Source organism: Gavia stellata, chromosome 1 (assembly GCF_030936135.1).
Source record: "Gavia stellata isolate bGavSte3 chromosome 1, bGavSte3.hap2, whole genome shotgun sequence".
Classification (NCBI taxonomy): domain Eukaryota; kingdom Metazoa; phylum Chordata; class Aves; order Gaviiformes; family Gaviidae; genus Gavia; species Gavia stellata.
The window spans coordinates 32381484-32453572 of NC_082594.1; the positions used below are offsets into that span (position 1 = coordinate 32381484).

At 46.1% G+C, this 72089-nt stretch overlaps 1 protein-coding gene across 1 annotated transcript; it reads left to right on the plus strand.

The window, feature by feature from the left end:
• The first annotated feature begins 1945 nt into the window (after window positions 1–1945).
• SIAH3 (siah E3 ubiquitin protein ligase family member 3) lies at window positions 1946–51147 on the plus strand. The gene is made up of 2 exons (XM_059825298.1): window positions 1946–2080; window positions 50554–51147. The coding sequence occupies exons 1-2, from the start codon at window positions 1946–1948 to the stop codon at window positions 51145–51147; spliced, it is 729 nt and encodes a 242-aa protein (XP_059681281.1).
• The last annotated feature ends 20942 nt before the right edge of the window (window positions 51148–72089 follow it).

Here is a 72089-nt window from a genome sequence, read left to right on the forward strand (position 1 = left end):
AATAAATAAATAATAAATAGCTGGATGCTTGCAGTTACTTTGGGAACGGAGAAAAGGATACATTTAAGCAAATCAATTCACTCACTTGTCCTCAAGTCTGTCTGAAAATATTCTCAAAAGTGTCTCTCAGCGCTGCAAAAATTATCTCCTGTTCTTATTTACAAGCAAATGTTAAGAACTGAGATACACATATTTCTTCTGTCTTTAATGTTTTGGGGAGGGTTGTGTCATCAGCTGTTCCAGCATTCACAATATCCCACTTATTTATGTACCTCCTTTTCTAATTTTTTTTTTACGCACAGGCTCTCTGCAGTCTGGCAGAGCCAGTATTGCAGTATTGATTTAGGAAGAGGCAGTTGTGACAATCCAGTCCCAGGCTGAAGCCTGTGCTGTACAGGGGCTGCTCCATCTGGAGCACAAGCCTCAACCCCAGCGCAGGGCTCACGTTTAAAAAGAAGCAAAAAAAAAAAAAAAAAAAAAAAAAAAAAGAAAGAAAAACTACTTTTATCTGTTCTGCTTTGAAGGGAAAAAGGATTACCAAGGCTAAATAAGCCATCTGAGTACTTAGCTAGCAAGCCTAAATAGCACCCTGATAGGAAGTTCTGGCAGAGAGCTAATTAAATTAACCCTCTTTGATTTATTATCAAGCAGACCAACATATCACACAGGATTGTCCCATGTAATGAATGTGCTTTCTGATTCCCTTGGCTGCTTTGGCGCAGTCACCTCCCAGAAAACCCAGTTGTGGGGACTCAAGTTTAATGAGACTCAATGGCTCGAAAAGGATCCCTGCCCACCAACAGAGATACGCGCTGGTAATAATACGCAAAAGCATGTTATTTTCCTTGCACTCCCCTAATTCCTTTTTAATGCCTAGGACGATCTAATGGCTAATTAGTGATTTCCTGCCCACCGATATGCAGATGAATGACAAGCAAAAGCCTTCTGCATGTTTAATTATTCTGTTGATTTAGAAGCCACTTTTCCCTCAGTGCAAGTTTCTCTCTGTGTGTGCTCTCATGCATCATGTATTTCATTATTTTTAGAAGCATGCTCTGTGCCTTTTTATGCTTTCATAGTTCCAGCATTCAGTAATTACCGTGTTTTGTGTCCAACAGACCTGATCCACAGGCAAGTGTAAATCAGGAAAACATCACTGACTTTAAATGGTTCGAAGTTACACCAGACCTGAGACCTGACCTCTCCTATTTTTAGTGGTGGAGGTAAAATGTTATTTGTGTGCTGGGGCTCCTGTGAAGTAGCAGAATATAAAATTTAGAAAACTTCAGAGCGGTGAAAATCCAAATCGAAGCCTGCAAATGCACAGACGTGAATCTATTTGTATAGCGAGCTCTACTTCTGCTTAACCCCTACAAGGAACTGTAACTCTCTTTGCATATTTGATTTTTCTCCCTCAGTAAAACGTAGTCTACTTAATCTATTTTTGCTACTTTCTAACAGTTTCACTGCTGGGCTTCTTCCCTATGCCTTACATTTAGCTTTGGTATCTGAGCACTCTTTTGTTAAATTAAGGCAATTAATAAATGGAGACGTTAAGCAATCAATTTTGCCTGCATATCTCCACAGCCTTACGTATGACTGGCTGTAATCACAAGATAAATGCAATGTGCTGATGTATGGTAATGTTCAATAATACATTCTCCACCAGGCTCAATTCATCAGGGAGTTTCTGGAGGGGAGGCATTCGTTATTGGCTGTCTCCGGACCTCAAGGATAACATTTCTGTCCTTTCCATTGGCCGCCCCGTTGCTGCAAGCCTCTTCCCGTCTTATTTTGATGATGAATATGAAGGCATGCTAAGCCGTGCCGGAGCACAGCTCTCACCGACTGCACTCCCTCCCCGGGCTCAAGGACTCAGGGGCTCCCTCGCTGCTTCCCCTGCCCACTGCCAGCAGCAGCAGCAGCAGCAACACCAAAAGTTGTGATGCTTTTCTTCACCCAGTGCTTTGGGGCTGTGTTAGATCTTATTCACCTGCGGTTTCAGCACTACAAGGCAAAGAGGGTTTTCTCAGCTGCCGGGCAACTTGTCTGCGTCGTCAACCCAACGCACAGCCTAAAGGTGAGTTAAAAATATTTTTTCTCTTCTGACATCTTCTCGTCCTCCCCCCCACACCGCCGGCGTTTCTCCGCAGGGAATGAAATGATGCTGTGGCAGCAAGGGGAGAGTGCTGTTAACACATTGCAGCCCTGGCAGAGAGGATGTTTTGCATTGTCTGGCTGCATGATTCCCTCTGGAGCGAAGGGGAAGCAACCCGCTGCTCCAAGCGAGCGTGGGAAGTTGCTGCTCCCCCTCCCCAAAGTTTCCTCATCCCTTTCATCAGTGTAATGAGCACGCGTGTTACAAGCGTCTGGAAAAAATGATCAGAAAAGTTAGCTGGATGAATTAACATCCCTTTTTGGTGGAAGGATGCTGGGTGGTCTCCCAGGCTGACACCCAAGCACAGCGGGATGCTGCCAGGCAAGTGGGGAACGGGGGGGGAGGGTAGCAGCAGAGCTGTGTGGCTGCTGGTCTTGTTTGCTTTTTCGGGGAAAAAGACTGTTTCTGTCTCCTGAGGACAGTCTGAAGGTGTTCCTCTGGCACTGAAACTGTCCTTAAGCCATTTGCAAGGTGAATCTATTTTAGGCGGGAGAATACATTTGCCTTAATGCAAAACTATTTATAGTCCCCATAAAACATTTCTCTTACTCGCACGGTTCTGGATTTTTCACTGACAAAGTGTCAACGGCTCCGTCTATGCCAGAAACCTGATGTTTGTACGTAGAGAAGGAGCAGCAGGGGGAGAAAGCGACTGGGAGGCTTTAATTACTTTATTACGGTAGTGAATGACCAACTTTAACGAAGTGAGCCTGGTTTTGCTGGAAGTCCTTGCGGACCTGACTGGCTATGCCACTCCGTGAGCCCGATGCAGGCTCAGAGATGTATTGAATTCAGGACAACTTATCTTTGGCTCTGCTGGGGTCCCTGCAAGGAACACGGAGGGGTTGCGGGGAGCATCTTTCCCGAGCTGCGGGTCCCCAGTAGGTCCATTGATGGGGTAAATCCCTCTTCAGAGCATCATCCTGCCCCAAAAAAGGCAGATTTCCCAGAGTCATATTTCCAGTCTCAGGCTGTGCTCGGGCAGTGAGAGGTCATTTCTAGCAGGGCACCAGCTCCGGGAGGATTTCCCCGCAAGGCTGAGCTCAGCCCGGCGAGCACTGCTGGCCAGGGCAGGCGCTCCCAGGGGACAGACAGCTCGGGCACGGGCTCGCCTCTCGCTGCATCGCGCTTCTCTGCTGACACAAGCTATTTAAAAAACACGCAGCCCTGTCGTTATCTGAAAGGATCTGGCCATCCGAATGGATAAAAGAAATTGTGGCATTCCTAAGTGCATGGGGAGATTTTGTAAGTGAATGGTTCTATGCTCAACCTCTTTTATGTGACTGTCTCCTGCTACTTTCACCTATAATTTTAATTATTTAAAAAAAAAAAACTGAGCAGAAAAAAGGTTACTGAAGGTCACAACACAATTTCAGTGCCAGTGGCACTGTCTGATAAGGTCCCATAAGCACACAGAGGGCACCACTGACTGCTCCACTGGTATCCAGGACTAGACCTGAATTTATCGTTCAGGTCCTCTTGAGTTGCAGATTTGCTGTTGTAGGAGCTGCAGCATTTTACCTTTGAGCATACCAAAAAACAATGATGCTTCTGTTCCTCTCTGTTAAACACATAGGGCTTTTCAGTTTATTGAAATCCCCCATGGCCAAGCTCTTCACTGCTCAGACCCAAAGCCTGGTAGAGAGATGAGTAATCTCAGTACTGTCTTAGCAGCTCTTGAAAGTAGGCGTTGGGTGCAAAACTCTCTTGGAAACAAGCAGGAGCCTCTAGGAAAAGGTCTGATGTGTCAGTGAAGCCCCAGTGACAATCGTCTTGATCTGTGTGGGAATTGCTCCCGCGATAGGGTTGCAGCGGGAACCTGATGGCATGTGTTTCCCTGCACGGGCCTATTGACACACCAGGCAGATGGGACACAGTGACAAGAAACCTCCCTGCTCTGAAAAAACCCTCTGACTGTAAAGTGAAATATGCTTCGAAGGTGCTCCTGAGTTACCCAGCTCACATCCAGCCAGGTAATACAGCGGGCTTTAGCACTCATCCACTCTCAAGGTGTTCAGTTTGGTTTCCCACCAGCTCTGTAAGGAACGCACCACCACTTTGTGCCAGCACCCAGAAGAGAAGGGTGGGTCGGACCCCTTTGTGCCCAGCACGGCACTACTGGTGCCCGCCTGCCAGTGCCAGTGAGCGGTAGGAGCCCGCGGGCCAGCGCCAGCTGTCTCCGAGCGAGACACCTTGCCCCACCTGCTCTTACCTGGTGGTGGAGAGGTGGTCACCTCCAGCCAGCAAGGCACCTTGTCCAAAAACTGGTATCAAAGACAAGTCAGATGAACCTGCTTCTCGGGGTGCCTGTTTTCCCTCTGGGGATGCACCGGGAGGCTGTGGTTGCTCCCTCCAGCAACCTGGCTCAGAGACTTCTGAAGCTGAGACAGGGAAATCCCCCCTCAAACTGTCCCGTACGCAAACAACACCCGGGGGACCATTAAGAATGAAAGGGTTGAACATATTCCTCTGTGGTGGTTTACAGTATTATGGCTACTTTGATGTTTCATAGTCTATTATTTCTAGCTGGGTCATTTCAACTGTAACATTTTTGTTGACAGCCCCCAAATCTACCTTAACAATTGACAAGTGGAATGAAAACTGTATTAAGGTTCATGGTCGACGAATACAAGCTTGCTAGGAAACAAGGGATGGATGCGTGTGGATGTGGCATTGTGGGATGTAGCTGCATGTGGATGTGGCATTGTGGGATGTAGCTTGATGGGCATGGTGATGTGTGGTGTTGGGTGGGTTGGTTTTTGGTGTGTTGTGGTTTGTTGTTTTTTTTGTTGTTTTTTGTTGGTGGGGTTTTTTTTTTTAAGGTTGGACTTGATGATCTTACAGGTCTTTTCCAACTTTAGTGATTCTGTGATTCTGTGATTCTGTGAAGGGCTAGGAGCAATGTCATTTCTCTCCCTTCCCTTCCAGGCTTAAATGTTTGTGTTTACTCCAAAGTTGTAAGCTCTTTGCAAAGGGATTATTTCATTCTGTATCTCCACAGCACCTAGGCAAGGGGGCTCCTGGCTGACTGGTGCAAATGATAAATGACAGGCGTCATATTCTGGTGTGATTATGCAGGTTGACATCCCTCACATAGGTCAGGTCCTCAATCAGTGCCAATGCGCATAACTCCATTAAAGTCAAATTGCAGCAGGACCTCCATTCTCACACCTTCTATCCGGGGGAGTGCTCAGGGATGGTGGTGGGATCCAGCCCACCCCGAGAACCCATGGTTGGTGATCACGTATATGTGTCAGAGATTTGGCATCACGTAAAGCACTCGGCGAGCAGCAGAGGGCAGGGGAGGCCTGGCACTCTCCAGGAAAAGGTTGCACCAGTTTCTGCTGTCACAGACCCATAGCTAGACCAAGGAGGACCTCCAGTAAAGTTATTATCAGCATGCTGTCACTGCAATCACAGCCCGGAGCTCTGGCCGTGACCAGAGCCCAACACTCACCTTTTCCTTTAGGAGAGCTCCAGAGGTTGGCAGAGAAGCACATGCTTAGAAAGAAACCCGTGTCTTTTTTCCGCACTGAAAGGCTCATTAACTGGGAAGGCTAATGAGTGATTCAGTGTATCTTAAAGGAGAAGATGGTAAGAGTGTCAGCACAGACACCCCTATTGATCTGCTGTGATTTTCCCTGTGCATGACTGGCTGACACAGGCGGCTGTAAACAAGGAAAGACAATTTTGCAGCCGTCCCCTTCCGTTTTGCCTGTTTGTCAGGGGTATGAATAAGGTGGGGGGGTTGTTTTGGAGCCTCTTTGTCCTTCTTGCTGCTTTCTGCTCTTTGTCCTCCCACGAGCTCTCCCAGACGTGGCAGCAGCACCTTACAATGCAGTGTTATGCTGGGATCAAAATTTGCTTGCCGAGCAGAGAAAATCACATATTTACCGCACCTTCTATAGGTCATCTTCATTCTCGATTGTATTATATGCATTACCTTGTAACCTGTCTTCCTTCAAGCGTACGGTCGCCCTGATGTCTCCCCTTGGAGAGGCATGGCCAGGCAACAGAGCTCCCCAGCCAAGTCGCTGCTGTCCAAGGACATATTAATTAGAGGAGCACCGCTCATGCTGCTGGCTGCCGTCCCCAGCATGCAGGGAAAGTTTTAAGGCGCTCCGTGTGTGTGGAAGAAATAAGCAGGGTTTGCTGGTCCCTGCAGAGATGAGGCTCGGTGAATTCCTCTGCATTTTCCCCCTGTTAATAGCAGTTCTCCCCAGCACTGCTAATAACACCCTGGGGAGAAGGCGAAGGTGGGCGGCTGTGTCCTTGCTCCTTAGCTGGCATTGGTCCCTGCCCCGAAAATCAGCCATACATGGCAGGGGACTGCAGTGCAATCACAGCCCCAGCGGGCACTGATGCTTTGTGAGGTTCTGTGTATGTCCAGGTAAAACAGATCTTCATTCAAGGAGTTACTAGCTTTATGCATGCAACTTTAACTCTTTGGAGAGGGTGAAAAATGTTCTTGTAAAGAGTAAAAAAGTGTGCTTACAAAGTTCATGTAAAAACCACCTGTCTCCATCTAGGTAGGACTTAAAGGAACTGACTGAATTACAAAAAGAAGCATATTTAAGGAGGGCATAAATATTTCAATCTTACATTCAAAAAGGGTCGTAGCATGGTTTATGGGGCCAAGCTGTCTTCTAGCTATTTTTTGAAGCAAAAAGCAAATCTGGTCTGAGTTAGGGAAGGGATTTGAATCCTGTAATAACAGCTTGGCTCTGCGCACAGTGGCCAGCCAAATAGCATTGTAATCCACTTTATCCCCAGCAGGATTAAAGTGCTATGGTGCATTATACCCCTATGAGATTTATTTATTTATTTATTTGGTGCAAGGGAGGAAAGGGACTCTGAAACCTGTTGCTAACAACCCCCAGACAGCCTCTGCCACCATCTCAGTGCAGACACCCTCAAATCTCCCATGCAGGGTTGTGATTTGGGGAGCCCAAGTGCCATTTGGCCTTAATGTCCAGCAGGACCGTGACAGCCACAGCGAGAGGGGCTACAAAACCCCCTGCTGCCTGCAAACCCAGGTTCCTGGCAAGGCACCTCAGCCCCACCCCAGCCGTGGGCCAGGGCTGCGTGAACATTGGGCACCTCAGATCACCAAAACCTTTTGTAGGGATGCGGACGGCAGCAAGCAGCGCTGCTCTGCCACCCCTCCTTCAGCCCTGCCTCTGTTCGAAGGGGTTTCAGTGGGCAAAACTGGAAACCAAGTTGATCAGAGCACCTCGGGAGCTTCTGCCCGTGTGTCCACAGCTGCCTGCAGAGGTGACCATAATGTTGCTCTGCGGAGGCAAGGCAGAGCACGCTCCTGCAACTCTCCCCGGGGTCTCTCCATCCATCACTGCCGCTGCCTGGTTCCAGGAGCTCCCCTCTCTCATAACCCATTAACCTTGAGCTTGCAGACCCATGCACCTGCGCAACACACGGGGCCACAGCACGGGTGAGCAGGGTGGCATAGGCTTTGCTCCAAGCACGCTGCGAAGAAGGGAAGCTCCAAGCTCCAGCGTGGTCTCCCAGAATAACAATTACAGCATCTCCTCAGCGGAGGGAGAGGGAGGGGAAGAGCCACCGTCTCAGAAGTTTCTGTGTTAATACGGTCCGGCTTCTTTCTTCCCCTCTCCCGCTCCAAACCCACTGTGGAAAATTAATTACCACTGTTAACTGGTGCTGCCTGTCATGCTACAGCTCCGGAGATGGGATAGAGCGGGTAAGCATTGAGTCCTTTCCTACCCATGTTTGATTTTGAGGGTGAATTTCAATAATAAATCAGACCTGGTTGCAGGATGTTTCAAGTCAGATGTTATCGATGGGAGATGGCACCATTACAATATTAGAGAAATGCCACTCCACTTGACAGGGTCTTTAACAGCAGGGGTGAAGAGCAGTCATCAGACATGACCACATATAGTTTTCTAATCCACCAACACCGATACAGCTCAATATATGAAGAATTTCTCAGTGCAGCCCTTCGGGTTAGACATAACGGCCCATATAACTCCCTCAGGAGAAATACTGCCCCAAAGCAATTGCTGTGTCTAACACATGGGGTGCAGAGGAAGGAGAGATGTTTTAATATAAGCCTTGATTATGTGAAATGAGTGGTGAGGTCTCAGTCTGCTTCCTAGCAGATGTAAGTCACACCCAGACATTCCCACAACTGTCATTAATAAACACATGTTGCTGCTTGCCTCAGCAGAGAAGCCAAGCACTGAGCACAGTCCTGCAAGGCTCAGAAGTTAAAAAGTCCCAGGCCAGGTTCCCAAGCATCGTGAATTTTGCCTCAAGGTCAGAATTTACAAATTCTGGTTTAATCATTAAAATGCTCTCCTGGTATCAAAGACCTCCCAGCACACCCAGCTGGGGACACTTAGAAACTTCCTTTTTTCTCAGTAACAGTCTGAGGTTCTTAAGTAATCCAAGAAATTGAGTTTAAAGGAAGCACAGCAGATCCCAAGAGCTCCGGTAAAGCAAGGGAAAGGAGCTGCTGTGGCTGCGCTCTGTCTCCCCAGGGCTTCGGTGCTTCCTACACCATAGAAAGACCATAATCGTTATTCTGCCTGGCTCAGAGCTGAGACTTTGGGTGTCACTCCCGGCACCCCCAGCGCCTTCCCATCACAATGGGCAGTCAGCATCTCTCAGCCTGGTGCAGAAGAGGGAAAAACTGTGAATCCTGCAATAATTTCATGGCGGGGAGTGTGGGGGAGACAGTCTTTACCCAGCTTTACTGGAGACTGAGAGAGGTGGCAAGGAGCATGGGAGACACAGTCACGCTCTTCTGGCTGCAGGAGGCTGGGGTGGCGAGGACCGCTGCTCCCCCAGCATGGTGGGAGCGATGACCATGGGAGCAATGACCGTGATGGGCTGCCCTCAGCACCTCTCGGTGGCATTGGCACTGGCACATATGGCATGGCACAACAGAGTGCAGAGCTGTGGTCCTCCCTGGAGCTGCTGGAGGTGGGTACCAGGAGGTGCACGTGCCACCAAAAAGGAGAAAAATGCTTTGGAGAGCTGAACAAGATTTAGGTAATATGCTGGGCCTGCTTTTGGTGTGATTTTTGCAACAGAGGTGAGTAGAGCTGAGTCACCACATTCAGCCGATCTGGGTCCAGCTTCTGATGGAGCTGGGGAGAGCCTGGGACTGAGCTGTCCGCTTGGGTCCTTCTGGAAGTGGGAGCAACTTCCCAGCCCACAAATGTACACGCTTTATTTGGAAACAGAAAGCATGAATGTTGAGACATTAAATACCTTATCAGACTGCGCTGTTTTTCTTTCTTTCCATAGCTTGTCTCTTTTCGTTAAGTATCTTTTCTTCTGCGCTGTTGTTCCTCCTCATCCTGCCCATCCCCTGTTATACCAAAGTCTTAAAGCAAAAGATTCTCCTCATCTGTTATTCATTAATGTAATTTTGGACTTTTTTTACTCCTGCTGAAAGGAAAGAATCACTGATTTCACTGCAACTTTGGATCTCTTATTTTCTTCTAAGTTCTTTCAGAAGAAATCACGATCATTCAATCCTCAACTTGTTTGGTGCCACCAATTTACCTATTGACAGATGAAGTCCTGCTTTAAAATGATCACCACCAAGATGAGGAGAGCTACAAAAAGCAGTGAAATTTTGCTGTTACCTGTCACGCTGATGCAGCTGGGGAGGAAACCAAGTGCCTTACGTGCTCGCAAAACCTAATTGCAGTCATGCACTGGATCAGGGCTCGAGCAGACAGGTCCAGCTAGAGGTGCTATGGACGCCAGTTGTCCACCCAGCGCAGTGGGCCACGATCACAATCCATTCACCAGTGCTGGCAAAAGAGAATATCTTCCCTCTGCTTCAGTGTGGTGGTGCAAATCCACTTTCAGCAGGGTTTTAAGCTGGCGGTCTGGTGTGTGCACTGCCAAAGTAGGCACACATACCACCTTCTTCCATGTTGCAGGAGCAAGCAGCTGGGCAGGGCAGTGGCCTCAGCTGGTTTTCACAACCTCCCACAAAACTCTTACCCCTAGGGACTATAGAGGGCTTTGCTGAATGGCAAAATTTCAGCCGTGCGTGGAGATGTCCTGAAAATTGCTCTGGGTGTCCTGCTGCTAATAGCCACCTGCAATGCTCCTGCTCAGCTCTCCCACAGCGTTCTCCTCCAAAGAGGGAAGAGCATCCTGGCACTGCCGATGACTTGCCTGACACATACGAAGTGTATAATTTGAAGCACTTTTATTTATTTAGAGGCATTTCTGAGCATCTTATATAACACTAATGGATTTATCTTTAGCTGTCCCCGTTAGTCTCAGCAACAACATGAAAGCATCACTAGGGGAGAACGGCAGAGATCTCCGAGTACTTTGCTTGTTTATGTTGGCGTACTTTTTTTAAAAGGTAGAAATATTTGCAACAACTTGGGAAAGGAATTAATCAGTTATTTCCATATCAGATGTAGTGCTTTCAGTTCTAGTCTTTTCTTCTAGAGCAATTTCATTCTGAGCTGATCCAAACTGAAATCCTTTTTCCTTCCAGATTGGCCTCCCCAGTAAAAAATAAATCATCCACACAGCTCTAGTGATGTTACCACTATTTTACACATGGAAATATTAAGCTCCAGAGTGGTTGGTGAATTGCCTATCAACCCCTGGGAAATGTGCGGTGGAGAAGAGACACAGGTCCTGGTGCGTATTTTAACCACAAGATCAGACACTCTCTCACATCAAGTGCCAGCTGAAATGGAAAGAGAAACAAAGAAATGGAGCATAAATGAGACAGAAAAAGATGAAATCAGTAACATCCCCTTGTGCAGAAAACAAACACTATAGATGAGCAAGGAGGCGGCTGCTACAGAGCAGAAAACCATATCAGCAGAGGATGAAAATGTTCTTCCACTCTTAGGGACTGCCATGTGGAAAATAAGCAAAGTAAAAAGTGTGAAAATGGAGTAAATAACCACCACACAAGGATTATGTAGGGCAGCTGGGGTAAGGGGACGGTTAAGGTCACCTTCAGGCTTTGCAGGAAAGGGAGGCTGAAATGGAAATGGCAGGATGGTGGCAAGTGCGATGATCATGGTATGCCCTGAACGCAGCAAGACCACTCAGGGGTTCAGTGTCAAGCATGTGCACAGATTCAAAAATATGTATGCTTTGCAGGATCAGACCCTTATTCAGACATACTTATTCTAAAAATTATCAAACTTGATCCAGCAAAAGACCATATGAAAAATCTGCTGGAGTCCAGCAAACGTACCCATTTCTTTCAAAGAGCATGAGGCGGATTGAAGACATCTTCCTCTTTAATAGGGAAGTGAGACTGGATGTCTCGCTGCTACATTGCAATGTCTGCTCAGATGGGGATGCCTGGTTGCAAGCAGGGATGTGTTATCTCTGCTGGTTGGACCCCCATAGCATGAAAAGGCACATTACAGACCAGTGGAGCCAGGCTTTGCTTGTGGGGCAGTACTGTGAGTTCCCTACTTATATTACCTGAGAGCTGAGGACATCTCTGAGATGCAACATCTTTTGGAGTCTAGGATCAGTGAGATTAATTAGTCTCAAAGGAAGACTGTCTTTTTTGCCACTGACAATCAAGGAAGCCAGAAGACTAGCTTGGGATGGATATGTCATTTTAGATATTAGATGAAATTAACCCCACCGATACCCTACAGTTCCTTTGACTTATACAAACTAAAACTCGATCAGGATAATTGTCTCCTTAAGATAAATTCAGAAAGTTTGGGCACAGTAACACCAAGTATTATATTCACTACTATTTTAGACAGGTTCAGGTAAGACAATCTTCTTTCCACTCCCCAAAAGCAAGTTTTGAGGCAGATTTCAGATACAGCAAAAAAGGTCTGGCAACGTAACTGCAGGGTGAGAGCTTTCAATTTATTTCTACTAGAAGGAACTTCCCATCAAGAAAAAAGTAGGGAATAACTTTTTGGACTAATTGACAACAGAGAATTTCAGGCAAAGCAAGCGAATAGACCATGGATGCTGTCACCATTGCCAGGCAAGACAGAGGGACAAAGACAAATATAGGGTCATGTACCAGGGACAGAATAACCCCATGCAACAGTGCAGGCTGGAGGCTGAGTGGGTAACAAGCAGCTTTGCAGAAAAGGTCTTGGGCGTCCTGGTGGACAAGGTGAAAGTGAGCCAGCAATGTGCCTTTGTGGCAAAGGACAACTTCATCCTGGGCTGTGTTAGCAGGAGTGTAACCGGCAAGTTCAGGTGAATGCTCTGCTCAATTCTTGTGAGACCGTGTCCAGAGTATTGAGTCACGTTTGGGGCTCCCCACCACAAGAAAAGCATTGACGCAGAGGAGCAAGCCCAGTGAGGGGCACCAAGCTGGTCAGGAGGCTGCAACAGAGGATGGAGGAGGAGAGGCAGAGGGCTAGGCTTGCTCAGCCTGGAGAAGAGAAAAGAATTGCTGCCTACAATTAACTAACGGGACTGTATAGAGGAAACAGAGGCAGACTCTTCCCAGAGATGCACGCTGGAAGAATAGGAAGGAACGGACATAAGCCAAAACAAGGGATATTTTGACTAGACATGAGGCAAAAAGTCCTTCTCATGGGAGTGGTGAGGCACTAGCACAGGCTGCCCAGAGAGGCTCTGCCATCTGCATCCTTGGAGATTTTAAAAACTTGATGGAACCCTGAGCAACCTGGCCTATCTTTGCAGTAGACTGTCCTTTGAGCAGGGGTTGGACAACGTGATGCCCAGAGGTCCTTTCTCACCTGAATTGTTCTGACCCTGCAATCCTACATAAAAACAGAGCTTGGTGTGCAAGGAGGGGTGCAGCAGTATAAGGGTCTCAAGGGCAATCATCAAATATTTGCATCAACAATGATCAAGCCGAAGTCATATCTGAAAGACATAGCTGAAAAGAGTGAAGAAGGTAGACAGACAGACATGTGGGACACACTCAGGAATCCAAGGATAAGCACAGCATACTGACACCAGTGAAAAAATATGGAGCTGTACCAGTTACACAAGTGTCTGGTAACTTAAACTTGTCAGAAATACAAATCCTTATGGTAGTCCAAAGCCCATGTATATTACCAGCTAATGAAATCAGTCTAGATTGGAAAGGAGGCCACTGTGGCGGATGAGGGATGGCAAAAGAAAGCAAGACATGCTTACATACTTCAAAATATGCTTTGGGATAAACACCCTTATTGTTAATTACAAGTAATACAAAATAAACTCTGAAGGGGAGAGGACAGATTGTTCAACATCAGTCGGAAAAGACTTTACACCATGGCACAAGAGTAAACATGTTCCTAAAGAGTGCTGAGTGGAGCAAATAAAGTGGAGCAAGTCACGTGGAGCAAACAATCCACTTGGACAAATCTGCCTTTAGTTCTCCTTATGGGATGGCTGCCAGCAGAACAAACTTTCCCCGGGTTTATTCAATTAACTGCTTCATGATTACTTTCCCCCTACAGCAGGATCCCTAATGCTTCAGACCCGCTTTTTGGCGTGCGAGCTGTGTTAATTAGCTGTGCAAAGAGGTACAAAGCAGAGAGGCTACTTTGGTAGTGTCATTTCTGTTCCCTGCCTGGATTCTAGGTCTGCTCCCAGGCTTGATGGAGTCTGTTTCTGTTTATCTTTCATCAGTGAAAGCCAGAGGTGCTACACAGATTTTGGTGACTTAGGATGAGATAGCATCGCTAGAGGTGAGGAAATGCTGATTTACCCAGCCTTTTTAGGCAGGCTCATGATTTGCAGTATGGAAGTCTGTGGGTGACCTGTATTTTCTTGGGGCAGCTTAAAATATTGCCATCCCACGTGACTTTGTTGGTCCCTTAAAACCTGTCATTGCCCTGGTGCAGGGGCAGCAGAAGGGGAGATAAAGCTTGGTGCTCATGCCACCCCCAACCCATTTCACAGGCCTTTGTGGGTTTATTAAAAAAGTTTGCATTAGTACGTCAGACTGAAGAGGCAGCTGAAATGCAGGCACGTGTTCCCCTTTTCTGCCTTGGCTGTGGGAACGTGACTCCCAGCAGTGGCCATGCAGGCACTGGGATCAGGAATGTCCTAGGCCACTGTAGCAAGCCTCATCAGCGGATACCTGACAGGAGCCTGAGGCATCAGTCTGGGACAAATGTTTTGTTGGTGTTCAAGGTTTGTTGGCTTGTGGGAGATGTTCGCGTTTCATTTTCTCTCCTCGCATTCCTACAAAATAGTTGTGATGTGGTCAGGGGCTTGTCTGGCTCATTTAGCTTCCTCTCTGCCATCATTATGGCAAATGGTTTTTGGGCATCTCTTTACCCCTGTTGAGTCAAGCAGTATCCCACATAAATATTTGCCTCAAGACATGTACCCAGGTTTAGACCTCTCATTATCTGTCCTTTTGGGAGTGAGTGAAAAGACATGTTTTCCACAGCCACATGCCAACCTCAGTAGAATGCAAACTCAAAGAAGGCAGCAATGCAGCAGGAGCACGTTCCTTGCAAATGGGGGTGTGTTTACTTGCAGACAATTCATGGCTATGCCTAGGTCAAGATTTAAAGTGTGGCAGGAAAACAGACACAAATGCTTGCAGTAATGTACAATTGCTTCACCTGGTTTCCCCCTTACAGCCAAACTGGAATCTTTTGTCCAATTACAATTCCTGCCTGGAATCTCAAGGCTCTAAATCATATGGGAAATAATACAGCTTTAAAAATAAACCAAAACTTTTACTGGGTTTCTTCTGCCATAGAAAATATTTCAAAAAAGAGACTCGAACATGTTAAGGTCGTGCAAGGTTGCACAAGCATAACCACTGGTTTGTAAATAACTGATTATAAAGGCTGAATTTTCTTTCAGGCTGTTGGTAAAAGATGAAGGCACTATCAGAAAACAGATCTGAAGCCACCTTAATCTCCAGGAGCTTCACAAGGCAACTGGAGATAATTTAGTATTGCAGCTAAACATGAGCTTACTGGTGAGGTATCTCTTAATAATTTTGAAGCTTTTGATGATTTTTTAATAATAAGCCAGTGATTAGAAAACAACATCCCAGTTCACAGATAAATCCAGACTGCGACTGCGTATTTTGCCTATTTGCTGCTTTAACTAAAGCAACTTTAATTTGCCAGAGGCCAATCAACAGCCTATAGCAAGAGAACTCAGTCTGATGAAGCAGATGTTGGGGAAGATGCTCACAGGGAAAATTAATTGATGCCGAAAGCAGCCTTTCAGCATTTTTTGTAATGGTAACTTTTGCTTCTTGACTTTTACAACATAGAAGAAACTTGCAGATCAAGTAGCTTCTGAGTTGTTTTTCATGGAAAAGGACGTTGATGGTCTCTACAGGCAAGTCACACAGTGGGTTGCAGCCAGCTCCAGTCCTGACTGACCTGTAATTACATCTCAGACACTCCAGTTAGAGCTGTGCCACGGGGTGTTCGCAAATAGCTGAATGTTGAAAGATGAGCAAGAACCTAGACCAGGTCTCTGCAGTCAAGAAGTCCTACAGCCTAAGTCCAATCTTGCGGACAATTTTTTTCCCTGGTGGGGAACATCCCTACCTCTTGGTGGGTATCAGCAGACTTCCCCAAGAACCATCCATTGAGCATTTGTTCCTGAGTTCATGGGCAAAATCAGGCTGAGCTCCCTGGAGAGCACTCAGTGATGACTGACCCAATGCTCTGAGCCCAGGCTACAGCTAACGGTGAGAGAGAGTTTGCTGTGCTTACCTCTGTACCCAAAACTGCTTTTCCCCTCCATGTACAAACACAGCCTTTGAGCTCACCAACAGCATTGGCAAGCTGCCTGTCTCCTGCCTCGCTCGCCCCAGGAGCTGGGGTGTGAGAAAGGATGGAGTGGAGATGCAGCAGAGGCTGGGTATGAGCCAGGCTGAGCCTAGCAGATAAATAGCTGCATTAGGCGGGTGCTGTGCCTGAACTAATAAGCCCTGCAGGAGACAGGATCTGTTCACTGCAGCATCCTGCTGAGGCATTGGGGTTTATCTGCCTCCAAACCTGACAGGCGCATCCACGTGCTGCAGCGGTCCATTGTGCTGCCGGAGCCATGGGGGGGATCAGCTAGCTGCGATGCTCTGCAGGCACCTATGCCTTTGGTTTCCCTTTCCATAAATGAGGCAGGGGACAATGTTCTCCGACATCTGTTAGGTGGTTTGGGATGGAGGCCAAAATAGTCAAATCTCCTGCCATAGGTTAAGCTGCTGTATGTGCATGAGGGACCCATCTGCAAAACTGGTCCTGTTGCCATAAACACTGTGAAGTCGCCAATCCTTATAGTGTCAATGAGGCTGGGGGGATATGCTCTTCCAGTCTCACAGTCAGGCTATAAATACCTAAGACCCAAAATGAGGATGCTGAAGCTTACTTGTAGCCACCTAAGTTTATTATTTTTTTACCTTAATCCCTTAATGATGATTATACTGTGAGTAGAAAATATAAAGCATTTTAGGACCTTTAAGTGATACTTAGAGGGCTCATTAATCCATGGTTAATATGCAGCCACCACTGAGAGGGAATGAAGCAATCATGCTGCCTCAGCATTACGCAGCACGCTGTCCCTGCCTGCCTTCAGGAGAGAAGTGGAGGATGCCCACTCCACCTGGGACCGCGGGAGGAGGCAGAGGTGGACAGAAGACGATGGCCTGAGGTAGACACCACAAGACATATGCAGCCCCCCTAACCTCCCTTGTCATCGTGCATTGGGGTTTTGGGGCAGATCTGCACCAACATCTTGACTTTTTCCCTAACAGACAGCAGAGTAGGCACCTTTTACTTTCAGCTTCCAACCAGAGTAAAATTCAGCCACCTAGGTCAAGGTTGAAGGTACCGCTTTGGAAAGGTGTGTGTCACTGCAGCAACCTCTGTGCTTTTCCCTAGCAAAGGCAAAACCCCTGGGAGGTCAATCATAAATCATCTAGGCTTCATCACACCAATGACCCAATAAAAAAATAAATGTGTGGGAGTATTCGCTAGCCTTATCTTCACCGATAAACAAAAATGCTCTCAATCACTTTGGGTTTTCTTGGTGGTTCCCCACGCACAACAGCGATTAGACTGTGCCTGATTCAGTCCCAAGCACGACGAGTTTGCAGAGCTGAAGCAGAGGCAGAAGTCTCAGTGTCTGCAGTACAGCCAGCGAGTCTCAGGGGTTTAATTCCAGAGGGAGTTTAATTCTCATAGAAAATGTTCTAATGTCACAGGGCAAATAAAAAGACTTGTCAGCTCAGTGATCTTCAGGAGGTTCTTAACTGGCAGAACATTCAAGGGGGTACTGTGCACTGCCTGAGGACAGGGTAAAACAAGAATGGAGGGGCATGTCAGGTAATAGCAAAGGTACAGGTACTACATGGGTTTGCCTCTCAAACTCAGTCCTAAAGCTGAAGAAGGGAAGAAATGCATGTGCTCAAAGGGGTAAATCCTTCTCTGGACCAGAGCAGAAGGGGTGCAGGGCCCCCTGAGGTCACAAGCCTGGAGCTGTGCCCTGCGGCTCATGCATGGGTGCTACCCTGGTGGGAAGCGACCTGTGGTGTACACGCAGCATTGGCAGCTGCCCCAAACTTCATGGCCAGGAAACAGGGGGTGTGGACAGGTCATCCTCAAAATGTAACAGCTTGCTGAACTTCCTGCTCTGTGCTGCCCTTATCGCTAATGTGGACATATCCTCTGTGCCTCCTCTAATCCAGAAGCTATGCCTGGGGAAGCAATAAATGCCATACCATGATGTGATGTTCCTGATTTTCCAGAATTTTTATCTAAGCATAATCCATTAATGTTATTTAATTATCATAAAGCAGCTGCCTTACAGCATCCAAAATACATCTATTTGCCTTAATTTTACAGTATGGTAATTAGCTACCAATGACTTATTTAAAATGTATTTACACAGGGGAATGTCAGAGATACATCACTTTTTCGTGCCCAGTAAATGCACCCACAATAACTAATTTGGTATTTAATTAGCTTGCTTATGAGCTCACCTCTGAGAAAAAATATTTCAGAGAATGTGTTAGCTATGATGCTTAAGCAGGTTCTCAGAGAGAGGATGCACCAGCTGCAAGTCAGCAACAATATTTTGCTTTATTATGTTGGGGTGTTCACACAGGCTTAACGTAGTTATGGCCTTCACATAACTTTTAAGTTAAACTATTAACCACACAGAAAATCAATATGCAATAGAACAATGTTAATTAAGTGAACCATAAATCAACCCTTCTGTAGACACAGCAGGTACCAAAGACTTTCATAAAACTCCTAGCATGTCATGATCAAAGGAGAAGAGACTGTTACCATGAACAACACATTTCTGTGCATCAGATCTGGGTTAAGTGATATATACATGTTAATAAATATTATTTGGGAAGGGAATTTGTGTCTGTCAAGACCTAGTAACAGTGTGGCCCTTCAAGGGTTCCTTCTGCTGTAGCTCCCTGGACAAGATAGGAATCGCACAAGTTAAATAGCTCTTCCATTTCTGCATCATGCTCCTGGGAAGTGCAGCGCTGGTCCCTCGAATGAGGGTCACACCAGCATCCCCTGGGATCACTGAGCTGCCTCTTAGCCACCAACCCCCGGAACCACAGGGCATCAAGTTTGTGTCTTCTTTGGCCTAAATGAAGTGCGACTCGCAAGGCTGAGGATCTTCCACTGCTCATCACTGACTTCATGTACTCACAGCACATTCATCCACCACTGAGGACAAGCATCCGGAGCGACCCTGCAAAGCTGGCGGCCGGGACAGGGGAAAGGAGGGATCCCGTTTTGAAACTTCACTGACATAACACAGGGTGAAGCTTTGGTGAGAGTATAATGAAATTTTCTTGCCTCCCAGACATAAATTCACATCCTTTAAAGCTAGAAGAGGCTCTTATGGTAACCTAATCAGGCCAGCTACGCAAATCCAAAGCCAAGATCCTTTCTCAGGAGTTTAAGGCCATAACTTCAGCTCCCTGATGTCTTTTAGAAAGACCTCTAGTTTGGACACAATGACTTTCATCAATAGAGATCACATGTCTATGGGCAAAATATGATATTTTTAGAAATGGTGCTGTCAACAGAAAAAAAGGCTACATTTGATCACCTCGGAAGGGCTTTGGGGAAGCTGGGAAGGGGCTGATCAGTGTTTTCTTGTTCCTGAATGCTAATGAAATAGCAGCAACTTGAGATCCCACACAAAATCCTGGAAATTAAGTATTCTCTCCCTCCTGCTCAGGAGAACTTTGATATCCCCACAGAAACACTGTGTCTGTTGTAAAAAACAGAGCAACTTTGCTGGGGGTTTGAGGGGATGCAATGAAATAACCCCAGAAAAATCAATTACAGCTGATTGACAGTAGAGGTTCGTATCGATTCGGTGAGACCCCACTTCCTCGGGATAGCTTTGCAATAGCCTTACATTCCCTCAGCGCTCACTGCATCAGCCTGTTCCCTCCATGGCGGCTTTCCCCCGTGCTCCTCTCTCCCAGCTTTTGCAGGTGCGGTTGCAGCTCATCTCAACTGCTGGATCAGCACTTCATGCCCTCTGAGGCTTCGTGAAAGTCACCCCAGCTTGCAAAACCACGGACTGGTGCTTCAGCACTCTGTAAAAGCCAGCGATGTCTGCACACACCACTTACCTCCCGCAGCAGAGTCCCAGCTCTCTCCACTGCTTTCCCACAGTAGCTGCAGCATCCTTGCCCTGCCCCATTTTGCCAGATTGCTCCTTAACTTTTTCCCCAGTCACATCCTGACCCAACCAGTTGGTTTCCCCATCCAGGAGCAGACAGACAACACTATTCCTGCAGACCATCCATCTGCTCCTGCAGGCTCCTGAAGCAGCCCTGGTCATCCCACATCAGGGAGATCAGCTGTGGGCTTTCTGCTCCCTCAGCCTTGGGGGTACCAGCCTGGCAATGTTAACAATCCCTTAATGCCCCACTTCTGTTTTAATTAAATATCGAAACAGGGAACTGGATCTTCTTGTACTACCTTATTTTTTTTCTGCGGTAGAGAGGCTATGGCACGTTGGTCTGGAAAATATCATGCTTGTCTTTGGCAAATAGCCAGGCTTTCATAAAATGTTCCTCAAGTAGAAACTCCCAGTCTGCTTATAAATACCGTCACCTACATTTTAGAGCTGGAAAACCCAAGGCCTTTCTGAGGTTAAAGCAAGGTCTGCAACACAGAAAGGAGAAAGCCCCAGTCTCCTCTCTTTTCCTTAAGGAGGCGTTCTCAGTAATTCTGTTGAACGAGAGATGAAACCTCTTCTGAAGTCAGGGAAAGTATCAGGGGCTCAGCACTTACAGGTTCACACCTCCCATCAGCACAAAGAAGGGGCTTTTTTTGAAGTTGATGAAAATGCATTTGATTTTGAAATTACAGAAAGCCATTAATGATGCTGTTCTCAGAGATAATCAGTCCAGGACAGACACTATTCCCCATCTCACCTCAAAATACGTGAACCAGGAGCTTTGTGAGGACATTTCAGCTCCTGATAGGGCTGTTGCACCAGCCCCAACAGTCGAGAAAATAAATTAAGAAAGTTACTTTCAAGTCTGTGCTGCATCGTCTCATGATTACATTAAACTTGTTATCCAAACCACAGAAAAAATGAAGACACTGTTGGGTCTCCAGAGGCAAAATTGCAAATTTCATGCAAGATGCCTTCTGTTTGTCCCTGAGGGCAGTGCCTGGGCATCGCCCACAGGATGCTGCCTTCCAGCTATGCCTCTGATGGTGACGGTCATGGAGGGGAGACCTACAGCCAATGCCTTCTGCTGACTATTTAAGAGGAAGAGGGAAGTATTGATTGAATTGTATCAGTGGTAGAATTTACGTAGGACCAAACTACAGCGAAGTTTTTTGTCCCTATTTCACAACGGGGAGTGCATTGCGCTCGTTTCCTTGAGGTTTTATCCACCTTTGAACCAGAATTGGAGAATGGAGAGTGGAAGTGGGAGGTGGTTTCAATGCCAAAAAGGGGGACTGGGTTTTGGTCCCTTCCCTTTGGATGGGTACGGTCATCTCCCCACAGGGCAGGTGACAACCCTGCGGCAGGAGAGGCACATGATGGAGCTCTGGCAGCAGCAGCAGCTCTAAAGCTCAGTGTGGCTCTTTGGCCATTCTGCAAACCGAGCTCCCTGGGGAGCATACGGGTAATTGTCCCGCAAGTGGTTGAATCTGCATTTTTCTGACTTCACTGTGAAACAGATGATAGTGCAGGGCTTGTATTTTTCTCCTGCCTTTTTCTTCCCCTTAATATAGGAGAGTGGTCCGCCATTAATGGACATGCATCAAACTGCTTGGCACAGCATGTTCAGCACTGAGAGCAGGAAACGATCATTTCAGGGCCACTGCTAAGAAAACCTGTTGAAGTGTCTTGGGGCAGAGTGAAAACCTAGTACTTGGGGATTAATTATCTGGAATTTAATGAGGCCAAAAGCCAGGTAGCAATTAAATGTCTGTAGATGGAAAGAGTAGTTTCATAATAGACCTCAGTGGTGAGGCTGGCTTAAAAAGTTTCTGCTCTCTCATCTCAGTCTGTTACCAATATTACCATTTTTGGGGATGTGCTGTCAACCAGATTGCTGAAGTGATCTGCATTGCAAACTCTTTTGGGGGATTATATTTGAGCTGTGACACTTCAAAATTAGGCTCAGGTTTCTGCCAAGTTGGAGCAGCGAAGAAGACGTACGTGTGTGCGTGCATGCACATGTGCATTTATACACATCAATATAAAGGCATTGCAGAAGTGATGTTTGCACAGAAAAAGTACAGTATCAAAGTCCAAGATTGGCAGGTTATGTCTATACTGCTAAATGAAAGATGACAGGAAGCAATCTCTTGCCCAAAGCTAAATGCCAATGACTTCTTCAACTGGTTAGGGTTAGCTCTCACTATAGCAATTTCACCTTGGAGAGATGTAGCTGGAGCGGTGCAGACGGAGCCAGGGAGTGAGCTGATAGTTCGGGTATGTGGATGATCTGGAGTCCAGTGCCTGGGTTCACTACTTGATCTTCTTTTGCTAGACATAGCCCTATATCCCTCTGCACTGAACATACCCAGCTCCAGATACCGACTTCGTGTTTTGGGCCCATCTGTCTGATGTAATCAAATTCAGAATATTTTGGTCTGATTTTTGACCTTCTTAGTTTTATTTATATATGTAAATACATAAATAAAAGGAACAGGTTTTTTCACAGTAAATTATACTTTGAATAAGTCAACAGGAAGTCCTATTTTTTCCTGATTTATGTTAAGAAATAAGTGAAGAGTTCCTATTTAGTGCTCTTAAGAAGCACATGTTGCACAGTAAAACTCCTGACCACTGTATCATCTGTCATATAGGCGTCTACTTTGCATTAGCCAAAATCCAATCCTATCCCCTATTTCATCCAGTCCAGTTTTTCTGCAGAGTTCCTGTTTCTCTCTGAGTGCAATAACTATATCACTTCAGTTATTGCTGTCATAGCAAGGAGATCAGACACGGTCCCTGGCTTCCCCATACAATATATCAACTCTGGTTATGTAAAATATCACAATAAATTTTTACATCAGACAGCATACAGACAACAGGATTAAAACACTATGGCATGACACATATAATATGAAATTATAGGCACACTACCCGACTAGGTATACGTGTATATATTAGTTTGCATATGGGACCTAGGAAAAAATTTGAGGAATTGGAGATAATTTTATTTTTTAAATCAAGAATCAGAATATAACCACTCTGGCCTTGAGCAGAGCACTTTCTTGCCTCTTACAAAAAGACTGATGGTTTTCTTACAGCCATGGACCAGCTCTCCATCGCATATTTTGTTTTTTAAAGCTATAACGAGATCAGCCATAACTCAGCTTTCCTTAACTCTCTGCAGGCTTGTATCAACGCAGATGTTCATGAAGAAGAGATAATGGCTTAAAAGCTCTAATTTTGTTACCCTCTCTGCCATCTAAGCTGATCCTAATGTGATTAGGAAAGCCCTTTCTTACTTAGGCAGGGTCAATTTGTCCCAGAGGAGGTAGGGAAAGGAGACACTGAGGGTGCCAGTGCTGGCTCCATGCTCAGAAATGTTATCGTGGTGGCTAGGAGACCTGCTAATGCGGTGTCCTTCATCATATCCAAAGGCAGGGCACAGCAACCTGCTTTAGTCATTCCTTCTTTATTTGCATTTATCTGGAAGTACAGGCTGCCACGTTTCCACAAGTCCACTTTATACAAAAAGAGGCTCCCAAACCATGTTGCTGTGGTTGCACCAGATCAGGCTGGGTTCATCACACCTGATTTATCACACAGCCTCACCTCAGGGCGCTGGAGGACCACAAGAAATCCAGTGCATCAGGTAGCAAGCTGATGAAGTGTTGACACAACACGTTTGGCTGCCAGACATCCTAGGCTTTCATACCATACACAACCAGACAAGGAGAAGTTAATGCAGTCATAAGGAAGTTTAGCTTAAGGTCAAAAAATACCAGAATGCTCCCAAACCATCAGGAGCTCTTGTGAAATAATAATAGCACCTGAGACAGGGAGGAAGCCCTAAAGTCATGTTGCTGCCGTGTTGGCCGGTGGGCCAAGATTTGGCTATCAGCACGGGGAACATCACGGGCAGCAAGTTACAAACTGACGGGTCAGGGTGGGCTGTGGGGGTCACACTGGTTTCAGATCTATGTGCCAGCAGAGGGGGGCAGGAGCAGCAGGGAAGGAAGGGCAGAGATGCATGATGAAGCCCATCAGAGGAGAGACGTGAAATAACTGATGCTGAATGTGCCTGTGGTCGGGCCACATCTGCACTGTGTTCTGGGACAGCCTCACGCCAAGGAGGTGTATGGAAAGGTTAAAGAGAAGATCACTTCTCTTCTTCTGCATTCACCTAGAGCAGGCCTGAGTGGAGAGAAACACCGCTGAGCTTTCGTATGGGCACTCTCGTCTGGCCACGGGGTGTAAATTACCACTTCCCTCCACTGTAGTTCTTCATCAGAAGTCATGAACAAACTAATTTTAAAAAGATGGTATTACCCTATGCCCACAGCCCCCTTCTTCACCCTTGGCAGTAGGCAGCTGCTCAGCCACTGCCTTCGCTACCACAGATCGAGTTAACCTTCACCTGCAGGGGCTGAAGACAATGCTTCCAATCTTATAGAATCATAGAATCATTTAGGTTGGAAAAGACCTTTAAGCTCATCGTGTCCAACTGTAAACCTAACACTGCTAAGTCCACCACTAAACCATGTCCCTAAGTACTGCATCTACACATCTTTTAAATACCTCCAGGGATGGTGACTCGACCACTGCCCTGGGCAGCCTGTTCCAATGCTTGATAACCCTTTTGGTGAAGAAATTTTTCCTAATATCCAATCTAAACCTCCCATGGTGCAACTTGAGGCCATTTGCTCTTGTCCTATTGCTTGTCACTTGGGAAAAGAGACCGACATCCACCTCACTACAACCTCCTTTCAGGTAGTTGTAGAGAGCGATAAGGTCTCCCCTCAGCCTCCTCTTCTCACACACACACACACACACACAGAATCATTAGGGTTGGAAAAGACCTGTAAGATCATCAAGTCCAACCACCATCCCAACACCACCATGCCCACTAAAACCATATCCCACAATGCCACGTCCACACGTTCCTTCAACACCTCCAGGGATGGTGACTCCACCACCTCCCTGGGCAGCCTGTTCCAATGCTTCACCACTCTCTCAGTAAAGAAAGTTTTCCTAATATCCAGCCTGAACCTCCCCTGGCGCAACTTGAGGCCATTTCCTCTTGTCCTGTCACTAGTCACTTGGGAGAAGAGACCAACACCCACCTCTCTGCAACCCCCTTTCAGGTAATTGTAGAGAGCGATGAGGTCTCCCCTGAGGCTCCTCTTCTGCAGACTGAACAACCCCAGGTCCCTCAGCCGCTCCTCAGAAGACTTGTGCTCCAGACCCTTCGTCAGCTTCACTACTGGCTCAGCCCATTTCCTTTGGGGACACCTCTGACAAAGCTAGCATGCCGGTCTTGGCCTCATGCCAACATGCTGCCCTGACCTCTTGTTTCTTATGCACTTATTCTCTGGTGGTCCTTATGCAAATCACAAAATTACTCTGGCAATTCCAGCTGCCAGTGCTCCACACTGCTTGCTGCTCAGGTGGCTCCTCCACTGCAGACAAGTGGTGTGTGCTGTGCATCAGCTCTTCAAACTGCACAGGTGAATGTTTCCCTATAGGTGTTTCTATCATAGGTCTGGGGTTGTTGATATCATTTGGGCTCTTTGCACACCCTGTGTTTTCTCCGTGTCATGGCAGTGGATGGAGGGACCGGCTCATTTGATGTTTGTCACTTCTGCCTTGTCTCAGCGTTGTATTGCAAGGTCTTTCCCCGCTACTGGATTGAGTGCAGAGGTTGCTCAGTGCTCTGGACTTTCTTTTCTATAAATGGCACAAACACAAGTTTGTTTCCAAATGTGTCTTTCTCAGTATTGCAATTTTTTTCACTTCCTCCTTTTTCGGTCTTAGCTTTGGGCCATGTTTCAGCTTTGTTTGCCAAACTGCTCTTTCATTAAGTGTGGGTGCCCCTGCAGCTGGCATTGTTCAAACAGGATTTTCAGGATTACAATAGTAATACTGCCGAGACCTTATACGAAGTGGGAACATTTCTTCATGTCTGATGCAACCAGGTGTCATAAACTTGCAGTAAAATGGCTACTTTCAGGCTGTGGCTCCTTGCCTGTTCTGTAGCACCGGAGTCCTGGAAGTGCCGTTCCCATTTCCTTTATGTTTCAGCAATGCTGCTAGAGGACTACAGAGTTTGGTTTATTTCATACAAACATCCATTTTCTGGTTTCCTTCCTTTCAATCTTCACTAATATTTCTTGCCCTTTTGCCCTTTGTGGTGGGTTAAACCCTGTCCAGCAACTAAGCACCCACAGCCGCTCGCTCACTCCCCAACAGCAGGGTGGGGGAAAGAATCAGAGGAGCAATAGTGAGAAAAACTCACGAGTCAAGATAAAGACAGTTTAATAAGTGAAGGAAAGAGAGAAAACAAAGAAAAGTGATGCAAATGCAGTCACTTGCCACCTCCCACCAGCAGACCAACATCCAGCTGGTCTCCAAGCAAAGACTACTTTGGAAAGACCACCCCTCCCAATTTATTCCTAGGCATGATGTTGTGGAATATCCCTTTGATCATTTGGGGCCATCTGTTCTGTCTGTGTCCCCTCCAAACCTCTCACCCACCCCCAGTCAACTTGCTGGGGGGACAGAGTGAGAAACAGAGACCTCAATGATGAGCAAGCACTGCTTATCAGTAACTAAAATATCTGTGTGTTATCAACCTGTTCTGGTCACAAATCTGAAGTCCAGCACCTTATGGGCTGCTGTGAAGAAAGTTAACTCCATCCCAGCCAGACCCAGTGCTCCTTATTTTCATTTCACTCCACATCCTTAGTGACTCCTTCCTTTGTGCACAGTGCTCCTTTCTGGTGCCAAATACAGAAGATGCCTGATTAAATGGAGGGTCCCATTTTACCCAAGGGAGGAGAATAGGCCTGCCTAGAGTAGATGCAAAAGCAGATCAGGAGGTGAGCTCAGAGGACTATGCTATTTACTTTGACTGTTAGGAGAGCCTATATTGACTTGATCATATCACAGAATCACTACGGTTGGAAAAGACCTGTAAGATCATCAAGTCCAACCATCAACTAACACCACCATACCCATTAAACCATGTCCCACAATGCCTCGTCCACACATTCCTTGAACACCTACAGGGATGGTGACTCCACCACCTCCCTGGGCAGCCTGTTCCAATGTCTCACCACTCTCTCAGTAAAGAAATTTTTCATAATACCCAGTCTAAACCTCCCCTGATGCAACTTGCGGCCATTTCCTCTTGTCCTGTCACTTGTCACGTGGGAGAAGAGGCCAACACCCACCTCTCTGCAACCTCCTTTCAGGTAATTGTAGAGAGCGATAAGGTCTCCCCTCAGCCTCCTCTTCTCCAGGCTAAACAACCCCAGTTCCCTCAGCCGCTCCTCATAAGACTTGTGCTCCAGACCCCTCACCAGCTTCGTTGCCCTTCTCTGGACACTCTCCAGCACCTCAATGCCCTTCTTGTAGTGAGGGGCCCAAAGCTGAACACAGGATTCGAGGTGCGGCCTCACCAGCGCCGAGTACAGGGGCACGATCACCTCCCTGCTCCTGCTGGCCACACCATTTCTGATACAAGCCAGGATGCCGTTGGCCTTCTTGGCCACCTGGGCACACTGCTGGCTCATATTCAGCTGGCTGTCGACCAACACCCCCAGGTCCTTTTCTGCAGGGCAGCTTTCCAGCCACTCATCCCCAAGCCTGTAGTGTTGCATGGGGTTGTTGTGACCCAAGTGCAGGACTCGGCACTTGGCCTTGTTGAACCTCATACAATTGGCCTCGGCCCATCAATCCAGCCTGTCCAGATCCCCCTGCAGAGCCTTCCTACCCTCGAGCAGATCAACACTCCTGCCCAACTTGGTGTCATCTGCAAACTTGCTGAGGGAGCACTCAATTCCCTCATCCAGATCATCGATAAATATATTAAACAAGACTGGTCCCAAAACTGAGCCCTGGGGGACTCCGCTTGTGACCGGCCGCCAACTGGATTTCACTCCATTCACCACGACTCTCTGGGCTCGGCCATCCAGCCAGTTTTTTACCCAGCGAAGAGTGCACCTGTCTGAGCCACGAGTTGCCAGTTTCTTCAGGATGATATTGTGGGAGACAATGTCGAAGGCTTTACTAAAGTCCAGGTAGACAACATCCACAGCCTTTCCCTCATCCACTAGACGGGTCACCTGGTCATGGAAGGAGATCAGGTTGGTCAAGCAGGACCTGCCTTTCATGAACCCGTGCTGGCTGGGCCTGATCCCTGGGTTGTCCTGCACTTGCCCTGTGAGCGCCCTCAAGATGAACCTCTCCATAATCTTCCCCGGCACCGAGGTCAGGCTGACAGGCCTGTAGTTCCCCGGATCCTCCTTCCGGCCCTTCTTGTAGATGGGCGTCACATTGGCAATCCTCCAGTCGCCCGGGACCTCCCCTGTTAACCAGGACTGTTGATAAATGATGGAGAGCGGCTTGGCAAGCTCCTCTGCCAGCTCCCTCAGCACCCTTGGGTGGATGCCATCAGGCCCCATAGACTTGTGAGTGTCCAGGTGGCATAGCAGGTCGTTAACTGCTTCCTCCTGGATCATGGGGAGTTTATTTTGTAGATGCCTGTGAACCTATGATGTTAGTAAGATGAATCACACTTTTTCTTTGAGTTGTTTTTGAAACCTTTCAGTGATCTCAAAACTTTGAAACACAGAGCATAAAACGTTAACCAGATTTCTTTTTTTGAGATCGTAGACGATACTCTAGCCCAGCACACTGTCACCTTCCACTACCTAAATGGTCCACATCTTCAAAGGTGTTTTGTTCTATGACTCTTACTAAAATCTGAATTTTTGTCCTTAAAAAGAGTCAACACCATGACATACTACATGCATCACTTTCCACTTGTGTACAAGTGGAAATACATCTCTGGCTGTGTTTTTTACCCCTGTGTCTTTGTGGTAAACCCAACACCAACAAATCACAAGTGGAAAGTGTTTTGTTTTCATTACCTGGAGGGACGATGAAGATTAAAAGGGAGAACAAGAACAAAGAAACCGGATTTTCTTCTATTGGTCACGCTGGCTTTCTATGCTGGAGAGAGGAAACTGTAACCCTCCTTTTCTAGGTCACTTTGTTCAGGCACCTTCTGCTATGCACAAAGAGATTCTGTAAGCAGGATATATAGAACTTTGAAGTATAACACAGTTATTTATTGGTTGACACAGACAAGAGATAGCTGGGATTTAATGTGCTACCAGGCTAAGCATTAGTATGCTCGGTGTCCCCAGTAAGACACCTGAGGAGTCCTTGCTGGCCAGGCAGTCAGCCATCAGGTGGGGAAGGGTTGGTTTCTACTGCTCTTGTGACAGTAGACTTCAGTGCTGCTGAGTTTCCAGTTTCCAACTCTCTGTGTTTCCATCTAAGATTTAATATCTTCCCATGCTGGTGTTTTTCTTCTTGAATCCCTGAGTTGTACCCTATTGCCATCTCAGAAATCCTACCTCTGTTTGCCGTTTCACCTTTCTCATCTAATGAGTCACTGCTCCACAGACTTTCTCCCAGCTCTTCCTCAGCAGTCTGAGCCAAGGCTGTGTAGCTGGGTTGAACCAGAGCCAGGTGCTGGATTCCTGGATCACAGAGAGCTACAATTCTAGGAAGAGAGGAGGTTGCAAGAATGTCAGGGCATAAGTGATTTATGGATGCGCAGATCTGCAAGCGATTTTTTGCTGGGCACCAAAATCAGTAGTACTGGTGAGGACGAATATTACAACTGATAGGTCCTGGCCCCATGCCAGGCTTGCATGCCACTGACATTGTGTGCCCCACATCTAGGAAACCTCCGTGCAAGCATTTCAGACTGAACCCCTAATCTGGGTGAGCCTAGTTTTATTCTTCCCACCCTCTTCTGCAGCCACAGACACCACAAGGCTCAGCTCCCTTTGGCAAAGCAGAGACCTCCAATACCTGGCTCCTCCTTTTGAATGCATTTTCCCAATATCTTCATTCAAGGTGTCCCCTTTTTCTCAGCTAGCTGTATAAGACCCATTTGGTGCAAGCTCGAGTGTGGTGTCACAGAGCAGAGTAACTCTTCTGCAGTCAACAGACTGAGATACCCAAGGTTTTCAATGGTGCCCCAGTATATAGAGGGTGGATAAGTTCCCATGACGGATGGTGCCTTAAGCCAGTGTGGGGGCAAATTGTGATATTTTCTTTACCTGACCATGAACATGACCTGTTGGGGACTCAGGGCAGGATCCAGCTCCTAAAATACAATTAGATGCTATTTGGTCTCTAACTCCAAAAGACTCACCTGGTCACATAGACACTGTAAGAGACCCTGTACACCAAAGCTGGCACTGAAAATGTGCTAATGTGCCCAGTGTGCCTCCTCACCCCCAAAGGGCTGACATCTTAGGACACCATCTTGCTCAGCTCAGCGTCTCCTACTTGTACCTCTCTGGGTGCAAAATCAGGCAGCCCCATGCTCCCCCAGGGGACTAGAGCCTGTATTTAATTTGTGACTGTACCCAACACAGAGTGACAGCACGGAGGGCAGGAGAAGACACAACTCCCTGGCAGCAGCTCTCAGTCTACATTTCACTCACTGCTTGCAGAGCAACCTAGAAGTGAGAAGTCTCTCCCACGGGAGAACCGCATCTCCTACTTCCCACAGGAGTGCCCTAATAGTGGAAGGAATCAGGGCAAGGATCTCCTTCCACTGTTTCTGTTGAAGCGAGGTCATCATGCAGTCAAGAGCACAAGTGTCTTGGGCTAGAAGAAATATGACTCCATACCCATGTCTCTTGTGGAAACAGTGAGCTGCAGCCTGGTTTCTTTTAGCTACTGACTGTCTCCTGTAAAACACAATCCACAAAAACTAGGACTGGATCCTATATTTATCTTCCCTTACATCAGCACACAAACTGTGAAAGTCTCTGCCGTCCGCGTGTCTCCCTGCTCCAAGCAGCGCAGATTCATAGTGGAGGTGCAATAGCTGCAGTGGAGCTGTGCTGGCTTTGTTCAGCTAAGAATTTGGGTTTATAGCAGTCCACCCTTTCTGTACGGTCCCTTTTCAAGGTACCTGTTACGCTCAGTGCTAGAGAAATAATAGCAGAAATAATGAGGGTGGTAGTACAGTAAAGCAGCCAAGTGAGAAATGCACCACTCCAGCGCAAGTGAGACCTGTTTTGGCTGCTCAGCATCTGCTCTTCTCCCTGGAGCCACAGCTCCTCTACCAGCAACATCTACAAAACCTTGAGGTGCCTTCACTGAAACATGATGTCACCTGCACACAGCTGAGCACGTTCAACCGAATGTGATCCTTCACCAGGTGTCTGTAGTTGTGCTGATGGGATTTGGATGTATAATGAGAAGCCAAATTTACTTGAGATACCCTTGCTCCAGAGTGCCAGTATCAGGAAACAAATGACATAAAAGGAAAGTAATGCACTCCTATGCCTGTACTATACACTTAAGATTAATTCCCTGTAACTGAAACTGATTGTTCACATAAATCTCACCCTGCTTTTAAGCTAGGACATAACCTCAGCTTAATTGATATTCGTGCTTGAAGACAAAGAAATCAATTTGGCACGTCTAAAGAGCCTTTAGGTTTTTCACAGAGAAAGACTTTCCCTGGTAAACGAGCTTGTCTTTTTATAGGCTCGGGTTTGCAAACACGGAAGATATGCCTTTAATAGTTACATGCATAGATATAGCTCTCCTTGGTGGGGCTGGAAACAAAAACACCTTCTGGATGCATCCTTACCGTGGTCTCCTTGGCTTTCAAATGCCCGGGCACATGAAAACTTGCACAGATAGTTCCCATTCTTTCCCTCGTTGTCTCACTATTACAGGATAAGGTGCCCATTTATAAGTGTTTATCAGTGTGTACATGGTCAAGCCCTGGGGAGGCACCTACTGAAATGTGGGTATGTCACTTCCATTCCTGCTTTATTGTTCTTTAACCACTGCCCACCCAGTAACATCCTCAGATTCAGGAGAAAGTGCCCAAATTAGGTGGGGAAGCTCATTTTACCATCAAACCTGCAGTGTGGGCATATCAGCATAAAAAAAATATAATGTGTGAGAAAGCTCAGCCCCATTTCTGGCTGACTGGAGTTTGGACTGGGTTAGCCACAGACCCCCACAAGCACACCCTCCCTTAAAGCTCTGAACCAAGCGGGCGGGAGAGAAAGGGGTCGGTGCTAGATTTTGAAATGAGCTCGTACAGCAGGTTCAGTGCACACTTATGCCTTGTAACATGCACTGCCTCCATGTCCTACAATTTATGTGCTAAGTATTTCTAATATAGCAACCACATTGATTTCAAGGGCAGTTTGCAGAGCAGTGTGACTCTTCAGCTGACAGGGAAGGTAAAGCCTGAATGCCCTCTTCTAGCCATAGAAGAGCTGCGGTATGGCTGAGGAGTTGAAACAGGTCCAAAAGAGATGCTGACACAGTGTGCATTTGAAGGAAGAGATGTTTTTTACATAGTGCCTTATGAAAACAAACACGTACCCGACACATAACTGCATCTTGACATAAGATGCCAAAAGAAAAAGCCTTCCACAGGAAAGCACTTATTATTTTCCCTTCCAAATGACCGAGTGCTTAGGAAAGGTGCCAAAAGACGTCCCTGAAGGCTGACAGTCTCTGTGCAACCATTAACCTTCAAGGGCTTGGGAAGCCGCACATGAACTCCCCTGATGTGAATTTCTGCCTCTCGCCTGCGCAGGCTGATCCACCTCTGGGCATAGGAAATTCGGGTACGGCTGTATCCACCACGCTGCAGCAGGCCAAGGCCACAGCACCAACTTGCAATCATCGATGCTGTGTGATGGCCAACACTCTCCCTGGATTTGCCCCGTGCCAACAAACACTCTCCTTGATGGGCTTGGAGAGACCAGGGACTGTTCACTCCAGGCACAATACAGAGGCCACCCTGTGTGAGAGGCGAGTTGAACCACATGGACACAAGTTGTGCCACTTGTCTTCAGGGCCAGGGAATGGCTCCTGGCCTGTTTTATTGACCTGTGTAAAGGATGATAAATTAGAGATGAGGTCTGGGTTTGAGGTCTGGACCTTGACCACCTACACCACTTGTTCCTAGGCATGGGTTCAGGCTACCCTGTCTCCCGTCAGTGAAGGTCTGTCTCTAAGCCAGGTTGTGTCACCTGAGCTTGGGACCAGAGATCTGTCCCTAGACCTCCTTTATTTGGCAGTTTAGGCCTTGCACATAAGACCTGTGCATCATTGTCCTTTAAAGGCTGCAAGCCATAGTGAAAACAGGGATGCTTGCTTTGCCACATGGAGTCTTTTCACACGAAGGACCAGGTGTTACAGAGTTTTTCAGCTGGAGAGTCAGTATCGAGGTACGTCTTCACACGGCAAAGAAAGGGCATGGAGGTACTCCATCTGGCTAGCTGAGATCCTGAAAGCTGTCTAGGGTTAGGGTGGGATGTTGGTGGTCCTGTTTCATGACTCAGGGCAGAGTTCAGGGAAGAGCAGAGATGTTACTAGGAGAGCCTAAATTCATAAAAGCACTGATCTGAAGAAGGACATGGGGACAACAACAGGGCCATGTTTGAGGCAACATGGGGACAAGCCAGTGCAGGGCCAGGAAGATGGATCAGGAAGAGACAGAATCAAAGGGCTGCAGGTGACCAGGAAGCTCAGGAACCAAGGCAGGAGCAGGGTGGGATTTGTCTCAGCTGAGTGTAGGAGCTGAAAACCAGATGTCTGCATCTGAGGTTGGCTTATTCACCCTCAACTCCCCTTACAGGCAGCGGAGAGAGACACAGCCAAGTGATGCCAGAATCAGGACAATGGCAGTCTGAACTGGGAAGGAAGTCTAAATATAACTCTGCCACTCTACAGGTTCAGATGGTTTAACTTAATGCTGATGTTATTTCATATAAAGGCTTCTGTAATTTTTCAACTTGCATTCCTTTAACTACAGTCACCTGTGCAAGGCCAGTAGCAAGGAACTCCAGCAAAAGGCCATTTGCAAGTCAGTTTAGATTGATACTGGTGTCACTGATGCTCATTTTCACACCTGACTGTTAAGAAAGAGTTGTAGTTTACCATGCTCCATATCTTAGTGTAAATTCACTGCTTAAAACTCTTTTTTATCTCAATTTCTCATCCTGAAACATTCACTTTCCTCTCATCTTATGCCAGTGTCACCTTGATGTCCATCATCTGGAGTTGTGACTGTGTTTCCCCTTTCCTGTTGTCTTATTGGCTCTTCTACTTCACCGCCTGAGTTGCATGGCTTGAAAAATACTAGCCAAACATCATTGTCACCAGTGCTTGGCACCTTTCTAAGTACAGAAGGAAATAAAATACTGAGCGATAGTAAGTGACAATTAAATAAGGAGCAGTATGGCAGACCACCACAATGTTGAAGTTCTTGAATCACGAGGTTTTTTTCCTTGAACCATTCTCATTTCACAAGATCATCTATATAACTACTGTGTAACCACGGGCTGTACCAGGCCCACAGCTATTTAACACAACACTGAGTCTTCTCCATAACCCATTAATTTGGATCTCTGAGCAGTTTAAGCCATGGCTGATTCAGATCCTGTACATCTCTGCTGCTACTGATTGCCATTCTGATAAACAGCAACAGAGTGAAACGAAGAAAGCAGCATGGGTCCAATCCTCCATTTAGTTAATGTTTCCTCAATAGTGTCACACCTGTAATATCTCTGTTACCAATCAATACTTGATATAATTTTAGCGAATGGTGCTGGAGCAAGCCCAAAAGCTAAAGCAGATCTTTGCGTAAAACAGGCAGCAGGAATAAATGAGGAGAAAGCTCATGTGGGAAGCAAAATGGAGATGCGACTTGCAGGTCTGACTTCACAATGCTGACCTCGCAACCCCGGGTCCACCAGAGAGACAAAGCAGCTCTGGGGAAAGAGCATTTGTGATGAATGAGCTGGGACTGCAGCAATGGAAAGGAAGTGGGAGGTTTCCCACTGTAACTGCATCAGCACTTCCTGTGGAAACAGGTTCTCCACTGCCTGCCCTCACCAGTGCTGACAAGACCCCAAGCAAGGATGAGGTTAATGATCTGCATCCTAAGCTGGTGAGTATTGGGTCTGCTCTGGTTTGCAGTGGTGGAGGAGCTGTGCTCATACAGCCCTGTTCTGTGCTGGAATGCACTGGCCTAAATGGCTGTGTGTGGAGGAAGGCAGTGAAGATATTAAAAGTCCTTCATTGATCATTTAACTTCTGGGCTATGGTCTAAATCTGAAGCAGGTCTTGCCATATAGCTTCACACCACAACCTTGCAGACCCTCCTGTTTGTGCTTCCCTGAGCCCATGAAAACAGGACAACCAGCTCTGCTGCTTTGCTATAGAAAAAAGAGTTATAGCTCCGATTTCCTTCCATCCAGTGCTAAGCTGAAACCCCAATGTGGAGAGGAAAGATATAACCCAAGTCCACAAAGTAAGGGTAGAGTACTGCTCTGAGTACTTTCTCTGCCTGTGAATGCACTAAACTGACCTCTATGAACTAAGGTGATGAGACAGTTTCCCATCTTATGTTAGACCAGAAAAAGGAGCAACTAGTCAACTAATGACTAGGTAGTAGTTAAGTGGCAGTCTATTCTTAAAATTTCCTTTCCTTCAATATATGAGACAATGGCAGGGCACTGTGTCGCACGATGGGAAATGCCTGATGTGTCAGTGTAGGTTGCAGGGAGGAGCAACACTGCTAGATGAGAAGGTTGGCAGATCCAAGGGTCCAGGGTGCAACTGGAGCACTGTCTCAGACAGTGAATGATGTACAGCCCCCTCACTCTAGGGGCAGGAGGGTCTGAGCTTAAGCCAAATATATATGTCTTGAGCTTGAGACTCTGCAGGACTGCTAGGGTCTAATTTTGCTTTCACACAGCTCAGAGTCCGGCTATCCATCGTGTTTTTCAGTATTTCCCCCAAAACTTGAAAGCTATTTGTTTCCCAGGACTAAGGATGCTTTTGAAGGAGACCAGCTTTGTTACCTGGCAGCAGGGACCAGTCTGCAGTCAGCATCAGGATAAGCACACAGGAGTCCGCCACAGCAGCTGCTGTTGGGAGCAAACTGTCCTGTCCACTGACCCCCTTTTGATTCAGAGCCACTTTGGAGGGCAGTTTAGCTGCGGGCAGCATGGAGAGAAACATGGCTAACTGCTCCTTTGTCTGTATGAAGTCCGACATGCGGCAGCTAGATTGCACTTCCAGGTAGCAATGGGAGGAAGTCAGTGCAAGCTGAAAGTCCTGCTGGGCTCCGCAATTCAGGCCCACGGCTCAAGGTCTTCTCGTCACTGAGCTTTTCCCGCATGTAATTCTAGGAAGAGCCTCTGGTAAAGGCAGCGTTCATCTCATTATCAATTCAATTTTTGTGACAGCCCTGCTAGGGCTTTTAATTTCTTGTGTTAAAACAACAAATGAGATGACCCAACTGCAATCTCTAATAGGTATCATGGGTCAGTAATCATTCATTTGTTATAGTGCCTCTCACCCAGAGGACGGAGATGAAAATTTCTCCTCCTAATGGCAAGAGCTGTAAATTAGTTTTATTTCTAGAGGCCTGAAAATTAGGATGACCAGCCCTTAGCTGGGAAGAAAATGTGTCAGCTCAAGGGATTTTCTGCATTAGGCAAATAGGCAGCTCATAATCACCCATTAAACAGCCACAGCGGCTGTCTCCTGACACCCTTTGCTACTCCAAGTTGTGACTCTCGTGCTGCACTGAACACAGTGAAACGTTCCAAGTCTGATGTCCAATTCTGGGCCAGTGGCCTCAGCTCCACTTCTAGCCATGGAAGAGAAGTGAACATCTCCTGTAGGTGCTGAACGGTAGTTTCATCTTTCCCTGAAGATGGAGATGTTCAAGATAGGGATGATGAATTGCTCTGTGGAAGTACATCTTATCTCCATTATTAAGGGAGCTTCAGGTGAGTAGCTCAGATTTGAACATGTCTGTCTTTTAGACATACACATTTAGGTGAGACAAATCCCCTCCAAAATTTATCTGGTTGTTTGTCACAGGTATTTCTTCTGCTAAGTAGTGCTATCCTTCTCCTTGAAGGCTTTGCAAGCCCCATGGGTCTGAAAGATGTTATTCCGAGTTAGCATGGACTTTCTGCGGATTTGGAAATTGCGGGGTGAGCCATCACTGCATGCTCAGAGGGTGGAAAGGAGGGAGATGAAGGGTTTTAAAGTCAGATAGAAGCTATGTTGATAGGAGCATGAAGCTGCCTAACAGCCTTCACTGAGCAAGTAGCTGCCTGTGAAGTCTCAGAAACACTTGAGCGGCTCCTCCTGGAAGTGTGGGTATCTCTCTTGCAGTAGCTACACACAGGATTCATGCCTTTGGCCTGACAGGCTGCACAAAACATTCCTGCTTGTTAAGCCTGGTCCCAGAGGTCTGCTCAGAGCTCTCCTAGCCCTATACAAAACCAGAAGTGGATGTAATGCCCATCCCAACTGACTCAGGTTGTCACAGGGGCATGCAGTTCCTTGCAGCAAAGCCATGTTGTTCACCCCAGGGTCACATTCTGACAGGGAGCCAGGACTGCAGCCAGGAGCTCAGTGGCCAGAGAAGGCCCTGTGGAGACCTTATTGTGGTCTTTCAATATATAAAGGGGGATTATAAGAAAGATAGAGATTTTTTACCAGGGTCTGTAGTGACAGGAAAAGGGGCAACAGTTTTAAACCAGAAGAGGGTAGATTTAGACAGGACATAAGGAAGAAATTTTTTACGATGAGGATGGTGAGACACTGGCACAGGTTGCCCAGAGAAGTTGGGGATGCCCCATTATTGGAAGTGTTCACAGTCAGTTTAGATGGGACATTGAGCAACCTGATCTAGTGACAGATGCCTCTGCCCATGGCAGGGATGTTGGACTAGATGATCTTTGAAGGTTCCTTCCAACCCAACCATTCTGTGATTCTGTGATTCTACAATCCCTCTTGCTTGTAGCACATGAGGTCAGAGCAGAGGTGCCAGCAGACTAGGGTATACCAGGGGATTCCGTCCCCAGAAGGGCCATGCTGCAGGAGGGGCAGTGTGGAGACTCACTTGACCTCTCCTCCTCTTCTTTGTCTCAGATCTGAGGCATTTTGACAGGGCAGGCTGGGGAAAAAATGAACGCTGTTGTTCTCTGTGCTCCACTCCTTCTGCAGGCAGAGCAATGCAAACTTGGGGGCCGTCAATACAGTACTTTTCCATAACCATGACTGTTAAATTAAAAGGGTTTTTGTTGGTTTTTTTCTTCAACAAAACCCTTTAAACTTTCACTCTATTAATAGAGATAATTTTCTTGCTGTAGGTGGAACATTGTCTTCTCTGGCTAAGCTGAACCTCCCTTTCTGTTCTTTCTTTCCACCTGCATCCTCCCCGTGTGAAGATAACTTCCAAAAGAACTATTCTTTGAGAATTTGAGGGGGAGGAAGAAGAAGGAACAGGCTATGATTTGCACAAAATTAAAAGAAGAAGTATTTGTGACACAAGCCAAATGTTCCCACAGAAACGTCCCTTTCCTTGCTGCAAAGAATATATCAATGAAGCAGCAGCATACATTACACAAACTAAATAAATTTCTGCAGACTTGCAGTTTGTTTTTCATGCCCAAAGCTAATGGCTCGCATTGGTTTTCTGGATTGTTTTGCAATTTTCCCCTTTCTTAAGACTGACTGCAGAAACTCAAGCCACTCTTTCAGCTGACAGTGGAATAATGATGAATTTTGGGTTGTCTTGTAACAGGGAGATTTTTTTCATTCAACGCTGCACTCATGTTGCAGGTACTCAGAGCAAGGGCAAGCTGAAAGCTCAGGACTAGGTCCCTAGTGAAGAAGGGGCAGGGACGTGTAGGGGAAAGGAGAGTTACTGTGAGCCCAGCACAATCTGTTTTCCCCTCTTCTCTTCCTAACGCTCCTGAAACCTGAGCGTGACCTCCACCACACCAGGCCATTTGGATGGCTTTGAGGTGCCCATCGCTTGCCGCTACCAGTGGTGCTTCAGCAGGCAGGAGGGAGACATGATTTTAAGCCACTCTTGCATTTCCACAGCCACAGTTCTCAGGAGAAAGTCCTAACCAAAATTGAGGAGTATCTTATGGCTGATACGTTGCTCAGTGATTGTTACAGAGATGTAGGCATGGGCACAGCCTATGAGACAGGACAGGGAGCCAGCATCAGCAGCACTGGGTGCCCTGTGCTGCCTCCCTGCTCCACCTACATGGCCCCAGTCCAGGATCTGAACTCAGCTGTGACCTGCCTGGCGTAGGCTTAATTGCTCATTATTCTGTGCCAGTTGCAAGAGCAACATGACACAGACCATAGAGCAAATCCTTATCCAGGAGGTGTGTGTGGATGGGATTGGAGACATGGGTCCCACCAAGAGAGGTTGTGGCCTTGCTCAACCCACCTCAACCCTTCTCTCCTTCCGGCAGACCAGTAATGTTTATGCCATCCTTTGGCACTCCTGGGTTGCATTCCTGAAAGCAGTTAGTAAATTTAAATGTCATATAATTGTGATAGCTGGAGGTTGCCTGATGGAAGGGAAGGATTTCGATTGTCTCAGGGTGGATTTGGTCTAATTATCTCAGATGACACCAGCAAATCTGCTCCTCTTGGAGACATGCTGTTACTGTAGTAACTTGTAAATGAGTATCAGATGATGAGTTATTAGAGCCAGTCTGAGCTGGAAAGTTTATGAGCACAGTGGGCAAGTGGACAATAATTTCTTTTTTTTTTTTTCTTTTCCATATTAATTTCTTCCTCAGTGTGAATGTAAAACACAAAATCAACAGGTCAGATATAGGGTTTTTGTGAACTCTGCCTCCCCTATCAGACAGAACAGATGCAGCCTGGAACTACTTTATCGCTTTGCTTTTAATTAAAGCCTATAAGGCTTTTGCACTTTGTTAACAGGCTTTATACAAAATACAAAGTGGATAAAGGATGAAGTGAATCTTCAGATAATTCTACATTTTGGATTATCTCTTTTTACATATGCAGGCCGTTCACTACATCACCTAGAGCCACAACCAGCATTGCCTCATGAGCGATCTGGTGATAAACAGTGGTTACACACTGCCCTTCTGGAGCAAGAGCTGACAGCGTGTGCCTTGGTTTCCAATACTTTCCCTGTGTGGCCAAAGGGGATGGTATTTAGAGGCATCACCCCTGCTTAAACAAGGTATAAAATCTTCATCTAGCCCAAGGAGAAGAAGGTAAACTTCTCCATGCTTCAGTGCCTCAGCAGTTGCAATGCAACATCAAATACTCTGTACTATGGTTTGCTGTCACTGCATTGTCCCCAGTCCTAAAATGCAGCAAAGGGAATTCAAGTAGCAAATCAGGTCCTGAGGCCACGTCTCACTCTCCAGCCTGGCTTCTTCTGTATCCGTAGTGGCTACAGCCCCTCTGCAAAGCTGGGCAGTCTGCCAGGAGGAGGTTCAGGGTCCCCCAGAATCGAAATGGAGTGGGAAATGATCAGATTATCTCTAAACTACCGGCAGAGGAGGAAGCCCACGTTTCTGACCTGCAGCTGCCCACCCTTTCCACCTCTGTTGCTGATGGCAGCTGTAACTCAGGATCCGGGCTCTGGATTTGTCCCCAGTAGCCATCTGCACTTCAGGGAAGCTCCCCATGGTGGAGGCAGAGTCTGTCTTCACTCCCTCCACGGTTACGACGGGGACACTGGCTCCTGCACAACCCAAACAGCCTCAGTTCAGCTCCTTGCTTCAGTGCCTCTGCAAAGGGCTTAAATGGTACTGGCAAGAGCACCCTTGTGGGCTTCTCCTTGAGGAACAGGAGCAGTTCATTGTCTTCTATTGTTCCCCTTAGTTTCAAAAGCCCTTCAACATTCCCAGGAAGCCAGTGTTTCTGTCAGGGGGTCCCAAACCCAGGTTACGGAGAGCAGAAAGGCAACGTGGGTGAGGGTAGTGAGCATGGGTGCAGGATAAACCTGCACTGAGCAAGGATTCTCCGGACACTACAAGTGTATCTGGTCCTATGTGTTCCCACAGTCATGGTCTCATACTATCTTTAGTCAAAGCCAGGATGCCTTTTTTCTATTGTTACAGAGCTTAAAGCTAAGATTCATCCTTGGTTAAGCCCTTGGAGCAGGCACAGGGCAATTACCCCAGAGCAGGTGATGTAGATCAACTTGCCAACCTGCCAGACCTCCACAGGTCCAGATGCTTCCATTTCATCTATTTCATCTCCATGCTTTTCATTTCTTTTGGCTAGCAAATAACTGTGCCAGATGCTCCACCGGATTTGCCCGTGTGCATGGTTTTGCTTCTATCTACTCAATGTATTTTATTCCTCAAGAAAGCACAGAAAGTGATCTCAGGTTAGCCACAGAGTAAGATGCAGCAAACACAGCAGCTAAACCAGGATCATTTGTCTCGGTGTCCATGACCCACTGCAAGTTTCAGTGTGCTCCCACATGGGCTGGGAATGTGGTTTTAAATCAATTTTGGTTTTAAAGCAGTAGAGCTGGAGAGCATGACATTGCTCCACCCTGCCAATGTCTATGCCTAGATCTCTCTCAGAAAGCATCTACGAGACTGAAATGCTTTAGTATGGATCCTGTTTATATTTAATTATAATTACATTGTTTTCAATATATTGAAGAATGTCAAGTTTCTTCATATTTTTTGCTTGCACTTCAAGACTGCATGACAGTTTATGTTGAAAACCCTGATTTTTGAAAAGCAAGCAAGGAGTTTTAATTTGAGAATAATGTCTTTCTTCCATCTGGGATAGATTTAAAATGCTGTAACATATTTTTGCTACATCTACCACAAAAACAAATTACTTTTTTTCCAAAATACCTCTGAAAATATGTGGCTTCATCTAAAATTCAGGGTGCTCTGATACAGAGAAGTGTGGTGCTACAATGCGGACGTGTACTAAAGCGGCATTTTCTCTGCACACTCAGAGGTGTGTAATTAGCATGAGGACAGCCATTAACACATCCCGTGCGCTGTGTCACCAAGTCACGCCTGATTATGTTGCAAAGTGAGATTAGCAAAATGAGCTTGAAGTTGTCCTCTCGCTGCCATTTGATAGTAGGGAAAACAAATCCTTCCACTGCCAAAGCTGCAACTAATATTCAGTACTTAAGAAATTCAGCTGATGCATTCATAATGAACAGGATTTTGTGTAATTAAAATTTTAAATAAATCCCCAACATGAGCCCTGGCTTGGACTTCTTAATTTCAGATATGGAAGTACAGCTTTTGACAAAATAGGTTGAGGGATTTTTTTTTTTCCTTCCTTTTCTTTCATCTGAGAGATTTACAAAATCTCATTAGCATACTAAAAAATATCGGAAGAGAAATTAAATGAAGACCAGGATTAAAAGACACACTAGTTTCTTCATGTCACCTTTATAGTTCTTTTGAGCATCTGTCCCTGTGCGGTGGGTGTAAGTAATGTGGAGGTGGATGTTAGTGGGTGGCAAAACTTTTATGAGACAGAAAGAAGCTGAGAATTAGAAAATTATTGGAGGCAGTTTCCGTACAGATGAGAAGAAGCAATCAGACCCTGAGAAGCCAGAGAAGAGGAGGAGGACAGTAAGAAAACTGAATAAATGGCACATTTCACAGAATCACAGAATCACAGAATCACTACGGTTGGAAAAGACCTGTAAGATCATCAAGTCCAACCATCAACTAACACCACCATGCCCATTATACCATGTCCCACAATGCCTCGTCCACACGTTCCTTGAACACCTCCAGTGAAGGTGACTCCACCACCTCCCTGGGCAGCCTGTTCCAGTGTCTCACCACTCTCTCAGTGAAGACATTTTTCCTAATATCCCGTCTAAACCTCCCCTAGTGCAACTTGACGCCATTTACTCTTGTTCTATCGCTAGTCACTTGGAAGAAGAGACCAACACCCACCTCTCTGCAACCCCCTTTCCGGTAACTGTAGAGAGCGATAAGGTCTCCCCTCAGCCTCCTCTTCTCCAGACTGAACAACCCCAGTTCCCTCAGCCGCTCCTCATAAGACTTGTGCTCCAGACCCCTCACCAGCTTCATTGCCCTTCTCTGGACACCCTCCAGCACCTCAGTGTCCTTCTTGTAGTGAGGGGCCCAAAACTGAACACAGTATTCGAGGTGTGGCCTCAATGGAGGAGATGAGATAAGTGATGGTAGGTTAGCAAGGAGGTCCCGTAGCTGAGAGGAAGACCTCATTGCCTTGGAGAGCTGGACTCCATTCATGCCTCTGCCTGGAAAGCCCTGTGTGATACTGGCCAGTCATTTGCAGCAAGCTGTTCATGGATAGCTTCTAGACAGGCAATCTCTGCTCCCGAGCTGCTCAATCTAAAGCCTTAGACCTGACCTGCAGATAGTTTGATCACTTGTAGCTGCATCTGAGGTTAATGGAGGTTGGATTTTGAAAATATCAAGTGCTCTATGAGGCAATTCTACTATGAAAAATCAGGTGTTGTGTGATATAAGCTGAGCAACAAAATATGGTCAATACACTTGGATCATTAATCTCTCTCTGCCTAAATTCCTTGATCCTAAACTGGGAAATAACACTGCCGTTGTACCTTAGCTCAGCATCATAGGTATCAGCTGACAGATGCCTGTGATGCACAAACAGACACAGCCACAGCAATGAGGCTCATAGAAGAAAAAATACATGATAAAATGAACTCCTAGATACAGTTTTAAAAAAAATATGCAGTCTCAAATTTGGGACTATTTTCACAAGGACAGTAAAAATAAGCTCATAGTCAAAATGCATGGGCTTCCATACCTCCAGTCCCACTCACAGAGAACTTTTTAAAATAAAAAAGGTACGAGAATGGTTTAAGCTGGACAAAACAATGTGGTTTTCCCCACTGCATTTTTTCCCCACTCAGAAACATTTTAAACAGACTTGCAAGTGTTATGAGTCTATATATAAATACATGTGTGTTTGCATAAGTGCATATATAATTTAATATATATTTTAAAGTCAGCCTGAATCAGGTGTTATCCAAGACAGTGCAAGTTTTACAGCATTATACACAATAGGAAACTGGATCTCGGAGTGGGGTCAGACATAGCAGGAGGCAGTGTTAGCATAGGTGGTGGGTTTGTATCAGGGGGTGTGAGCACGGCCTCTCTCAACTCCTGGCTCCCACCGAAGGTCACAGCTGCCGTGAACATGCACAGCTCCTACCAAGTCTCCTGTAATCCAGCCAAGAAATCTGTGGCTGAGGAGGAAAGAGTTTGGATCCACAGAAGGCGCAGATACGGGTTCCCTCTCAGGAGGAGGATTAGGTTGCAGTGTCTCAGGGTGTGCTAAAGCTGGACTGGGGTAGAGAGGGAGCACTCTCTGCTAGTTCAGGCTGGTTGGCATGTCCAATGGCTTTATTTTCATCTCTGCCCTTTTCTGTGTGACCCTGCCCAGAAGCTCTACTGTGATGGCTGTCAGACCACACCATTGACTTCCCCAAGCAAATAGCCCAGCCCATGGGTGAATTAATGAGTGTTTGCAAAGTTGTGTGTGATCACTGGATAAAATGCAGTTGCACAGATGTGATGTATCTGGAAAAGGGTGATTATTCACAGCATCTGCTTTGCTGTCAGAAACCCTTATTGACTGGGCAGCAAACGAGTCCTTGTCCTCACTCCTTGGGATGTTCTCAGCACATGCTGCACTGTTCATGGGCATATAAAAGGCTGATTTTTCACACATTATGTGCATTACTGTAAGTAAAAGTAAGAATGAGGCATCCAGGCTTCCAGTATAACACTGGTGAACACTGGGAAGTGCAGAAAGGTGACATTTAACCTTCACTCTGACGACCTGAGCAGCATTTATTCTTCTACAATGTATTGGTGCTACTCACCCTCCTGTTGCTCTAGATTATCAGGGTCTGGGTCCTCTCCCATGGGGTGGGAAGACTGGATTCAACCCTCCCTCACCCTGAGGGGTTTTCAGCGAGCAAATTCCCCATTTGCAAGTCGGGACTTTAATTGCAAGGCATTTGGCTGGTTAGGGCAGCAGCACCTTTGCTGTCCCATTTGAAGCTGTGCCAACGTGCAGCAGAGAAGCAAGGCTTGAGGGATCGTGGCGTAGCTGGAGCCTGCACCCCACAGGGCTGGGAGCTCAGACAGTAGGGTGCAGTGTGGGTTGCTGCCTCTGTTTCCACTGTTTTTACCATAGTTGACCTAAAGTCTTTGCTAGTTAAAATGCAAAAGGTCCCCCAGAGCCTGAGGAGCAATATCAAAGCCCTCTCTCCTGGGTGGGTGCCTCAGCTTTGCAGCTGCAGACTCAGATATGCTTGTGTCTCCTCTACCTCTTGGAGATCTTGGAGATCTCTACCTCTTGGATCTACCGTTCGACCTTCCCCTGGATTTTCTATCTAGTCACTGGTGACTAGAGGTGTAACGGTGGTAGGGAGACATGGATTTACACCCTTGTGTGAACAGGCATCCATTTCTCTCTCCACAGACTGCGTTGTCTCCAGAGCAGCAGGAGAAGCCCATAGTGGTAAAACTGTCTCCTGACTGAACTAGAGGTGCGCTTCTGCTCCTTGACTAGAAACCAGTAGAACCTCTGTGGGTTTGGGACCAGCCCGAGGATGGGTTAGTCCTGGCTGCATGTAGAGAGTGGTGTCCAGGGGCATGTTCCTTCGGCATGTCTTGGGATGAAATGAATTGTGCTCTGGGGCTCTGCATGGGCTATAAAAGGAGCTGATGTTCTTCAGAGTTAGCCACCTACTCCTCAGATGTCAAAGTTAGAACAGATGAGTCACACCTAGAGCAGTTTGTTGCATTTTTAGCAGAAAGTCTGTAGAAAGGCTAGGGCAGGACCCAGAAGCCCTGTGTCCCAGATCCAAATATAACCCCTTTTTTTTTCCCGTAAGAAAAGCACCGTGTGTTTATAAATTGCTCTTTGCCAAATGACTTGTTCTTAAAGAGAATTACACTGTAATAAACTGCATCATTAAAAAGAAATTTTTCTATGAGTGGCAGAGCCTGGTTTCCTGCGGTTTGGTGTCTCATCGTGGGATTATCTCACGTCTAATGAGGAGAACTCTGGCTGAAGCCTTTTCTCCTGTTCATAAAGATGCTGTCTCATATGGGTCCTCTGGTGCCTGTAATACATTTGGGATCAAACTGCAGTTGTTTAGGTTCTCTTCTGTCTCATAATGTAATATTGCCCATGTGGGAAGCTGTTCCTCCCTGGAGATACAAAAGGGCCATACTTCTCTACCTTGCTGCCTCTTCTGTACCTGTCTAAACCCGTGGTTTAGACAGGTACACTCTTCGCTGGGTAAAAAACTGGCTGGATGGCTGAGCCCAGAGAGTTGTAGTGAATGGGGTGAAATCCAGTTGGCGGCCGGTCACAAGCGGAGTCCCCCAGGGCTCAGTTTTGGAACCGGTCTTGTTTAATGTCTTTATTGATGATCTGGATGAGGGGATAGAGTGCTCCCTCAGCAAGTTTGCAGACGACACCAAGTTGGGTGGGAGTGTTGATCTGCTTGAGGGTAGGAAGGCTCTGCAGAGGGATCTGGACAGTCTGGATGGATGGGCCCAGGCCAATTGTATGAGGTTCAACAAGGCCAAGTGCCGGGTCCTGCACTTGGGCCACAACAACCCCATGCAACGCTACAGGCTTGGGGACGAGTGGCTGGAAAGCTCCCCCGCAGAAAAGGACCTGGGGGGTGTTGATCGACAGCCGGCTGAAGATGAGCCAGCAGTGTGCCCAGGTGGCCAAGAAGGCCAACGGCATCCTGGCCTGTATCAGAAATAGTGTGGCCAGCAGGAGCAGGGAGGTGATCATGCCTCTGTACTCGGCTCTGGTGAGGCCACACCTCGAATCCTGTGTTCAGTTTTGGGCCCCTCACTACAAGAAGGACATTGAGGTGCTGGAGCATGTCCAGAGAAGGGCGACGAAGCTGGTGAGGGGTCTGGAGCACAAGTCTTATGAGGAGCGGCTGAGGTAGCTGGGGTTGTTTAGCCTGGAGAAGAGGAGGCTGAGGGGAGACCTTATTGCTCTCTACAACTACCTGAAAGGGGGTTGCAGAGAGGTGGGTGTTGGTCTCTTCTCCCAAGTGACTAGTGACAGGACTAGAGGAAATGGCCTCAAGTTGTGCCAGGGGAGGTTCAGGCTGGATATTAGGAAAAAGTTTTTTACTGAGAGAGTAGTGAAACATTGGAATAGGCTGCCCAGGGAGGTGGTAGAGTCACCCTCCCTGGAGGTATTCAAGAAGCGTGTGGATGTGGCATTGTGGGATGTAGCTTGATGGACATGGTGCTGTGTGGTGTTGGGTGGGTTGGTTTTTGGTGTGTTGTGGCTTGTTGTTGTTGTGTGGTTGTTTGTGGTTTTTTTTGGGTTTTTTTTTTTTCAGGTTGGACTTGATGATCTTACAGGTCTTTTCCAACCGTAGTGATTCTGTGATTCTGTGATTCTTACAAAACCAGTTGAAAATTAAAGCCTTTGAGACTTCTACCACACAGTTAAAATTTGACTGAAGTTGGCCAACAGGCTAAAAGATAATTGAGAATAATACTGGACTGACACAACAATATAATAAACCTAATTTTATTAGGTAATTGGGCAATAAATGATGGAAAGTAAACAGTGGAGCAGATTAAACATGGAAAAATGTTCATAAATATTTATTCAAGCATTTAAATGCACTCAAGGTGACCATTTTATGCCAATTTTGCATTTCAATTTTAGAGGTTCTATTCACAGCCATATGAAAGACCAACAAGAGCACAGGCATCCCAATAATTACACTCATCTCTCAAAAGTAAAAGTAAAATAATAGTTTGCTGTGAGACTTTTTTTCACAGAGACAGGGAATTTTAAAACGTTTCTTTCAGAATATTGCAAAATTTAGAATTTAGAAACAGGAATGTTGAATAATTCAGAAACCAGATTTTGAAGATTGTTTTCACCTAGTCAGAGAATAAAAATAGAACATGTGGTTTGTGCTGGATTTCCAGAATTTTCAATAAACGTGAACTGAACAAAGTCAGACTGAAAATCCTTTGCTGAAGTGATTCATGGAAATGTTTAAAAAATGTGAGATGTGAAAGGGAATTCTCAATTATTTTCACACATGCACACAAGAATTACAAATGAAGGAAAGAAGAAAGATACAGTGAATAAATTGCTCATCATAATTTATTTTTCCAGTTCCTGAGCCATAGAAATGTGCTTGTCATAAAGTGATTTTTGGAGATACTTCTATTTTCTTACCTTGGATACAGTTTAGATGGATGAGCTACCATTGCTCTCCATACTTATCAAATTAGGAGCATGCATTTCTAAATTCAATTACATCCTCAGTGGAAATGGTTTCTCTGACTCTGGTAATCTTTGGAGAGGAATTATACACAGTCTATAAAGCTTCGCATTTCAAAACCTAATTTTGAATGTTATTCAAGAGGTTAATTTAAGATTCATCTTCCTAAAGAGGAGTTAAATAAAACTGATAGAAGGCTGAAACTTGTCGAGTGGTTGAGAGGTTTATCAGCATGTGAGTATGAGTTCATTAGTTTTAATTAGTATAATCGCTAATGTTGCATTAACAGTTTGGTGAGAGAAAGTAATTGCTCACACCCACTGTATTAGATTGGGAGATTAGAATTCATTTTATGAGGCAATTAGCATTTCAGGGATTTTTTTAAAAGGCTTTTACGATCTGCCATTGCAGTAGCCTCCCTCACCAAAAGAGTTTAAATTAACCATAACTTTCATCCTAATGGGATGCAAAAATTAATGTAGAATTAAGTGTGAACCAGCCTCTCCAGCAATCCCACCATGATAAGCAGGCAGCTAAAGTCACAAAACTCGATTAGTTTATAATGACCTGGTTTATTTCCCAGACAATGATAGTCATTTATCCGACCTCAATCCATTATCTTGTTGGAAAGTTTATATTCTTGAATTTTATACAGCAAAACAAATAAAAAATGAGGAAGGAAAAAGTAGAACAGTAGTATTGAAGTAATAATTCTCCCAAGAAAAAGCTGAAAGGTTCAATAATAGGGCTTAAATAGTCAATTATTCTTCATATCAAATGTCAGAGGAAGAAGAAACATCTCCCTTTGTCATACAGTGTCTTGGGAAGAACCACGCATTACACAGCAGCAGCAATCACAACCCTGCTCTGCCCATCACATCCCTTGGCAGCTACTGAAAAAATGGAAATCCTGAACGGCAATCCTGGTGGTCAAGGAAGCCCTGATCATCTGAGAGTTGGGACAGTTGACCCAAGAGATTGCCTTCCAAAACATCCTGGAAAGCAAAAGTGCAAGTTCTGGGGGGAAAGACTGTATGCAGTAAGGACACTTACTGTCATGTCAAGGCTGTAATGAAAGGCATCACGGTATCCATAGAGAGATGAGGCAACACACCATTTGCAACATGTCTGGCACCTATTATACACGACTATGCATGCCCCTGGTTAAAACAAATCTCTGGTCAAAAATACCTGAATAAAGCCCAAATCTGCTATGACTTGGATGTGGCATGGAAGAGAACAACTATTAGATCTTAGAGCTGTACTGTCATTCCTGTAATTTTGGGTACATATGTTAAAATGAACAGACATGGGGCAGTATGCAGGGAATTACATGAATCTTCCTAAAACATATGTTAAAGCAAAATGTACGTGTGTATATATATGTACTCTTAATTCTTATACTCCTTATAAGCATCTCCAAAGGAGTTCAGGGGGAGACATTGTACTCCTATGTTTAAGCATCCAAAATTTAGGTACAACTAGACAGATTGGATCTCAGCCTTAGTGAGCAGCCGGTGCCGCCTTTAGGAGGTGAATTACTCCAGCTAAGATCTGAATCCGCCACTGGGAAGGGCTGCCTCCTTCTGTTGACTGCAGAGGTAGTCCAAGGAAACCAGGTTTCCCTCTTGGGTGGCTGAAGCAAATGCTTAAAATTGGGAGGATGAATCATGACTGGCATGCCTGTGCCTTTGGGTTTGTCTATGCACAGAGTTATTGCGGAGAGCCATTACTCTTCATGAATAGCATTACATGTGGATACGCTTTTGGTTGAATAAGACTTACTCATTTCTCTTCAACAACATCTGCTTGACAGAGGCAGAGCTGTTTGCTTCCTAGTCCTCATATGGAATCCTTCTGCAAGAGCTGCTGCCTTTTTAGCTAGCTGCCCTATCTTAATCCAAATTTACTTTAGTATAAAAATGCTCTAAATTTGCCATCCATCCACCTTTGAGAGCCATTTAAGATTTATGGAGGTAAGCGCATCAATTAAGCACAAATACATTGACAAAAAAAAAAAAATGAAGGCATCGTATACAATAAACAGTGACTTTTGTTTCACAAATTATGTGTATTATAAAGCATATTGTTTCATGAGAAACGCCTGTATTTGCCAGTGTGTTTCATTAAAGAATAATAAAGCCATACATATTTCATTTCCTTGTTCTGAGCTGCAAGAGCCTTAACTATATAAAATGCCCCATGCTGTCCTTGCTTTGTTGGGCTTTTTTTTCTTTTTAATCAGATTTTTTCCCCCAAACTAATGAAATTGCTCTTTAAACACATACATCACTTTCATTTGAAGTGACTTATCATGGCTCAAACAGTTTCTCTCTTCTCCTGGAGAACAAGGCAACTGCCAGCACCTTTTGCTATGCAGATCCAGGCCTGGCCTGCCCCCATCTCAGCCTGGTTTCAACAGTGCTGAGTTCCTGCTGTTCCCACCAGTGCTGTTTTAGGTGGGGTATTAGGTGGCTGGTGGCTGTGGGGTCTGCACCTTGCATATCTGCACCGGTTCCTGGACCACCTACTGTCACGTGTAATTTCTCTCTTCTCGTAGTATGCACCATCCCGCTGTGCAGCTGCTCAGACATCCACGGAGCAAGGCGTCCTTCCTTCCTGCCATCACCACGAAGCAGTGCATGACCCCCAGCTAGTTTCCTGCACGTGCCCACTCTTCTCCTGCCCATGGGAAGGGCACCTGGAGGTGGTGGTGTCCCACCTGAGGCAGACCCACCGCATCAACATCCTTCAGGGGGCAGAGATTGTCTTCCTGGCCACGGACATGCACCTGCCCGCACCCACGGACTGGATCATCATGCACTCTTGCCTTGGCCACCAGTTTTTGCTGGTTCTCAGGAAGCAGGAGAAGTATGAAGGCCACCCCCAGTTCTTCGCTACGATGATGCTGATCGGCACGCCGACCCAAGCCGACAACTTCACCTACCGGCTCGAGCTCAACAGGAACCAGAGGCGCCTTAAGTGGGAGGCGACCCCAAGGTCGGTACTGGAGTGTGTTGACTCAGTCATTTCGGACGGGGATTGCCTGGTGCTGAACACTTCTCTGGCTCAGCTTTTTTCTGACAACGGAAGCCTAGCAATAGGAATTGCAATAACCACCAGCAAAGTTCACAGCGCTGAAGCTGAAATGTGAGGGGGAAGAGGAAGAAGAGGAGGAGAAGAAACAATGGTGCTCTAGCTGCCTTGTGAGAGCCAGAACTTGCGGATTTTTTCGGGGGGGTCTCAGGTCTTTTATGGTATTTAATACTTGTCCACAGTGGGCATTATGTAAACATCCTGTGGTTACAGTCTCTGTGTAATGTATTTAGCATTTTGTTAATACAATTTTATGAGAAATTTTAAAGAGGCTGATCAATTTATTGTCACCCTCCAGCAACACTGGAAACAACACTTTCTCCTGGAAAGTGCACCCAGGGTGACTCATAGCAACCTTTGGTCTGAGCGTGCTGTGCAAATGTGTTTCTTTCATTGTCAGCCTAACTGCCTGGTATTAATGAGGCCCCTATGCCTGGTAAAAGGTAAAGTATTCCACTAAGCGACAAGAGCACCCGATTTGCAACATTTTGTTCATTAATCACTGATTCAAGAGCAACTTCAGCAGAACTGATGCACTGCAGTGAGTTGAGCTCAAGTGGACTGAACTGCAGCAGGTCTCAGACTATCAGTGTCCCCCCTCCCAACTTCCCTGTGCACTGTGTACTTCACTCCCTGTGATGGGTTTCCATACTAGCAATAGTGATTTAACTCTTACACTGTCATCACAACAAAGCCCCGGTGAGCTCGTAGTTTCAGAGATCCCTTCAGCTTCTGAGGAAGCAATGTTCACCACCCAGACAATGAATGGTTCAGAAGAAAAAGTCACCACCTCCACTGAGCTGGGGCCTGGGAAGCCTCATCCTGCATTAAATCAGGGATGACAGCTAGTGGGTGGTCACTGTGAGCATGTTTAAGTCTCAGTCTTGTACCATGATGGGCAGTGAGCAGCTTGCTAGATGGGCTGGCTCCAGGATGGATATAAGCATAGCCAGCCATCAGGGCATTCACCTTTTTAGCTGCTATTTCCTTAAGCATTCAAAAAGAGATTTTCAGAAAACAGAATATCAGGACAGTCCTAGGTTGTGTACTGATCTTGCGATTGTATTCTGTGCCCCTTAGACCCACAGCGTGTGCTGCTAAATGTTGATTTAAAACAATGCAGCCAGAATATCTGTTTGCAAATTGGCTATGAGATTTGAAATGCTCTCCTTTAGAAATAACCTTAATTTTTTTTCTTCCATACACTTGGGGGGTGGTGATGGTCCCTTTCTTCTGCTGAGGGTGTTTCACAGATGGCAATGGTCACAAGAAGGCATGGGCTTTTCTAAGAGCCTCTCCCTTGGATGGCTCCTTGGGGAGAGTCAGCGGCAGGTGCTGGCCATCTCCTGACACTCGGTCCCATCTGCAGTCAGGCGTGTTTCCTCCGTAGTCAACAACAGCAGTGAAATCCCACCGCAGCAGGTGACGTGTTGAAGGAGGAGGCTCTACAGTGAGTGTGCCACACGAGAAGCATGGGAAGTTGTCTTTTCCTGTTTTCCCTTCTGCCCAGGTGTGGCTGTCGCCTGGCTGCTCCTGAATGCTTTTTGGAAAAACATCTGGTGGGTTGTGTCAGTTAGGAGCTGGAGAGATTGAGGCTGTTTTCTTGAGTCCCTTGGAAAACCAAGGAAGGGGGGAAGCAAGCTAAGAACAGTACTTCAGTGTTTCAAAAGGCATCTTGCTGTAGCTGGCTTTGGGTAGGAAAAGCTCTGATGCTAATCTCTCCCACCTGCTGCTCTCCTGGGAATTATTATAAATGATGCATTAAGTAAAACAAATTGCAATTTTCCTGAGATGAATGCTATGCAGGTAATGCCTTCTGAGTTGCAGATGCACCTCGCCTTCCTACCTGAGCTTTCATAGCAGGTCACTGCTCAGAGAGGAGCCAGGATCACTTCAACAAGCTGCTTATGACCACGCAAGCTGAGGTCTGAAGAAGTCTCAGTCCCTGTAAGAGTATGCTGGGGCATACCTTCACGGCTCTCCCATCTCCAAATTTGGGGGGCCAGGGGGGCATGCTGGTTTGCAGCGCTTCACTGGATCACACAGGCTTCAGAGTGGCTTGCTTTTTTCCTGTGATGTTAAATATGCAGAATCAGCCACTGCTGCCCTTTCCCTAAATGATGGCAATAAATAAATCATTGGCATTTTTGTGGACTCTAACTGGCTTCTCTAACTCCTCCAGCAAATATTCTGCTGCTGAATTAAAACAAAGCAAAAGCAATAAAACCCCAATATAAACAGTTTCTCTAGCTTAAACCTCCTGAGCTCTTTGTACACTGTGGTAGAGACCTAATGTAATGATGCTTTTGTTGCCTGATCAGAACCAGTTCTAGGCGGAGGGAATATTCCTTGGGTATTCACTTCTTTCAGACTATTTACTTCTTGCTAGTTGGCACCTTTTGTTTTTGAAATATCTACTGAAATTAACTATTGGTATTTTTGGGCATGCCCCTCCCCAAAAGACCAGTGTATTTCTGGCAGGGTGTGACAGCAGCAGTTCTCCAGGATGGGCATCTCCATCCCTTGCCTCCACCCCTTGGTTTCGATGGGGCAAGAGGCACAGTGGAAATCTGACCTCCCCGACACGGATCTCCCCACATCCCACATGTCCTTCTCCCAGAGCTTTCTCATGACCACACCAAAAGTTCAGCCTTTCCATTTCCTTCCTGGTGGCCACCCTTCTCAGCCCGCTCTCAAGCTCTCAACCTGGGCTTCCCCCTCTGGCTTGCAGAGCCCATGGTGCTGCTTGCCTTCTCCTGCTCTGCCTCTTGAGTGCCATTGCTCAAATCTTTCTCACTGCTCTTTGCAGCCAATGAAGAAACCTCCTCACTCTGCTCTCTCTGCAGCTGCAAAGCCCCCAGCTCTGGCAGGGATTTCAGAAATCCAGATACTTTGGAGTACTGATGAAAATCTGCCCAGTAAGACTCCCAGTACAGAAAAGGAGGACAAATTCTGGGGAGAAAGGGGCTATGGGTACCTAAATCCAGCCTTCATAAGCATCTCAACTTAAAACTCAGACGTTTAAGGGTATATTTAAGGACTTTCTACCATGGAAGACATTCTAATTCCATCATTATTCGAAGCCTGTGAGCAACCCTTTGCTGCCATAAAGCAAAGGTGAAGCAAATATTCTGCATGATGGGACATAAATCCTAAAATGCTGGCAAGTAGGATCAACAATGAAATTCAGTTTACATGCACTCTTTCCGTGCCCATAATATAGCACTTTTTACAGCTCTCTATGCATGGCTGAAAGGCAGTTGTAACTTGGCTTAACAAATTTGGACTGAATTTGGGGCTTCTAGAATTCATTGTGTACTCTAATATTTTGCATCTTTATAATGTATTATACCCAGTCACTCCAAACTCCTTCAAAAATGTGAAGAATTTACTCTGTGAAGTAAGGAAGTACCCTTATTTTGCTGTAGGAGAAAATTAGTTCTTGCAAAATCATTATGCAGGTGTTACAAAATTCTGTTTTCCTACCTATCTGAGAGCAGTGTTCCCTCTTTATTTTGTTTTATTTTTTCTACATAGACAAAAGAGTATTTTAATTTTTTTTTAGAGTTTTTACTGTGTTCATGGATGGATTTTCTTGTGCCTAGATTAGTAAATGGCAACAATAATCTCATTAGGATGAGCCAGATGGATTGCTACCAGACCCACTAGAAAATCTACTTTGGTTCTTCGGCACTATCCATCAGACACAGTGTGAATGTTAATGTCAGATCTGCAGTAAAACAGCATTAGTGCTTTCAGCTCAATCCCGTTATGAATTAAGCTCACATCATATATCCATGACTCCTTATAAATCAGCTGAAGCATCCTGAGTCTCATCATCCTGAAGATGACAAAGGATCTTGCTGTGCCAGTGCGAGCCAGAAGGCTTGCTGAGAAGTAGGGCAGTAGTTCTCTTCCCACTGGATTCTGATATCACATCCTACATTTCATACCAACCTTTATGAACACAGGCCAGTAAGCTACTAAAGAAAGTAGGGATGGTAAATTCTAAACAATGAAAGGGTTATAACAAAATGCATGGTTTACAATAAATTGACAGGCACCACTGCATGGCTCTCTCTTTTGGGCACCAGAGGAATGAAGCCTGATTGACAGTACTGTAGTATAGGTGATTGGTCTGCTTTTCTACCTCATAACACATCTGAAAAACACTTTGATTGGAGAAGGGTTCGTCAGAACAGACCCAGAGATGCACTTCTGCTCAGCTGGATAAGAAACACCTTCTCACACATAGGAGCTGCAGCTTGTGAACTGTTCAGACACAAGCATTAAGTTTTAAATCCTTTTTTTTTTTAATCCAATTAACTCTACATGCTCACACTGGCTGGGCGAAGAGCGGAGAAAAAAGATTGTACTCTGCCACACGTATCATCACTAGAACTATTCACAAAAACAGGTGATTCATCTTCTGCAGAGATGACCCCGCAGGAAATGAGGGGGTTTCACAGCAGGGCAGCACAGGGCAATGCCTGCAGGCTCCAGAGGTATGCACATACAACTGAGGGCAGAGCTCAACCTCCAGACAAAAATATTACTCAACGGAAACCACTCAGAGTGAGGTCACAGCGGGGGCTGTCAGCAAAATGATCGAACTTCCTGAGAGTAGCAAACCAGTGGGGAGATGAGGCTCTGTGCAGAGATGTGTCACTTCACATCAGCACCTTCCACTCAGCAAAAGGGTCTCTCCTCTGCCGGGAGCCTTGCCGGTACGGATGAGAGGATCAGCCCTTGGCATTGCGGGTCTGCATGCAGATGGCCCCGACGCTGCATACTGAGTCCAGACACCCAGCCCCTCTCCTGCCCCACAGCTCCTCTGGTTTTGGTGGGTACCCAGCTACCTGCAGCTGCTAGTGGTTCCTCCAAGCCCTGGCACCGGACAGTTTTGCTGTCTTTCACTTGTATGACTCTCACCAAGGTAGGACAGTGTTTGCTGAAAATCATCCAAAAAATCTTTGGCAGAACATGACATTAAACCTATATTGCATACCCTTGGTTAGGACTATGATCACTCATTCTTTCTCCCTCCACAAAGGCAATAGACTAATGCATAGCTTTTTTATCCCGCTTTGGGCTCTGCCGCTCCAGAACGTGCGTGTGAAGGATTAGCAGGCAGTGATCATCTTCAAGAAAAGGATGAGGACTAATATTCATTGCAAAGATGGCTGTGCTCACGGTACTTTCACAAAGGGCTGCCAGGCTCCAAAAAAGAACCTAACAAACCGTAGTGGGAGGCAAAAGGGAAACACCAATTGCAAAGCCTGCTGTCCTTCAACTAGAATGAGCTTTCTATCTTCCAGGTACTGAAAATCCTCCTGAGACATTGCCTATCTGAATACATCACTTAATCTTGTAGAAAGCCCCAGGACTGAGGGGTTCGTGCTGTTAGAAATTGCATCAAGTAACCTTATTGAAGATAAATGGCTTTGAACTTTCATGGCAACAGTGATGAACTGCTTCAACATCCATGCTGTGCAGGCTGAAAAATCAGAGCTTTTAGACAAAGAAATAAACTTATTCAAATGCAAACGTGAGATTTGGGGCAGAATTTTCAGGTCATCTTAAAAGCACTTTCCTTATTGCTGCAGACTGGATGTCTGCATAGCAAGAGTCATTTCACTGCCAGTCAGGTCCTGCTGGCTTGAGTTCAAGAGAAACTCAGATCTTCTTCCTTTCTTTACTAAGGGAGACCACATCAAAAAGTAAAGCAAACACTGTCATGTATGAAACAAGTCTGGAAAGGATCTTTCTTTTCAGACCGGACTGCCTGGCCAGCAGACTGTGAGGGAGGGTGCTGCATCTCCTACCTGTTCAAGGTGAATCCAGAGTCGCAAGCACAACCTATGTAGGCACTTTCTTCGTGTTATAATTCCTGCTTCAACTATTGAAGATAACAGCTGTCAAGCAGCTGGCTTGAAGCCTTTGATGACTTTAAGACTGTTCTCTAAAAATCTACTAATGTCGACTTTTAGGCCAAGACGGTTTTAGGGCGTGAGACAGTGAGGCTACACTGAGGCTCTGCGAGGCTCATCTGTGTGTGTGCATGGGAGGGATGCAGGCAAGCCCTACATCTTTGCCTCTGCCTTTCACAGCAGGAACACTAGATACACCCGCAGGGATCAGTTTGGGTCTCTCCTAATAAACTGTGGCAAATAGCTGGACCACAGAACTGGATGCCACCGGTTCTAGAGGTGTTCAGTCCAACAGCAGCCAAAACTGATGTGAGTCCCTCCCTTAGCTTTCAGAATTAAAACAGGATCTTGCACAGAAACATTAGGCCCATTCATATCTCCATCAGATGGCTCCTATTTCGGGATACAGCTTCTTCTCTGACTTCTGACGATAACAGTAGGCTACAAAACATGGCTAGGTGCTACCACACCTTCCACAATAGGGTCCTGATCCACAGAAAGTTCTCTGGGAACTACGGTAATATAAATGAATAATCGTATAATATACTAACATAAAATAATAATGCAGTGAGGCCTTTTAGGGCTGAAAACATCTTTAAAAGTAGCAGTTGATACGGAAAGGGATCATTATTCAAAACGAGCTTCAGGTGATGCCTGTGCTTTTGCCTTATTGAGATGTGGAAGAAGATACCCAGAAGAGCGACGGTCTCAGGGCTACCCTGATTACTCAAAAAAACACTGAACAAAAAAGAATTTGCTACGAGAGTCCTGAGTGAAGCAGAAATATATTGCTGTTTCCTCTTGTGACATGTGTCCTTGGAAAAGGATTTCCAGTAGGCAGAGAGGGTTGAACTTCAGCACCTCACAGCCCCTGCTCTGTCACTTCCAGAGTTTTCGCAAAGAAATACTTAACTGGGACTGCAAAAAAAGAGTATAAATATCCACTGAATGATGTGACCAGTGTGAGAGCTGCCAGCAAGATTTATCCAGCCTCCTCTGGGTAAGCCTCCATGCAGCTCCTTTGCTGGATTGGCAGAAGACAGGGACAGATCCAGGTCTGAGGAGGACTGGCTGCATTCCTGACAGCCTGTAAATTGTTGTTGCTGTTGTACAGCGATTGTATGTGATAACTCAGATGTTGAAAACTGGCAGAGATTAAACCTGGGCCCTCCAACAGTGTATGCCTGTACCGGCTGATCGCCAGGCTGTGGGTTATGGCAAACTCACCAGCCCTATAGCTGTTATGCAGGACTGACATGTTGACTGGTGGTTATGTATACACTGAGAAGTCATGTTGAAAAAACATTTCTGCATGAGATATGTCCTTAGTGTATTGAGGGCGAGCACTTAATCATACTGTCTGTGCTGGATCGCATCTCACCCATGCCTCCTGATTGCTCTTCTTCTCTCAGCTGAAAACGTGGAGGAACCAAAGCTGAGTCACTGGCCATGCAGGTGTCCAGGCCACTGAGGCCAGCACAGAAGCACCACGGGGGTGTCTGTCCTGGAGGGCCCATTGCTGTGCATAGTGAGAAACTCCAAACAGCACAGGCCCAAATATTGAGAAGTCTTTGAATACAATAAGCCTTAACTTCAGAGATCCTCTCACCCAGAGAGAAACAGAGGATTTCTTTCTGCAAAACGCGCTCATCTTCACTCAAGTCGCAACCTAAGTGAAAGCCCTGCTGTGACTCATGAAGTTTCCCTATGCAGTGGTGGTTGCACTTCCCATTTAGACTTGACGGCTATCAGGTAAAATGGGCCACACTTTGGGCTCTCAGTTCCTCAGTGACTGATATGGCTGCTTTTCTGTGTAGGCACAGTGTAGCTCTTCTCCAGACTTGATGATACTCCACAGGTGCAGGCTCGCTGCAGAAACCCTGTCTGCACCACTCAGCCACAAGACCAGAATGATCCTTTTCCAGCCCTAGATCTGTAAAGCAGTTACGTTCACGTTGCATTGCTGTGAGGTCTGTGATCCGACTACAGGTAAGCCAGCACAAGCATCAGAAGCCATCCTGCCATAATAGTCCCACCACTTTACCAGGTTAAGTCACTTACTCAGCCCATGGTGGGTCAGCTGCCCATCCTGGAGATAAATTAACCCTACAGATTGCAGCCATCTACAAGGCTGATATACTGTCTAACATGGCACATGTCATCTTCTTCTCCTGATTGCCTTGAGCAGACACAACAGACAGTTCTAGAAACAGGTCTGAACCATCACAGCTAAGTTAGCAGCCACACTGCAGGTGAAAATTGACAGTGGGACAAAATGGCACCAAAATCTAACTCAGATACAAGAAGTGGAGGAGTTCAGCAGCAGCTGAAAACAAGAAATGGGGGATGCTGATAAGGAAGATTACAACAAAGTGCTCAAATGCAAATGTGACAGGAAAAAGACACTCCTAGGCTACAGGTCAAGAGGTTTTTCTGGAGCAACCTTTAGTTTTGGTGATAAAATCCTGGCAGAAAGCTGACACAGCTTGGCTTTCAGACCTGTTTGGCTGGGGTGCAGCCAAGAACAGCATTTATTCATTACATGTAAACTGAGCAAATTGCCGAGGGAAGGGAGTCAATAAACATGGAGCCTTACAGCACTATTTTCACAGACTGACCTATCAAACTATAATTACATGTTAAAAGACTCCACGGCAGTCATGTCTGATCAGAGAAGCACTAACCGAGCTGTCCTGGGGACTTACTTGTTGTCAAGCGGGAATCTGTTGGAAAAGGGCTGTGTAGTGAGAGGCTGCTTTTGGCTAGCTCCCATGTGAGATGATTGTGATCAGGAGAGGTCCTCCTGACTCCTCAGCTACACATATGTTTGGTCTCAGGTCCTCTAGGGAAAGGCAGAAATAGCGGCGGTGATGCTGAGAAGCATTTTCATTGTCAGTAAAATGCCTATGGCTTACTGCTCTCTTCTCATCTAGTGGTGACAACCGCATTCAAATCACTTTGTCTGCGGGAGATTTTGATTGTGGTCATGGTGACACATGATCCTGAGAATGGTCCTCAGTCCCTCGGACCACAGCCTTCAGGCTGCGGCTGCAGCTCCAGCTCAAACACCGTCATGGGGTATGGGATCACCACCCCCAAGGCAGAAGAGCTGGCTGTCCCCTCATCACCCCAACCCAGAGCAGTCTCCTTCCCTGACAAGCAGCCTTGCCTCCAGCCCAAACAGCCCACAAAATTATCCTTATTCCCCCACAGGTAGCAATCCCATCCCCTTGCAGTGCTTAAAGGCCCTCACTTTCATTCTTCTAAAAAGAAAACTTTCCAGCTGAAAAAGTGAACCCAAACCACCTCTGTGTTATGTCGACATAATTGCACAAGACGTCATATTCCCAAAGGGTTAGGGGATCCTGGCTATCTCTTCAGCCTTGTGTTAGATGCCACATGTCATAACACGGTGTCATTTCCCAGGATAGACACATTTAACCCCAAGGCAAACTAGCGCAAGGCATTGCAAAGCTCTCAGCTGGCAGAAAACAAGCAAGAGACTGTGAGACATACTTCCAGTTTCAGTTAATTAGAAAGAAGCATCAAGGAGTGCAATAAGGAGTGCTTAGAGCTGGGCTGACAAGGTGGGCATCCCTGAAGTTCCGCAGAGGACTATGGAGAAGAAGATGGGTTTCTGGAACATGACTACTCCACGATTTAATTACAGTCCAGGTCATTTAATCCAAATGCTTAGCTTAACCTCCAAGGTTAATGCTGAGGTGTGTCCATCTGTGAACATCAATGACAGCATCTTCAAAAGCCCATTTTTTCTTTAAAAATTCAAGCAGTATCACTCTGCTAATGCCTCCAGAAAATTAATCCTTTGAGAAACTGAAACTGTTCCTTTTTGGATGAGCAGTACATGGCTCTGCCACTTGAGAGCCTTACTATGGCAAAGCTCCTAAAGTAGCTGCTTCATTTAAGGACCACTGCATAGCAATTTTTTCCTATGACTTCAGTCAGGAGATCTATGCATATGCTTAAGCATTTCAATGGACAGGGAAGGACTAAGCACAGACTCGAAGATAGGCATGGATAACTTGCCTGAACCCAGGTGAGGTATAACAGATTGGAATCCAAGTAAAGAAAGTGGCATAGGAATAGGTAAGAAATTTACTGTACAAATCCTAAGCAGTGTTTTCTTCCATATGTTTTTTGACATACACTTGTCTTTTTTAGCATTGATATTCCACTGTCCCCCTCAAATATTAGACATCAACTTAATGTGTTACATTGTATGAAGTGCTCTGCTCTAACATGCCATGACGCCTCAGAGAGAATTTCTTAATCTGAACAAATGTATATAATTTTCCAGAGATCCTTATGATGATGTATTACATGAAAGAGCAGCAATAAACCCTTCTATTGGTATCTGTAAAACATTTCACAATGTCTGCCATGAAAAATGCCATTAAATCCTATTTGGCATTCTCAGCTTGTTTCACCTGCTTGCATTGGAGGGCTACTTTTACGAAGAGGGTAGTGCATCATGAGAGGGTAGAAATGAAATATTAGGAAGAAAAGAACAATTGCCGAAGTGCACTGCCTCTAAAGCTTGTCTTACAGTTTGTTATTGCCTACCTTTAATCTTCTACACTCACAACCAGTTTGAAAAGAAAAGTGTCACCATCACCAAAGGCATAACACAGGTCCCAGTACTCCCATCTTGGGCTGTCCCCAGTTGCCCTTGTGAGCTGGATTCAGCACTGCCTGCATTTGGTGTCAGGAGCTTGAAAACCCACCCCCTTGAATCAGAGCTTTTGTCCTCTGTCTAGGCCAAAGCTGGTCATGTGGGGAAACAAAGGAAGGGGGTTTCGGCGTTTTCTAATCCTTCTGTCATTTCACTAAATGGAAACAACACAAGGCTGCTCCTCATTGCTTGCAGGCTTTCAGGGTTGATTTTTGTTTGTTTTTTTCTTCTGGACAGTTAACAGGGAATATACTTTAGCGCTACCCCATAAGTTGTCAAGAACCTTCACAGATTAATTCTTTAATTTCAGATTCATTATTTGCAAGATCAGAATTGGGCAGGATCTCTAACCCTGTTGCCTGTCAATTCCTTTTAACATCAATCTTTTTCTTTGCTTTCTTATTGCCAAAACCTGTTTCAGGCACCCATGAAGCTTGATAGAAATTGCCTTGAAAAGAGCTGAGTGATCAAAACTGACCAGACGTGCAAGATGAATATTCATGGTTTATTGGAGCAACCTCCACCCTCTTCTCAGAGCAGGGTACCTTCAGCTGACCTGTTGTCCCTCATACAAATTACTGCCTCATTACCACTCATTCCTCTGGAACCTAGCTGCAAGGGACATCGAGCTCGTGTTAAATAATTCAGCAAAACAGTGAAAGAAAACTGTATCTGATCCAGAGTGGAGGCACCTGAAATTCCCTACCATGTGTGCAAGCGAAAGCGGACTTGAAGGGACTACAAGAACCAGCTTCTCCCCTTGGACATGAAGCACAGATGTTGTCCCCTCTGATTTTAGACATCTGGAAGATAAGTGCCTGCATCTGCACAGGTCATCAACAGTTTCCTTTGTAGAGGGTGGAGGTAGGGCACTTTGAGGATGTGACCCTTTTCAGCTATTTAGACACCTGCTTTGGGAGGAAAGGAATAAAGTTGTTACATTGCTCGCATCAACCTCTGCTCTTTGTTGGGGGCTCAAATCTCCTGGAAAACCAAAGTGAAACCCACCCCAAACACTGCAGGCTAGAAACAAAGGGTGCCTTTTGCTTGCACTCCTGCCATATGCTAAAATTCCCCAAGGAGATCAATCATTTACAAGTCAGCAATAACAAAAGGTTACCAAAGGAGCATCCTGGCCTGTGGGTTAGTATCAGTCTCCAAATCAGCAGCAAACAGATAATTTAATTTCCATTGTCCTCATTTTCTCTGGCCTGCCAGCGCAATCCTAGACTCTGTTTCAACAAAGTCTGAGGAGGAGGACTCCACCTCTTTCAGAATTAACAACTTTCTTCACAGCAGACACAAAAAAAAGAGCTGATGATGGAGGAGGGAGATCTGGCAGACGATTTTCCCCTCTTCCCCATGAACAGATACACTGGTGGTTGCAGAGCAGTCACTAGTTTGCAGAAAAGGCAGTTATGTCTTAAAACCCAAGGCAGGGAGGGGCAGAGTGCTTTTTGTGGACCGAAATGATGTTTGAGGAAGGCAGCGTGGTACTTCCTTTAACAGAGCCAGATTTCATGCGCGGCAAGAACAGGGGCTAAAAATAGACCAGGATGTTAATGAGGGCCTGGCGCACACCGTCTGTATGACGAGATGATGATTCTTTTTGAAAATGCAATAATTTAAGGGGTTGTTTCATTTTATTTCTTCCTGCTGCTGCTGCGAAGTGCTCAGAAACACAAGGCTGTTGAGGTCTTTAATTTTTTCTCCTTAATCTTAAGAAAATGAAATGTTAATGGACAAAGGAGAAAACAACTAGAAGCAAGAGCTGCTTTATTTTTCCCGAGGCTGCTCACACGTGATAAGCAAAGAAAGTGGGTCAGAGAGGGCTTTCATAACATTTCAGCTGGATTTCTACACAGCCCTAGATGGGAGACGAGGATATTTCTTACACAGAAGAACTTTGATTTCCCCAATCTGTAGTTGCTAGGGGCTGAAACGTCCACACTTTTATCACTCCAGCCCAAAGCTTAGACATGTGGCTTGTGCAAGAGGTGGACTGTGAGCTCCAGCTGCATCTTTCCACAAGCCTGGGAAATTTCTGCAGCCTCACAGCCCTTTCCCAAGCTCTAACACTGTCCCCCGGGAGCGCACGCATGATGCAGCCTGTCCTCCATCACAGGCACTGCTGGGAGCTCCCTGTCCTCAGCTTGGCCACCTTTCCTCCTGAAGCCCACCTGGCAGCTCCAGGTTAGCCCGAGACACTCGCTTTCGTGGGTCACCCTATTCCCCAGCTGCCCGTATAGCTCACACACGGACTTCCCCTGGGGATGAGACATCCCACCAGCCTGGGAGAGAGAAGGGGCAGAGGGAAGGGCTTGCTTGCATCTGTGAGCAGCATGGGCACAGCAGAACTGAAATACAGCCTTGGATGTAGCTACTGGTCGTGAGGCTGAGCTGCGCCCAGCTCTGGGGCACCCAGGCAAAATTGCCGAATGGTTCAGGCATGATGAGGACATTGCATGGTGCAGGGCTGCGTAAACCACATCTCGAAAGAAACCAGGCTGAAAATCAGAACAGGGAGCTAGAAGTGTTTATGAAATACACCTTTTTTCCCTGTCAGAGACAGCCAACTGCCTGCCTGTTAGTAGCTTACATTGGTCGACCATAAAGCATGCAGCAAGTCAGGAGCTGTTTTCTGGCATACAAACACTTGTCTCCTATAAATACTACTCTGGGAGGGACAAAACAGGTATTGTCTCTTAATGCTCCCATTAAACAGAGCCACACAGATGGTAATTAATGCATCATGACATGACTAAATTGTAAGAAGAAACTGCTGCAACAAGAAGTCACCACAAGAACAGCAGGATTCAGATTAGTGCTCATTTTGAGATCGACTCCTTGTTCCTTGCTTGAAGAGCGAGGGACCAGCTATTCCACATTATGGAAGATTTATTGCCCTGCTTTCCTGAGTTTCAGGTCATAATGGAGCTTTGTTATCTTTAACAGATTCATGTACTCCTTCCCTAGTGCTTTGTCAAATAATAATACTTACAAGGCAATAAAAGGAAAAAGAAAACACCAAAAAAAAAGAACCACCCCCTGTGCCATAAGTCCCAGGTAGGTGAATGCATGTGTGCTTTTGTGTGTGCATGTGTATAGGAGAGGGGTTGTTTATTGCACCGTCCAGTACAGAATGAAAGAATTTATGTACCATCTACATGCAAATGTATCTTTCATTTAGGTAATAAACTGCACCCTTGTATAATTTACCCAAACAATGGAGCTGCGAGGACACCGCTACTAATCTTCAAAAATCAACTGTGCCTTTTCAAAAGGGATTTTGTCTTTCTATGAATTGATCAAACTTGACAAGTAATTTCAACCTAATGTTCACGGCTATCCTCCCCTCTCCTCACCATCTGTAGGTGAGAAATCCTATTTTCTGGAAGTGACAGGGTAATGCAGGAGGCTGCAGACATCTGTAAAAAAAAGAAGTGGTTTTCCCAGAGCTACAGGCAAAACAAGGGTGGATTCAGGAAGGATATGAGTAGGGTTTATTTTTGAACAAATAATAAATTCTTGATGCCTGCAACTGTCCACATGGAGTCACGTTTTTTAAGCCACTAAGTTTAATGAGAGCAACTGAGAGACAAAAATGTCTCTGTATTTAAAATACTATGGTAGAAATGGTAGAAATGCTCCAGTGGAATATCCTTGCTCTTGTTAACAAATACAATAAAGACTCTCAGAAGAAATTCGTTCTGCAAACTTATTGCATCAATGAAAACTGCATTATAGACAAAGAGACTGAATGTAAACTCAATTTGCTTCCAGATTTATTTATAACAATATCTGCTTTGACTGAAAGCTGATCAGTCCTACATCAAGCAATACAAGAGAAACTGGAAAAAGGCCAGTTATCACCTTGCCAGGATCAGACATGACTGAGATTAATCCAAAACAATTTGCTGAGCTACAGCACAGCTTTGTGCAAATTTTGGGTTTTCTCCCAGGAAGTACAATGCCAGCTTCTTAGGGCCCTTTTTTAATCAGGACATTTCAGGGAATACAGAGCAGCCCCTATGCACCAGTGGATGGAGATCCTGGTATCTCTAGGCTGAGAGTATCCATCCCCAAATATAAGCACATCTGTGTGCAATGCATATAAATACACTAATACTGAGGGAGCAATTAGGTATTTTACTTAGAAAACCTTCTGTGCACATGCTTTCCCCCTTTCTGGATCACTGCTGCTCCTGAGAAATCATTCAGGGCTATTTTCCCTAGCAAGTAGGAGGTCCTCATGTGGGACACCAGCCACCCTCACACCCACTCCAAGGTGAAAGGGTGTTTTATTTACCATGCCGACATCTAGAAAACTGGACCCAGGAGTGTCCCCAGCTGCTGGGTCCTGCAGCACATCTGCGTGTGTCCTGCCTCCAAGAGCCCCAAGCCAGGCTCTTTCCCATGCATACACTCTAACTCCCAGGCAGAGGAAGCCCTTACCTCCTCCCTTCAGCCCTCTTCTGGGGCTGCGTATTGTCATCTTTGGGACAGACCTGCTAAACATAAGCTAAAGTACTCATTTCATGAGGATGAGAGGGATAAGTGGTAGCCAGCAAGCAAGCTATGACTCAAGGCCAGCTGTAGGTCAGGCTGAAGTACCTGGCTGTGCAAGGCATGAGGGATGACTGGAGGGTGGCAATTCACTTTGGTGTCACAAGAGTTTTTGAAGTTCTGAAATCTGCTTTAATTTTCCCATTAAAAGAAATCCCATAGCTTCTGATGGTTTTCACAACAGGGGATTATGTCAAAACAGGTTGAAAAGGTCCTTTGGAAGATTGAAAAGGTCAGGGCTTTCAGGTCTTTCTGTATTTCTCCCCCTGTTTCCTTCCCTCAAGGATATAACCAGACAGTCCACCTCAAATTTCACTAAAGCACAATGGGAAAACACGGTCAAAATCAATATATGACCAGAAAATATCTTCTTCAGGAAAAAAAAAAATAGAAGCTAGCAAAACCCCATGTTTTTTGAATTAAAAAAAAAGTGTCTACAGCTCTCCTAAGCACATTTTCTTCCCAGACATCCCAGCTGAAATTAAAATTAAGCTTCTTTCTGTTGTCAGGTAGGTGGACGCTGTGTTAGCTCCTCCATCAAAAAAATTATCTTCATCTCAAGATCTGGTCATTGCTGGTTAATGCAGGTCATGGGGTTTTCTCATTGCACAAGCAAGAGCTGATCCCCTAGATTTGCCCTGTGAGGGCACTGCCAGCAGTAAGTCAGAGGAGCAGTGGTTGGTTGGCCGTGCAAAGAGAGAGATGAGATTTCTTTAGTCACTGAACTTACCAGAATGGGATTTCTGAGCCAGGAAAATGCCAGGTGTATTTGTTTCTACTTCAATAGGGGGAATAAGATTTCATTTCCATCCTGTGTAAATAAATAGTGGTTTGCCAAAATATAGTGGCCTCTACTAACAACATTACTCTTGTAGGTAAAGCAAAACAAAACAAAACAAAGTCTCTATAATCATTCATCAATTTCTTGAATCATCCAGTCCTGAAGAATGCAATTTTTTTCCCCTTAAACCTTTGGGCTCCCTGAGGTTGTGAGCTTAAACCCATGGTGCGGTCAGAGTTAGACTCCACTGATGAGAGCTCCTCTCCCCTCCCCTCCCCTCCCCTCCCCTCCCCTCCCCTCCCCTCCCCTCCCCTCCCCTCCCCTCCCCTCTCCTCTCCTCTCCTCTCCTCTCCTCTCCTCTCCTCTCCTCTCCTCTCCTCTCCTCTCCTCCCCTCCCCTCCCCTCCCCTCCCCTCCCCTCCCCTCTGTAGCTGTTGCTCTGGGCAATCTATCAATCATCGCTCAAGTCAGGCAGGACTGGACCTGCTGCTCCCACCATCAGTAGAAAAAAGTTCATTAAGTTCTCTAAATCCTTTGGGTCTTTGAAGGGAACAGGGCAAGAGCCTAATGCCAATGAAACATTGCTTTTTCTCTGAAAAGAGAGGCAGCAGCCTAAGTTACTGCCAATTTCCACAAAGCCATAAAAGTCCAGCAGTATCAGTAAGATAGGATTTAGTCTGCGGCTCCTCATTATTCAGAAGGATGGGAGGATATGGAGACAGCAGAGTAATCTGGAGCAGACAATGAAAGTTGTCGAGGCCCCTCTGATTAAAACTGCAAATCCTACAACCCTAACCCTAATCCCCGCCCCGTGGAAAGTTGAGATTAGCCTCGGTCCCGAAAAAAGATAACTCTATCTTTTCCTTAAGTTATGTGTTAAAATTCAATCTCCTCCCAGGAGTCGGCATGCATGGATATTGCTTTTTCTCTCCCCCTAATTAGGAGAGTATGAGAAAGTAAACATTGCTGCTTGCACAGTAACTGGCATAGCGGAGCAGGCTGTCTCTGTGTTCTCTGATTGCTTTATTAGCAATCTAAGCCTACTTACATGGCCAGGGACGTCAGGCAAAGGGGGTCTTTTCCAGCCCTTGGGGGTTAAATGGTGTTTTGCAAGACCCTGAAGCAATCTGTCCACTTCTCCTCCCATCTACACCGGTGTCAATCTGCAGCAAATGGGTGTGCTGCCGGGGAGAGCCAGTCTGCCTCCTCGGGCTCGCACGCTCCTCTGGTCATTAGGAGCTATTTTTTTAATGGGATTATTTTCTGCATGATCTGCGCACACCAGGGGTGCCCCTAATCTCCCTGAGGCTCCTGATCCAGCCAAATCTTCGTGTCCCTAAAAGCTGCCTTTAATGTCAGCGGGACAGGCTGTGAAGGATGCTTTCTCGGCAGCACGCCTGAGGGATGCGTTTATGTGTTTTGAACTAAGGAGCCCACACCCCCAGCCAGGGCCTGCGATGGCTGACGTCCTCTGGGGACGGGGACACAGGCAGTAGCCAGTGGTAAAGGTGTTCAGAAGATGCTCAACGTCAGCACGTGGTGAAACATTCTCCCCTCTGGCGTCCTGCCGCCATCCTTCACTCCAGTAAGCCCACAGTGCATTTTTTCCTGGCGGATACCCCAGCCAGAGCAGAGGAAGGAGTGCAAGCCTTCTTTGCACAACCAGCAGGGAAGGACCAACGAGTGCAGAAGGGCTTCTTCCAGCTCCCACTGGTGCCAACAGTTCCTTGTCGCAGCAAGGCACAGCCTTGTCGAATTTCCCTCCCTCGACTTTTCCAGCCACTGTGCTCAGCAGTGCCTCCATACAGGGCTGCTGGTTTTCAGCAAGAAAAGACCAGTTTTGGAGGATGGATGGAGCAGAGAAGCCCACCTGGAAAAGTGCAACCACCACCGAGCAGGGGACCCACTGCAGAAACCGGTACCACTGGAGGGCTCATCAAGCCCCACTGAGGGGCACCAGGACGAGCCTCTGCAAAACAACTCTTCTCAAAGCCCAGAGAAGATGACAAAGCAGCAGCCAGCATTAATGTGACACTTTTCTTTTGTCAGTTGGGCTCTAACTGTGCTCGGATGGAGACAATAATAACTTGGTGTCATTTTGTTTCCAAACCAAACACGGATGAGACCTTTGAGATCAACTGGAAACCCTGCTGATGTCTTTAAAACATGTCCATGGGAAGAATGCAAATCATTAGCTGTAATATTTATTTTGCATGGCATAACTATGTTTTGAGAAAGGGAGGGCGGTACTCATTAGCAGCACAAATGTACCAACCTGTGTTTTCAAGCTATTAATATGGTGGCTAGTGTTAATGGAAATATAATAGAATGAGATGCTTTTAAAAGTATGGGATTTAGCAGAGTCAGGAAAAAAGAAGACATTAATGAAATTTTAATGAGAAAATCAGCTTGCAGTAATTTTACAAGTAATGATTATTTCCTTGATTTGACTAGCCTGAATAGCTTTGTCTTTGCTGGGATGCGCTTGCGAGGTGTGCACGTGAGGACAGCGAACGACGCATTACAGGACACAGCTGTGACTGTCCTAGAAAAGAAACGTGGTTCAGGATTTTACTGTCTGCCCGGATGAGAGGCTAGACCCTGTCCACCTCCTTTCCTCTGAAGAGCAGGGAAGGCTCTCAGACATGCTTTGGCCACTGGCTGCTAGTCATCATCTCACATCTCAGCTCTCTTGATCTATCCTTGGGGTCACCTACCCTCCTCCTTTGAAGCTGGAGCTGAGGCTCTTGCCTTAGGTAGTGCACCTTGTCCTCCAGGAGCACGTGCACTGAATTAAGCACTCAGTATAAACCAAATAATGCATGGGATCTCATTATTGCACATGCATGCACTCATGCACACCTTTTAGAGGTTTCCTCTTTGCTAGGAAGTGACCGATGCTCCCACCTACCTCTGTGGCATGCTGACATGGGTGGACCGTTACAGCTTTCCATCAGTGAAGCTAATCTGGAGGGATGGGATGGTGCTAACTGGGCAAGAAGGGCCACGGATTTGTCTCACCTAGCTTGGGGTGCCAATGCAGCAGTTGTCTCCACCTGAACAGCCCACTCTCTGCTCCCTTCCCTGTCTGTGGGGGGAAATGAGTGCATTTAGTATCAAACCCATCTGACCTCTTTTGGACCTCTGCTCTAGGAGAGGTCTTACACCTTGAAGGCGCCTATTTGCCTTCACTGGGAATAACGGTGACCACATCTGAGCTTGAGATTTACCCTGCAGACATGCCATGTGAATCCAAACAGACATGGTCAGTCCTTCCAAGATCTGTCCCTCCTAAGGTGAAGTTGCTCTATATACCTACATCACTCTGCTCCACTGATGGTATCAGAAATTCCCAGGGGCCTGAGGAAAGAGCAGAGAGTCGCTGTTTCAGGGATGGATAGGGATGATTTCCATACTGCAGTTCCAGCTTAGGTAGCTTGAGTCTGCCTTATCATGCCTTGGTGGTAGAGAGGACACTCAGGCAAGGAAGATTTCTTGTCCAACAGAAACAGCATCACCATGATCCTCTGCTTGGATCACATCTCCCTGAACCCCACATAAATCACTGTTGGAGAAGCTGTATCTGAGTAGCTTGGTTAAATCTGTATGCATCTGAAAGACACAGCCTCAAAAGAGACATTTCTTGCTGTTCCTGGAGTCTGACATCTAGAATATCCTCTCATCATCTCCCAGTCATGCAGCTGTTATAAAGAGATAATTTCTGCCACTCTCTATTAGGCAAATAGTCACTGGTCCCCCACAAAAGGGCTGGATGATGGTGGTAAGCCAGCGGAGAAATTCCCTGTGACAAAGACTTTCTCCTGGCTTAAAGCTCTTGGTGCCAGCCACTGCTGGTACAAAATTCATAAATTTTGGGGCCAGAAAGGAACTGATTGTTTAGTCTGAGCTCCTTGACAGAATTAAGGGCCATTTGATTTCACTATTTTCACACTGAGCTCCAAACTCCTTGCTGAGCTATGGCATGTATTTTAGGAGGACATCCAATCGCTTTCCGAGATTGCCAGTGAGAAAACAAGACATGAGGGTATCCAGGAGGGGTGTTGCTTACAGTGGCTTCTTTTTTAGTACCGGTCATGCTTTGCAGCAAAAGTAAACTTAAGCCCTGTCAGACTGAAATGATTTGTTAATATTATGTTCAGTGCTCTGTCCCCACTGTTACTGCTCGCTCAGCCGAAGGGTGTGTGAGCCACCAACGTGGGGTCTACGCTTTGGCAGGCCAAAGTCCAGGAAGTGCGCTGTTACCTGAGATTTTATTTTTTTTACTTTTTTTTTCCATTCTGGATTTAGAAAGGTTAAACTGAAAACTGGAAGCCAAGCCTTCATGCCTGAGCTGTAATACAGTGAGGTAGCTCTGACCATTGCAAAACTGTAATACCCATGAAATCAAGTGGACACCTCTAATGTTTGGAAGTCACTGGAGCGACTCTCCATCGTTTTCTTTTCCCCAGTAGATTTATTCTGTCATTTGCTTTTGTTTGTTTTCTTTCCAGCATACTATGAAATTTAAAATTAAAGTTCTACTCTGAGGGGAAAGGAGTGCAAGAGATGTTATAATTTATCTGAGCTGCTAAAGCAGAAGGGAAAAAACTCAGCGAAGGTATTGCTTGTCACCTGCCCTTTAAACCAGAGTATATTGCTCTGAAAGGTGTACCGTATTGCAAAGAACCTTTAGTGCCATTTGCAGTATTGCTTCAAGCTTGGTTGCTTACAACTTAATTTCTCCAACGGTTTCTACCTAAAAGCAAATTGCGCATCAGGAAATAGCACTGCAAACATGGATCACGCAGAAACACTTTTCAGCGTCAGCAGTAGCATCAGTCCCAGAAGCATACAGAAGTTGTGGGGTTGTGCAGAGCTCTTGCCTGCCAGTGCACATGGAGCCAAAAGGGATCAAGCAATGTGTGTCACTGACTGACGACCGTTTTCTTGCTATCTCTCCTGTGAGTTTTATTTTAGTGAAACGTAATCCCACGGGGTTTCATTTTAGGCATTGTGACAGACAACACAAAA

Coding starts and splice junctions, on each gene's coding strand:
- SIAH3 (XM_059825298.1), top strand. CDS start 1,946: ATGCTTTTCTTCACCCAGTGCTTTGGGGCTGTGTTAGATCTTATTCAC. Junction 2,081..50,553: donor ACCCAACGCACAGCCTAAAG/GTGAGTTAAAAA, acceptor CTCTTCTCGTAG/TATGCACCATCCCGCTGTGC.